Here is a 72089-nt window from a genome sequence, read left to right on the forward strand (position 1 = left end):
CCGTTGTACAAGAGACTGATTTCCACCACCCATGAAACTGACTGCCGTTGTACAAGAGACTGATTATCACCAACCATGAAAGTGACTACCGTTGTACAAGAGACTGATTTCCTCCAGCCATGAAACTGACCACTGTAGTACATAAGACTGATTTTCATCAACCATGAAACTGACCTCTGTTGTACATGAGACTGTTTTCCACCACCCATGAAACTGGCCACTGTGATACAAGAGAATGATTTCCAACACCCATGAAACTGACCGCTGTAGTACAACAGACTATTTCCAACACACGTGAAACTGACTGCCGTTTTACAACAGACTGATTCTTTGGTACTATGTTAAACACCAACTGTGTAAATAAATGACTAAATACTTGTATGTTTTTAAGTAAATTTATTTCTTGTATAAATACATGTAGAAAATGTACATGTTATGGATGTATTTACAAAGACACTTGATTACCCTGGCTGAGAATTTAAGCTGTGATTTCAATTCTCTCAAGATAATTTTGTATTCCTGGTGAAATGTAACATGCCATTATCAGTGGAGCTACAATGCATTTACCGAAACATGTGGGTGTCTGCTATGATCAGTGGAAGTACGTTTACCGAAACACGTGGGTGTCTGCCATTATCAGTGGAAGTACACTACGCTTACCAAAACATGTGGGTGTCTGCTATTATCAGTGGAAGTACACTACGCTTACCGAAACATGTGGGTGTCTGCCATTATCAGTGGAAGTACACTACGCTTACCGAAACATGTGGGTGTCTGCCATTATCAGTGGAACTACATTACGCTTACCGAAACATGTGGGTGTCTGCCATTATCAGAGGAACTACATTACGTTTACCAAAACATGTGGGTGTCTGCCATTATCAGTGGAACTACATTACGCTTACCGAAACATGTGGGTGTCTGCCATTATCAGTGGAAGTACACTACGCTTACCGAAACATGTGGGTGTCTGCCATTATCACAGGAACTACATTACGTTTACCAAAACATGTGGGTGTCTGCCATGATCAGTGGAACTACATTACGCTTACCAAAACATGCAGGTGTCTGCTATTATCAGTGGAAGTACATTACGCTTACCAAAACATGTGGGTGTCTGCCATTATCAGTGGAGGTACATTACGCTTACCAAAACATGTGGGTGTCTGCCATTATCAGTGGAGGTACATTACGCTTACCAAAACATGTGGGTGTCTGCCATTATCAGTGGAAGTACATTACGCTTACCAAAACATGTGGGTGTCTGCCATGATCAGTGGAAGTACATTACGCTTACCAAAACATGTGGGTGTTTGCCATGATCAGTGGAACTACATCACGCTTACCAAAACATGTGGGTGTCTGCCATTATCAGTGGAAGTACATTATGCTTACCGAAACACAGAGTGTGTTGACAATGGCTATCTGCTGATGGTCACTGTCTGTGATGGATAAGTGTAACTGAGAGTATGCTGATAGTCACCGTCTGTGAAGGATAAGTGTAACTGAGAATATGCTGATAGTCACTGTCTGAGAAGGATAAGTGTAACTGAGAGTGAGCTGACAGTCACTGTCTGTGAAAGATAAGTGTAACTGAGAGCGTGCTGATAGTCCCTGTCTGTGAAAGATAAGTGTAACTGAGAGCATGCTGATAGTTATTGTCTGTAAAGGATAAGTGTAACTGAGAGTCTGCTGATAGTCAGTCTGTGAAGGATAAGTGTAACTGAGAGTGTGCTGATAGTCCCTGTCTGTGAAAGATAAGTGTAACTGACAGTCTGCTGACAGTCCCTGTCTGTGAAAGATAAGTGTAACTGAGAGTGTGCTGATAGTCACTGTCCGTGAAGGAAAGTGTACTTAAGTGTTCTGGTTTTTGATTCTACCAGCCAAGAAAACACCACTTTTTCTTTATCAGGAAAATTACAATCATCTTGGTATGATCAATAAAATTTCTGTGTGGATGAGTATCCTGCGAGGCCTCTATAGTCGGCCTGCCCAATGTCCTTCTAAATGTAGGCATCATCAAATGTGTTAACATCACTGTAGGAGTGTGGTGCTTCATTAGAGCACCGACAGGAATCTCGCCCACAGGTTGGCTTCAGTTCCTACCATCTCTCTCTCTGTGGTCTTCACTCAGCTGATATGCCGGCTTGTAGCGCAGCACACCGTGGCTGTCAATGTACTGTAGTGAGGGGTTGGGATGGGTGTTGTCCATACTGCCCAGTGAGGTGTACCTGTAACATACCAGGTGACAATGTACTGTTGTGAGGGTTTGGGATGGGTGTTGTCTACACTGCCCAGTGAGGTGAACCTGTAACATACCAGGTGACAATGTACTGTTGTGAGGGGTTGGGATGGGTGTTGTCTACACTGCCCAGTGAGGTGAACCTGTAACATACCAGGTGACAGTGTACTGTAGTGAGGGGTTGGGATAGGTGTTGTCAGTACTGCCCAGTGAGGTGTACCTGTAACATACCAGGTGACAATGTACTGTTGTGAGGGGTTGGGATGGGTGTTGTCCACACAGCCCAGTGAGGTGTACCTGTAACATACCAGGTGACAATGTACTGTAGTGAGGGGTTGGGATGGGTGTTGTCCATACTGCCCAGTGAGGTGTACCTGTAACATACCAAGTGACAATGTACTGTTGTGAGGGTTGGGATGGGTGTTGTCAATACTGCCCAGTGACATACCAGGTGACAATGTACTGTAGTTAGGGGTTGGGATAGGTGTTGGGATAGGTGTTGTCCAGGTGACAATGTAGTATGTACCTTACTAATGGAGGCCAGGACCAAAGTCCATCTTACTAATGGAGGCCAGGACCAAAGTCCACCTTACTAATGGAGGCCAGGACCAAAGTCCACCTTACTAATGGCGTCCCGGACCAAAGTCCATCTTACTAATGGCGGCCAGGACCAAAGTCCATCTTACTAATGGAGGCCAGGACCAAAGTCCACCTTACCAATGGAGGCCAGGACCAAAGTCCATCTTACTAATGGAGGCCAGGACCAAAGTCCACCTTACCAATGGAGGCCAGGATTAATTCCTTAATTGTTGTTCACAGATTTCGCTGATATTATGAACACCATTAAGTTTACAGACTGTACAATCTGCCTGCAATCAATCATCAGGACTGCACTGCTATCAAAGGGAGATAACTCACCCACGGTCATACAGTTTACAATACGGTAATGATAGGTCTCTGAGAAACTTCCAAACGTCTTGGTATCCCCACTGTAACAATGGATTCACCCGCATGTACTGAGGCCAGTCCTGGTCTGTCATTGAGAATGCATCTAAGTGACCTGGACATGAAAGAACGGCAGCCAGATTATCATGTGAGGAGAGGGTATGTAACATAGGGGGCCATTTTGGGGACCAAGAAGCAGATGATCATGTGAGGAGAGGGTATGTAACATGTGACGCCATTCTGGAGACAAAGAAGCAGATTATCATGTGAGGAGAGGGCATGTAACACAGGGGTTCATTCTGGGGACCAAGAAGCAGATTATCATGTGAGGAGAGTTGCATGTAACACAGGGGGCCATTATGGAGATTATCATATGAGGAGAGGGCATGTAATACAAGGGGCCATTTTGGGGACCGAGAACCAGATTCTCATGTGAGGAGAGGGTATATAACATAGGGGGCCATTCTGGGGACCAAGAACCAGATTATCATGTGAGGAGAGGGCATGTAACATGTGGGGCCATTCTGGGGACAAAGAAGCAGATTATCATGTGAGGAGAGGGTATATAACATGTGGGGCCATTCTGGGGACAAAGAAGCAGATTATCATGTGAGGAGAGGGTATGTAACATAGGGGGCCATTCTGGGACCAAGAACGACATTATCATGTGAGGAGAGGGTATATAACATGTGGGGCCATTCTGGGGACAAAGAAGCAGATGATCATGTGAGGAGAGGGCATGTAATACAGGGGTTCATTCAGGGGACCAAGAAGCAGATTATCATGTGAGGAGAGGGCATGTAACACAAGGGGGTCATTTTGGGGACCAAGAAGCAGATTATCATGTGAGGGGAGGGCATGTAACACAGGGGGTCATTTTGGGGACCACGAAGCAGATTATCATGTGAGGAGAGGGCATGTAACACAGGGGGGTCATTTTGGGAGGCCAAGAACCAGATTATCATGTGAGGAGAGGGCATGTAACATAGGGGTTCATTCTGGGGGCCAAGAAGCAGATTATCATGTGAGGAGAGGGCATGTAACACAGGGGGTCATTTTGGGGACCAAGAAGCAGATTATCATGTGAGGAGAGGGTATGTAACATAGGGGGCCATTCTGGGGACCAAAAACCAGATTATCATGTGAGGAGAGGGTATGTAACACAGGGGGTCATTTTGGGGACCAAGAACCAGATTATCATGTGAGGAGAGGGCATGTAACACAGGGGTTCATTCTGGGGACCAAGAAGCAGATTATCATGTAAGGAGAGGGTATGTAACATAGGGGGCCATTTTGGGGACCAAGAAGCAGATGATCATGTGAGGAGAGGGTATGTAACATGTGACGCCATTCTGGAGACAAAAGAAGCAGATTATCATGTGAGGAGAGGGCATGTAACACAGGGTTCATTCTGGGGACCAAGAAGCAGATTATCATGTGAGAAGAGTTGCATGTAACACAGGGGGCATTATGGAGATTATCATATGAGGAGAGGGCATGTAATACAAGGGGCCATTTGGGGACCGAGAACCAGATTCTCATGTGAGGAGAGGGTATATAACATAGGGGGCCATTCTGGGGACCAAGAACCAGATTATCATGTGAGGAGAGGGTATGTAACATGTGGGGCCATTCTGGGGACAAAGAACCAGATTATCATGTGAGGAGAGGGTATATAACATGTGGGGCCATTCTGGGGACAAAGAAGCAGATTATCATGTGAGGAGAGGGTATGTAACATAGGGGCCATTCTGGGGACCAAGAACAACATTATCATGTGAGGAGAAGGTATATAACATGTGGGGCCATTCTGGGGACAAAGAAGCAGATGATCATGTGAGGAGAGGGCATGTAATACAGGGGTTCATTCAGGGGACAAGAAGCAGATTATCATGTGAGGAGAGGGCATGTAACACAAGGGGGTCATTTTGGGGACCAAGAAGCAGATTATCATGTGAGGGGAGGGCATGTAACACAGGGGGTCATTTTGGGGACCACGAAGCAGATTATCATGTGAGGAGAGGGCATGTAACACAGGGGGGTCATTTTGGGAGGCCAAGAACCAGATTATCATGTGAGGAGAGGGCATGTAACATAGGGGTTCATTCTGGGGGCCAAGAAGCAGATTATCATGTGAGGAGAGGGCATGTAACACAGGGGGTCATTTTGGGGACCAAGAAGCAGATTATCATGTGAGGAGAGGGTATGTAACATAGGGGGCCATTCTGGGGACCAAAAACCAGATTATCATGTGAGGAGAGGGTATGTAACACAGGGGGTCATTTTGGGGACCAAGAACCAGATTATCATGTGAGGAGAGGGCATGTAACACAGGGGTTCATTCTGGGGACCAAGAAGCAGATTATCATGTGAGGAGAGGGTATGTAACATAGGGGGCCATTTTGGGGACCAAGAAGCAGATGATCATGTGAGGAGAGGGTATGTAACATGTGACGCCATTCTGGAGACAAAGAAGCAGATTATCATGTGAGGAGAGGGCATGTAACACAGGGCTTCATTCTGGGGACCAAGAAGCAGATTATCATGTGAGAAGAGTTGCATGTAACACAGGGGGGCATTATGGAGATTATCATATGAGGAGAGGGCATGTAATACAAGGGGCCATTTTGGGGACCGAGAACCAGATTCTCATGTGAGGAGAGGGTATATAACATAGGGGGCCATTCTGGGGACCAAGAACCAGATTATCATGTGAGGAGAGGGTATGTAACATGTGGGGCCATTCTGGGGACAAAGAACCAGATTATCATGTGAGGAGAGGGTATATAACATGTGGGGCCATTCTGGGGACAAAGAAGCAGATTATCATGTGAGGAGAGGGTATGTAACATAGGGGGCCATTCTGGGGACCAAGAACAACATTATCATGTGAGGAGAAGGTATATAACATGTGGGGCCATTCTGGGGACAAAGAAGCAGATGATCATGTGAGGAGAGGGCATGTAATACAGGGGTTCATTCAGGGGACCAAGAAGCAGATTATCATGTGAGGAGAGGGCATGTAACACAAGGGGGTCATTTTGGGGACCAAGAAGCAGATTATCATGTGAGGGGAGGGCATGTAACACAGGGGGTCATTTTGGGGACCACGAAGCAGATTATCATGTGAGGAGAGGGCATGTAACACAGGGGGGTCATTTTGGGAGGCCAAGAACCAGATTATCATGTGAGGAGAGGGCATGTAACATAGGGGTTCATTCTGGGGGCCAAGAAGCAGATTATCATGTGAGGAGAGGGCATGTAACACAGGGGGTCATTTTGGGGACCAAGAAGCAGATTATCATGTGAGGAGAGGGCATGTAACACGGGTTCATTCTGGGGACCAAGAACCAGATTATCATGTGAGGAGAGGGTATGTAACATAGGGGGCCATTCTGGGGACCAAGAACCAGATTATCATGTGAGGAGAGGGTATGTAACATAGGGGGCCATTCTGGGGACCAAGAACCAGATTATCATGTGAGGAGAGGGTATATAACATGTGGGGCCATTCTGGGGACAAAGAAGCAGATTATCATGTGAGGAGAGGGCATGTAACATAGGGGGTCATTTTGGGGACCAAGAACCAGATTCCCATGTGAGGCATGTAACACAGGGGTTCACTCTGGGGACCAAGAAGCAGATTATCATGTGAGGAGAGGGCATGTAACACAGGGGGCCATTTTAGGGACCAAGAAGCAGATTATCATGTGAGGAGAGGGCATGTAACACAGGGGGTCATTTTGGGGACCAAGAAGCAGATGATCATGTGAGGAGAGGGTATGTAACATGTGACGCCATTCTGGAGACAAAGAAGCAGATTATCATGTGAGGAGAGGGCATGTAACACAGGGGTTCATTCTGGGGACCAAGAAGCAGATTATCATGTGAGAAGAGTTGCATGTAACACAGGGGGCCATTATGGAGATTATCATATGAGGAGAGGGCATGTAATACAAGGGGCCATTTTGGGGACCGAGAACCAGATTCTCATGTGAGGAGAGGGTATATAACATAGGGGTCATTCTGGGGACCAAGAACCAGATTATCATGTGAGGAGAGGGTATGTAACATGTGGGGCCATTCTGGGGACAAAGAACCAGATTATCATGTGAGGAGAGGGCATGTAACACAGGGGGTCATTTTGGGGACCAAGAAGCAGATTATCATGTGAGGAGAGGGCATGTAACACGGGTTCATTCTGGGGACCAAGAACCAGATTATCATGTGAGGAGAGGGTATGTAACATAGGGGGCCATTCTGGGGACCAAGAACCAGATTATCATGTGAGGAGAGGGTATGTAACATAGGGGGCCATTCTGGGGACCAAGAAGCAGATTATCATGTGAGGAGAGGGTATATAACATGTGGGGCCATTCTGGGGACAAAGAAGCAGATTATCATGTGAGGAGAGGGCATGTAACACAGGGGGTCATTTTGGGGACCAAGAACCAGATTCCCATGTGAGGCATGTAACACAGGGGTTCACTCTGGGGACCAAGAAGCAGATTATCATGTGAGGAGAGGGCATGTAACACAGGGGGCCATTTTAGGGACCAAGAAGCAGATTATCATGTGAGGAGAGGGCATGTAACACAGGGGGTCATTTTGGGGACCAAGAAGCAGATTATCATGTGAGGAGAGGGCATGTAACACAGGGGGGTCATTTTGGGGACCAAGAAGCGGATTATCATGTGAGGAGAGGGCATGTAACACAGGGGGCCATTTCGGGGACCAAGAAGCAGATTATCATGTGAGGGTGAGTGAGTGAGTGAGTGCTTGGGGTTTAACGTCGTACTCAACACTTTTTCAGTCATATGACGACGAAGGAATCCTTAGGGTGCATGTATGTGTAATGCGCCTCCTTGTAGCAGGACGGATTTCCACCACTCTTTTATCTAGTGCTACTTCACTGAGACGACTTACCGAAGGCAAGTAAGGCGCCCTGCCCGAGCCATGCACTATCCCCTTGATGCTGAACGCCAAGCAAGGAAGTTACAACTTCCTCTTTTAAAGTCATAGGTGTGACTCGATCAAGGATTGATCCTGGATCTACCGATCCAGAAGCGGACGCTCTACCAACTGTGCTATCCGGGCTAGTAAAAACAAGGTTTGTACTTTCATGTCTCAATCCACGACCTTATCATGTGAGGAGAGGGCATGTAACATAGGGGGCCATTATGGGGACCAAGAAGAAGATTATCATATGAGGTGGGGGCATGTAACATAGGGGGGCCATTCTAGGGACAAAGAAGGGTTTAACAAAGAAGAAGATTATCATATGAGGCAGGGACATGTAACATAGGGGGCCATTCTGGGAACCAAGAAGCAGAATATTATGTGAGGAGAAGGTATGTAACATAGGGGGCCATTCTGGGGACCAAGAACCAGATTATCATGTGAGGAGAGGGCATGTAAAACAGGGGGTCATTTTGGGGTCCAAGAAGCAGATTATCAAGGTAAGCCTTGTACTAACTGGAGTATGGGTCAGTTTCCCTTGTCCCCATCAACACTGCCTTGATCTCTGGGTGAAGCTGCTGAAGCTGGCCCAGACATTCCTTGATCCGGCCCTCAAAACTTAGCTGATTCAGGTTATAGCTGAAAGAAAAACACCAGTCATTACACCCAAGGTTACCACTTAAATCAAACTCTAATACTGTACACATTTGGGAGACCACAGAACACCAGTCATTACATCCAGAGTTACCACTAAAATCAGACTCTAATACTGTACACATTTGGGAGACCACAGAACACCAGCCATTACATCCAGGGTTACCACTAAAATCAGACTCTAATACTGTACACATTTGGGAGACCACAGAACACCAGTCATTATATCCAGAGTTACCACTAAAATCAGACTCTGATACTGTACACATTTGGGAGACCACAGAACACCAGCCATTACATCCAGGGTTACGACTAAAATCAGACTCTGATACTGTACACATTTGGGAGACCACAGAACACCAGCCATTACATCCAGGGTTAACACTAAAATCAGACTCTGATACTGTACACATTTGGGAGACCACAGAACACCAGTCATTACCACCAGGGTTAACACTAAAATCAGAATCTAATACTGTACACACTTGGGAGACCACAGAACACTAGTCATTACATTCAGGGTTACCACTACAATTAGACTAATATTCTACACATTTGGGAGACCATAGGACACCAGCCATTACATCCAGTGTCACCACTTACACATAGATCAGACTCTTATACTAAATACTTTTGGGAGGCCATACCCTAACACTCTACACATCTCTATCACTGTACACATTTACGAAACCATCTATGATACTGTACACATTTTGGAGACCATATTTAATACTGTACACATTTGGGAGACCATCTCTAATACTGTACACATCCGGGAGTCCATCTTTAATACTGTATATATTTCTAGCACACACTCAGCAGGCCATTTACAAGCTCTGGTCTATTTTCTAGCACACACTCAGCAGGCCATTTACAGGCTCTTGTTTACTTTCTGGCAAACACTCAACAGGCCATTTACAACCTCTTGTTTACTTTCTAGCACACACTCAGCCATTTACAAGCTCTTGTTTACTTTCTAGCACACACTCAGCAGGCTATTTACAAGGTCTGGTTTGCTTTCTAGCACACACTCAGCAGGCCATTTACAATCTTGTCTGCTTTCTAGCACACACTTAGCTGGCCATTTACAAGCTCTTGTTTGCTTTTTAGCACACACTCAGCAAGCCATTTACAATCTCGTCTACTTTCTAGCACACCTTTAGCTGGCTATTTACATGCTCTTGTTTATTTTCTAGCATACTCAGCTGGCCATTTACAATTTCATCTACTTTCTAGCACACACTTAGCTGGCCATTTGCAAGCTCTTGTCTATTTTCTAGCACAACCTCAGAAGGCCATTTACAATCTTGTCTACTTTCTAGCACACTCAGCTGGCCTTTTACAAGCTCTTGCTTATTTTCTAGCACACACTCAGCAGGCCATTTTACAATCTTGTCTAATTTCTAACCTCCAAGATTATTTAGAAACATATGCGGAATTTGTCTACATGAAGTCTCTCACCAACTCCCACTCAGTAGTGAACTTTTCACGCAGTTGTCACTTACCTGTCTTTAGACGTCTGGATAAACTGTAGGACCTCTGGGAAGGGAGATTTACTCTGTATGTACAACGAATTTAATTTGCCCTGAAAGTCTGGATATTTCCTGAAAGTAAGTCAGATCATTCTACACTTTGCATTTTGATTCAGACCACTCGACCAAATATTCAAGATACCATTCTTGCTTAACACCCACAGTGGAAAAATCCCCCCATCCTTCCCCCCACCACCTGCACAGTTGGTTTACACCAAGACACCCAGAGAAAATATCTCCCCCTGCCCAGCTGGTTATCACCCAGACACCCTGAGGAAATTCCCCCCCTCCCCCGTGCCCAGCTGGTTATCATCGAGACACACAGAGGACATATCTCCCTGTGTCCAGTTAGTTATCACCCAGGCACACATTGGAAAAATCTCCCCCCTGCCCAGCTGGTTATCACCAATACACACAGAGGAATCACCAATACACACAGAGGAATCATCTCCCCTTGCGTAATGACCCTAGGAACATACTTAATTTTTACCAGTAAGATGCTCATTTAGGATGACCAAGGTTGTGTGATGATCTCGAAACACACTCGCGTTTTACCAGTGAGATGCTCATTTAGGATGACTAAGATTGTGTGATGATCTGGGAACACACTCACTTTTTACCAGTGTGATGCTCATTTAGGATGACTAAGATTGTGTGATGATCTGGGAACACACTCACTTTTTACCAGTGAGATGCTCATTTAGGATGACCAAGGTTGTGTGATGATCTGGGAACACACTCACTTTTTACCAGTGACATGCTCATTTAGGGTCATCAAGGTTGTGTGATGATCTGGGAACACACTCACTTTTTACCAGTGAGATGCTCATTTAGGGTCATCAAGGTTGTGTGATGATCTGGGAACACACTCACTTTTTACCAGTGAGATGCTCATTTAGGATGACTAAGATAGTGTGATGATCTGGGAACACACTTACTTTTACCAGTGTGATGCTCATTTAGGGTCACCAAGGTTGTGATGATGATCTGGGAACACACTCACTTTTTACCAGTGTGATGCTCATTTAGGATGACTAAGATTGTGTGATGATCTGGGAACACACTCACTTTTTACCAGTGTGATGCTCATTTAGGATGACTAAGATTGTGTGATGATCTGGGAACACACTCACTTTTTACCAGTGAGATGCTCATTTAGGATGACCAAGGTTGTGTGATGATCTGGGAACACACTCACTTTTTACCAGTGACATGCTCATTTAGGGTCATCAAGGTTGTGTGATGATCTGGGAACACACTCACTTTTTACCAGTGAGATGCTCATTTAGGGTCATCAAGGTTGTGTGATGATCTGGGAACACACTCACTTTTTACCAGTGAGATGCTCATTTAGGATGACTAAGATAGTGTGATGATCTGGGAACACACTTACTTTTTACCAGTGTGATGCTCATTTAGGATGACCAAGGTTGTGTGATGATCTGGGAACACACTCACTTTTTACCAGTGAGATGCTCATTTAGGATGACCAAGGTTGTGTGATGATCTGGGAACACACTCACTTTTTACCAGTGTGATGCTCATTTAGGATGACTAAGATTGTGTGATGATCTGGGAACACACTCACTTTTTACCAGTGAGATGCTCATTTAGGATGACTAAGATTGTGTGATGATCTCGGAACACACTCACTTTTACCAGTGTGATGCTCATTTAGGATGACTAAGATTGTGTGATGATCTGGGAACACACTCACTTTTTACCAGTGAGATGCTCATTTAGGGTCATCAAGGTTGTATGATGATCTGGGAACACACTCACTTTTTACCAGTGTGATGCTCATTTAGGATGACCAAGGTTGTGTGATGATCTGGGAACACACTCACTTTTTACCAGTGAGATGCTCATTTAGGATGACCAAGGTTGTGTGATGATCTGGGAACACACTCACTTTTTACCAGTGTGATGCTCATTTAGGATGACTAAGATTGTGTGATGATCTGGGAACACACTCACTTTTTACCAGTGTGATGCTCATTTAGGATGACTAAGATTGTGTGATGATCTGGGAACACACTCACGTTTTACCAGTGTGATGCTCATTTAGGGTCACCAAGGTTGTGTGATGATCTGGGAACACACTCACTTTTTACCAGTGAGATGCTCATTTAGGGTCATCAAGGTTGTGTGATGATCTGGGAACACACTCACTTTTTACCAGTGTGATGCTCATTTAGGATGGCTAAGATTGTGTGATGATCTCAGAACACACTCACTTTTTACCAGTGTGATGCTCATTTAGGATGACCAAGGTTGTGTGATGATCTGGGAACACACTCACTTTTTACCAGTGAGATGCTCATTTAGGGTCATCAAGGTTGTGTGATGATCTGGGAACACACTCACTTTCTACCAGTGTGATGCTCATTTAGGATGGCTAAGATTGTGTGATGATCTCAGAACACACTCACTTTTTACAAGTGAGATGCTCATTTATAGTGACCAAGGTTGTGTGATGATCTGGGAATATACTCACTTTTACCAGTGTGATGCTCATTTAGGGTCACCAAGGTTGTGATGATGATCTGGGAATATACTCACTTTTTACCAGTGTGATGCTCATTTAGGATGACTAAGATTGTGTGATGATCTGGGAACACACTCACTTTTTACCAGTGAGATGCTCATTTAGGGTCATCAAGGTTGTGTGATGATCTGGGAACACACTCACTTTTTACCAGTGTGATGCTCATTTAGGATGGCTAAGATTGTGTGATGATCTCAGAACACACTCACTTTTTACCAGTGTGATGCTCATTTAGGGTGACCAAGGTTTTGTGATGATCTGGGAACACACTCACATTTTACCAGTGTGATGCTCATTTAGGGTGACCAAGGTTGTGATGATGATCTGGGAATATACTCACTTTTTACCAGTGTGATGCTCATTTAGGATGACTAAGATTGTGTGATGATCTGGGAATATACTCACTTTTTAACAACCGCATAGAATACATGAAGCAATACTGTACAATCCTTTCCGCCATTAAATCCAACACATATTTCTTCTAGTCTAAAACAGAAAGATTAACTTAGTCAATAAATGTTTACATGTATGTCTGCTCAGCAACTTTTACAAACTTCATAAGTCACATTTTCATAACTATTTTTGTAAAAGACAATGTCCAGGGTATAGTGCCCTAAAGCGACGCTATTTACAAGAAAAGTTACAAAAAATTGATTACTAAAGTTTTATGAAAGTGTACCCTGACAGAAAAGACAACCCCACCTATACGTCTGTAACGCATCAGACAATAGTGACTTCCTCACCTGTAACACACCTGGCAGTAGTGACTACCATCACCTGTATATAACACACCTGACAGTATGTCTGTAACACACCAGACAGTATATCTGAAACACGCCTGACAGTAGCCATTACCCTCACCTGTATGCAACACACCTGACAGTAGTGACTACCCTGACCTGTCTGTAACACACCTCACACAATATATCTGTAACACACCTGACAGTAGCCACTACCCTCACCTGTATGCAACACACCTGACAGTAGTGATTATCCTCACCTGTATGTGACACACTTGACAGTATATCTGTAACACACCTGACAGTAGTGACTATCCTCACCTGTATACAACACACCTGACAATATATCTGTAACACACCTGACAGTAGTGACTACCATCACCTGTATTTAACACATCTGACAGTATGTCTGTAACACACCTGACAGTAGTGACTACCTTGAGCTGCATATAACACACCTGACAGTATGTCTGTAACACACCTAACAGTATATCTGTAACACACCTGACAGTAGTGACTATCCTAACCTGTATATGACAGCATGTCTGTAACACACCTGACAGTAGTGACTGTCCTGACCTGTATGCAACAAACCTGACACTAGTGACTACCCTCATCTGTATGTAACACACCTGACAGTATGTCTGTAACACACCTAACAGTGTGTCCGTAACACACCTGACAGTAGTGACTATCCTCACCTGTATGTAAGACACCTGACAGTAGTGACTACCCCCACCTGTATATAACACCTGGCAGTATGTCTGTAGCACACCTGACAGTAGTAACTACCCTCACTTGTATGTAACACACTTGACATTGTCTGTAACACATCTGACAGTGTGGCTACCCTCACCTGTATGTCTGTAACAACACCTGACAGTATGTCTGTAACACACCTAACAGTAGTGACTATCCTCACCTGTATGTCTGTAACACATCTGACAGTATGTCTGTAACACACCTGACAGTAGTGACTATCCTCATTTGTATGTCTGTAAGACACTTGACAGTAGTGAATACCCTCACCTGTATATAACACACCTGACAGTAGTGACTACCCTCACCTGCACGTCTGTAACACATCTGACAGTATGTCTGTAACACACCTGACAGTAGTGACTATCCTAACCTGTATGTCTGTAACACACCTGACAGTAGTGACTCCCCTCACCTGTATGTCTGCAATACACCTGGCAGTAGTGACTACCCTCACCTGTAACACACCTGACAGTAGTGACTACTCTCACCTGTATGTCTATAACACACCTGACAGTAGTGACTATCTTAACCTGTATGTCTATAACACACCTGACAGTAGTGACTGTCCTCACCTGTATGCAACACACCTGACAGTAGTGACTATCCTCACCTGTATGTGACACACTTGACAGTACATCTGTAACACACCTGACAGTAGTGACTACCCTCACCTGTATGTAACACACCTGACAGTATGTCTGTAACACACCTAACAGTAGTGACTATCCTTGCCTGTATATAACACACCTAACAGTATGTCTGTAACACATCTGACAGTATATCTGTAACACACCTGACAGTAGTGCCTATCCTCCCCTGTATATAACAGACCTGACAGTATGTCTGTCACATACCTGACATTATATCTGGAACACACCTGACAGTAGTGACTATCCTCACCTGTATGTCTGTAACACATCTGACAATATGTCTGTAACACACCTGACGGTAGTGACTACCCTCACCTGTATGTCTGTAACATGCCTGACAGGAGTGACTACCCTCACCTGTATGTCTGTAACACACCTGACAGTATGTCTGTAAAACACCTGACAGTATGTCTGTAACACACCTGACAGTAGTGACCACCCTCACCTGTATGTCTGCAACACACCTGACATTTTGTCTGTAACAAACCCGCCAGTAGCGATTTCTCTCACCTGTATGTCTGTAACACACCTGACACTAATGACTGCCATCACCTGCATGTAACACACCCACCACTAGTGATTTCTCTCACCTGCATGTCTGTAACACACCTGACAGTAATGACTGCCATCACCTGTAAGTAACACCCCTGACAGTAATGACTGTCATCCCTTGTATGTAACACACCTGGCAGTATGTCTGTAACACACCTGACAGTATGTCTGTAACACACCTGACAATATGTCTGTAACACACCTGACAGTAGTGATAACCCTCACATGTATGTCTGTAACACATCTGACAGTATGTCTGTAACATATCTGACAGTAATGACTGCCATCACCTGTATGTAAGACACCTGACAGTAGTGACTACTCTCACCTGTATGTCTGTAACACACCTGACAGTAATGACTGTCATCCCCTGTATGTAACACACCTGACAGTATGTCTGTAACACACCTGACAGCAGTGATTACCCTCACCTGTATGTCTGTCACACACGACCTTATGTCTGTAACACACCTGACAGTAGCCACTACCCTAACCTGTACGTAACACACCTAACAGTAGTGACTACCCTCACCTGTATGTCTGTAACACACCTGACATCATGTCTGTAACACACCTGACATTAGTGACTACCCTTACCTGTATGTAACACACCTGACAATAGTGACTGTCATCACCTGTAAGTAACACACCTGAAAGTAGTTATCTTACCTGTATCGCTCTAAGCACTCCTCCACCACTCTCACAGAATGTCGAACACGTTGGCTAAATTGTGACTGGTCCTCAGAATTGACAATATCATAGACTTGTTCCGTGGATTTGCGTATAGGGTCCTTTTCATAGCTGACGACTGAGCCTAAGCAAAAGACAAGGATTAAAAGCCTATGGTGAACAAATGTGAATGTGGCAAAACCAAAAGCATAATAATATATAGAAAATGCAAGATTGAAGATGGAAGAAAATGTTCCTCACCAAAAGTTGTTGGTTGTGACAAGCACAGGAGTTCTTACACTGAAGCGTTTCTTTGTGCTGTTGCAGTTTATTGTGTTGTTTATTTATTATTAGTCAAATGTCAGTTACATTAACAATGAGGGATTTATGAGTGAGATCTCTCAGCTGTGACGTTATGGTTGGCACCCTCTGGGCTCCTCAGCTTAACAACAAATTTCATCGTCATCTACTAACCCCAGGCATCTGGCCCTGGGCCTGAATGGCTCCGTGTTAGTAATAGAGTTGATATTTTGAGAAATCACCTCTGGACTGTTTAGCAAGCAGAAGTAGCTTGTGAAACAGTCAATTTTTCTTATTCCAATGAAGGGTTTGGTCAAGGGCTGAGATTTACTTTGAGCCATCAAAGATTCCATCAAAGATAAAGTATGGTGGTCAGAAGTTATGTCAAGTAGAGTTCATCTTTATCAGAGGTCAGATCTTAGTCCAGGTTAAAATGACCTTGTCAGAAGTCACATAAGGTAAGGAGTTCACATTTATCAGAGGTCAGATTAGGCAGAGTTCACCTTACCACAGGTGAGAAGTCAACACAGGTAAAGATGACCCTTACCAGAGGTCAGAGGTCAGATCAGCTGGATATCACCTTTATCTAATGTCAGAAGTCAGACCAACTAGAGCTCACTTTATCTGAGGTCAGCTGTCAAACCAGGCAGAGCGCACCTTTACATGTACGTGTAGGTAATATATTAGTCAGACCAAGTAGAGCTCACCTTCAGGTAGTGTATTAGTCAGATCACACAGAGCTCACCTTCAGGTAGTATATTAGTCAGACCAGGCAAAGCTCACCTTTAGATAGTGTAATAGTCAGATCACACAGAGCTCACCTTAAGGCAGTGTATTAGTCAGATCACACAGAGCTTAACCTTAGGCAGTGTATTAGTCAGACAAGAAAAAGCTCACATTTAGGCAGTGTATTAGTCAGACCAGGCAAAGCTCACCTTTAGGTAGTGTATTAGTCAGATCACACAGAGCTCACCTTCAGGTAGTGTATTAGTCAGATCACACAGAGCTTACCTTAAGGCAGTGTATTAGTCAGACCAGGCAAAGCTCACCTTTAGATAGTGTATTAGTTAGAGCAGGCAGAGCTCACCTTTAGGTAGTGTGTTAGTCACAAGGGGCAGAGCTCACCTTTAGGCAGTGCATTAGTCACACCAGGCAAAGCTCACCTTTAGGTAGTGTGTTAGTCAGACCAGGCAGAGCTCACCTTTAGGCAGTGCATTAGTCACACCAGGCAAAGCTCACCTTAAGGTAGTGAGTTAGTCAAACCAGGCAGAGCTCACCTTTAGGCAGTGCATTAGTCACACCAGGCAAAGCTCACCTTTAGGTAGTGAGTTAATCAGACCAGGCAGAGCTCACCTTTGGGCAGTGTATTAGTCAGACCAGGCAGAGCTCACCTTTCGGTAATGTATTAGTCAGATCAAGTAGAGCTCACATTTAGACAGTGTATTAGTCAAAAGGGGCAGAGCTCACCTTTAGGCAATGTATTAGTCAGACCAAGTAGAGCTCACCTTTAGCCAGTGTATTAGTCAGACCAGGCAGTAATCACCTTTAGGCAGTGTATTAGTCAGACCAGGCAAAGCCCACCTTTAGGTAGTGTATTAGTCAGATCACACAGAGCTCACCTTCAGGTAGTGTATTAGTCAGATCACACAGAGCTTACCTTTGGGCAGTGTATTAGTCAGACCAGGCAAAGCTCACCTTTAGATAGTGTATTAGTTAAAGCAGGCAAAGCTCACCTTTAGGTAGTGAGTTAATCAGACCAGGCAGAGCTTACCTTAAGGCAGTGTATTAGTCAGACCAGGCAAAGCTCACCTTTAGATAGTGTATTAGTAAGAGCAGGCAGAGCTCACCTTTAGGTAGTGTGTTAGTCAGACCAGGCAGAGCTCACCTTTGGGCAGTGTATTAGTCACAAGGGGCAGAGCTCACCTTTAGGCAGTGCATTAGTCACACCAGGCAAAGCTCACCTTTAGGTAGTGAGTTAGTCAGACCAGGCAGAGCTCACCTTTGGGCAGTGTATTAGTCAGACCAGGCAGAGCTCACCTTTAGGTAATGTATTAGTCAGACCAAGTAGAGCTCACCTTTAGACAGTGTATTAGTCAGACCAGGCAGAGATCACCTTTAGGCAGTGTATTAGTCAGACCAGGCAGAGATCACCTTTAGGTAATGTATTAGTCAGACCAAGTAGAGATCACCTTTAGACAGTGTATTAGTCAGACCAGGCAGAGCTCACCTTTAGGTAGTGTATTAGTCAGACCAAGTAGAGATCACCTTTAGGCAGTGTATTAGTCACAAGGGGCAGAGCTCACCTTTAGGCAATGTATTAGTCAGACCAAGTAGAGATCACCTTTAGACAGTGTATTAGTCAGACCAGGCAGAGATCACCTTTAGGCAGTGTATTAGTCAGACCAGGCACAGCTCACCTTTAGGTAGTGTATTAGTCAGACGAAGTAGAGCTCACCTTTAGGCAGTGTATTAGTCAGACCAGGCAGAGCTCACCTTTAGGTAATGTATTAGTCAGACCAAGTAGAGATCACCTTTAGGTAGTGTATTAGTCAGACCAGGCAGAGCTCACCTTTAGGTAGTGTATTAGTCAGACCAGGCAGAGCTAACCTTTGGGTAGTGTATTAGTCACACCAGACAGAGCTCACCTTTAGGTAATGTATTAGTCAGACCAAGTAGAGCTCACCTTTAGACAGTGTATTAGTCAGATCACACAGAGCTCACCTTTAGGTAGTGTATTAGTCAGATCACACATAGCTTACTTTTAGGCAGTTTATTAGTCAGACAAGACAAAGCTCACATTTAGGCAGTGTATTAGTCAAACCAGGCAAAGCTCACCTTTGGGCAGTGTATTAGTCAGACCAGGCAGAGCTCACCTTTAGACAGTGTATTAGTCAGACCAGGCAGAGCTCACCTTTGGGCAGTGTATTAGTCACACCACACAGAGCTCAACTTTAGGTAATGTATTAGTCAGACCAAGTAGAGCTCACCTTTAGACAGTGTATTAGTCAGATCACACAGAGCTCACCTTTAGGTAGTGTATTAGTCAGACCAGACAAAGCTCACATTTAGTCAGATCGCACAGAGCTCACCTTTAGGTAGGGTGTTAGTCAGACCAGGCAGAGCTCACCTTTAGATAGTGTATTAGTCAGACCAGGCAGAGCACCTTTAGGTAATGTATTAGTCAGACCAAGTAGAGCTCACCTTTAGACAGTGTATTGGTCAGATCACAGAGAGCTCACCTTTAGGTAGTGCATTAGTCAGACCAGGCAAAGCTCACCTTTGGACAGTGTATTAGTCAGACCAGCCAGAGCTCACCTTTAGGTAGTGTATTATTCAGACCAGGCAAAGCTCACCTTTGGGTAATGTATTAGTCAGACCAAGTAGAGCTCACCTTTAGACAGTGTATTAGTCAGATCACACAGAGCTCACCTTTGGGCAGTGAATTAGTCACACCAGACCAAGTAGAGCTCACCTTTAGACAGTGTATTAGTCAAACCAGGCACAGCTCACCTTTAGACAGTGTATTAGTAACACCAGGCAGAGCTCATCTTAAGGCAGTGTATTAGTCAGACCAAGTAGAGCTCACCTTTAGACAGTGTATTAGTCAGACCAAGTAGAGCTCACCTTTGGGCAGTGTATTAGTCACACCAGACAGAGCTCACCTTTAGGTAATGTATTAGTCAGACCAAGTAGAGCTCACCTTTAGACAGTGTATTAGTCAGACCAAGTAGAGCTCACCTTTGGGCAGTGTATTAGTAACACCAGGCAGAGCTCAACTTTAGGCAGTGTATTAGTAACACCAGGTAGAGCTCATCTTAAGGCAGTGTATTAGTAACACCAGGCAGAGCTCAACTTTAGGCAAAGTATAAGTCACATAATGTATACTGCTTGTATAGGCAGTATACATGTATTAGTCAGACCTGGTAGGGCTCACCTTTAGGATCAGGTAGAAATCACCTTTAGGCAGTGTTTTAGTCGGACCAGCAAGAGCTCACCTTTAGGCAGTGTAGTAGTTAGGAAGTCGTGGGCCTCTTTCAGGTACTGGGAACTCTCTGATTCCATAGTCAGCTTCACTTTATAATAACTGAAACACAAAAACACTACATGTACATACATCTATCCGAAATCGCAGATGAGGTACTCACTCCCTCAATCTGATAAAAACATTCTTCCAGCCACAGTCAACTGATTGAAGATACAAATCCTTGTGTTAGCTCAGTTGTACTTTAATCATGTCTGTCAGGCACCTGACAAATCCTCATGCTAGCTCAGTTGCAGCTTAATCATCTTTGTCAGGCACCTGACAAATCCTCGTGTTAGCTCAGTTGTAGCTTAATCATCTTTGTCAGGCACCTGACAAATCCTCGTGCTAGCTAAGTTGCAGCTTAATCATCTTTGTCAGGCACCTGACAAATCCTCGTGTTAGCTCAGTTGCAGCTTAATCATGTTTGTCAGGCACCTGGCAAATCCTCGTGTTAGCTCAGTTGCAGCTTAATCATGTTTGTCAGGCACCTGACAAATCCTCGTGCTAGCTAAGTTGTAGCTTAATCATGTTTGTCAGGCACCTGACAAATCCTCGTGCTAGCTAAGTTGCAGCTTAATCATCTTTGTCAGGCACCTGACAAATCCTCGTGCTAGCTAAGTTGCAGCTTAATCATGTTTGTCAGGCACCTGACAAATCCTCGTGCTAGCTCAGTTGTAGCTTAATCATGTTTGTCAGGCACCTGACAAATCCTTGTGTTAGCTCAGTTGCAGCTTAATCATCTTTGTCAGGCACCTGACAAATCCTCGTGCTAGCTAAGTTGCAGCTTAATCATGTTTGTCAGGCACCTGACAAATCCTCGTGTTACCTCAGTTGCAGCTTAATCATGTTTGTCAGGCACCTGACAAATCCTCGTGTTAGCTCAGTTGCAGCTTAATCATGTTTGTCAGGCACCTGACAAATCCTCGTGCTAGCTAAGTTGTAGCTTAATCATGTTTGTCAGGCACCTGACAAATCCTCGTGCTAGCTAAGTTGTAGCTTAATCATCTTTGTCAGGCACCTGACAAATCCTCGTGTTAGCTCAGTTGTAGCTTAATCATGTTTGTCAGGCACCTGACAAATCCTCGTGTTAGCTCAGTTGTAGCTTAATCATGTTTGTCAGGCACCTGACAAATCCTCGTGCTAGCTCAGTTGCAGCTTAAGCATGTTTGTCAGGCACCTGACAAATCCTCGTGTTAGCTAAGTTGTAGCTTAATCATGTTTGTCAGGCACCTGACAAATCCTCGTGTTAGCTAAGTTGCAGCTTAATCATGTTTGTCAGGCACCTGACAAATCCTCATGCTAGCTAAGTTGTAGCTTAATCATGTTTGTCAGGCACCTGACAAATCCTCGTGCTAGATAAGTTGTAGATTAATCATGTTTGTCAGGCACCTGACAAATCCTCGTGTTAGCTCAGTTGCAGCTTAAGCATGTTTGTCAGGCACCTGACAAATCCTCGTGTTAGCTAAGTTGTAGCTTAATCATGTTTGTCAGGCACCTGACAAATCCTCGTGTTAGCTCAGTTGCAGCTTAATCATGTTTGTCAGGCACCTGACAAATCCTCGTGTTAGCTCAGTTGCAGCTTAATCATGTTTGTCAGGCACCTGACAAATCCTCGTGCTAGCTCAGTTGCAGCTTAATCATGTTTGTCAGGCACCTGACAAATCCTCATGCTAGCTAAGTTGTAGCTTAATCATGTTTGTCAGGCACCTGACAAATCCTCGTGCTAGATAAGTTGTAGCTTAATCATCTTTGTCAGGCACCTGACAAATCCTCGTGTTAGCTCAGTTGCAGCTTAATCATCTTTGTCAGGCACCTGACAAATCCTCGTGTTAGCTCAGTTGTAGCTTAATCATCTTTGTCAGGCACCTGACAAATCCTCGTGTTAGCTCAGTTGCAGCTTAATCATGTTGGTCAGGCACCTGACAAATCCTCGTGTTAGCTCAGTTGTAGCTTAATCATGTTTGTCAGGCACCTGACAAATCCTCGTGCTAGATAAGTTGTAGCTTAATCATGTTTGTCAGGCACCTGACAAATCCTCGTGTTAGCTCAGTTGTAGCTTAATCATGTTTGTCAGGCACCTGACAAATCCTCGTGCTAGATAAGTTGTAGATTAATCATGTTTGTCAGGCACCTAACAAATCCTCGTGTTAGCTCAGTTGCAGCTTAATCATGTTTGTCAGGCACCTGACAAATCCTCGTGTTAGCTCAGTTGCAGCTTAATCATGTTTGTCAGGCACCTGACAAATCCTCGTGTTACCTCAGTTGCAGCTTAATCATGTTTGTCAGGCACCTGACAAATCCTCGTGTTAGCTCAGTTGCAGCTTAATCATGTTTGTCAGGCACCTGACAAATCCTCGTGCTAGCTAAGTTGTAGCTTAATCATGTTTGTCAGGCACCTGACAAATCCTCGTGCTAGCTAAGTTGTAGCTTAATCATCTTTGTCAGGCACCTGACAAATCCTCGTGTTAGCTCAGTTGTAGCTTAATCATGTTTGTCAGGCACCTGACAAATCCTCGTGTTAGCTCAGTTGTAGCTTAATCATGTTTGTCAGGCACCTGACAAATCCTCGTGCTAGCTCAGTTGCAGCTTAAGCATGTTTGTCAGGCACCTGACAAATCCTCGTGCTAGATAAGTTGTAGATTAATCATGTTTGTCAGGCACCTGACAAATCCTCGTGTTAGCTCAGTTGCAGCTTAAGCATGTTTGTCAGGCACCTGACAAATCCTCGTGTTAGCTAAGTTGTAGCTTAATCATGTTTGTCAGGCACCTGACAAATCCTCGTGTTAGCTAAGTTGCAGCTTAAGCATGTTTGTCAGGCACCTGACAAATCCTCGTGTTAGCTCAGTTGCAGCTTAATCATCTTTGTCAGGCACCTGACAAATCCTCGTGCTAGCTCAGTTGCAGCTTAATCATGTTTGTCAGGCACCTGACAAATCCTCATGCTAGCTAAGTTGCAGCTTAATCATGTTTGTCAGGCACCTGACAAATCCTCGTGCTAGATAAGTTGTAGCTTAATCATCTTTGTCAGGCACCTGACAAATCCTCGTGTTAGCTCAGTTGCAGCTTAATCATCTTTGTCAGGCACCTGACAAATCCTCGTGTTAGCTCAGTTGTAGCTTAATCATCTTTTGTCAGGCACCTGACAAATCCTCGTGTTAGCTCAGTTGCAGCTTAATCATGTTGGTCAGGCACCTGACAAATCCTCGTGTTAGCTCAGTTGTAGCTTAATCATGTTTGTCAGGCACCTGACAAATCCTCGTGCTAGATAAGTTGTAGCTTAATCATGTTTGTCAGGCACCTGACAAATCCTCGTGTTAGCTCAGTTGTAGCTTAATCATGTTTGTCAGGCACCTGACAAATCCTTGTGCTAGATAAGTTGTAGATTAATCATGTTTGTCAGGCACCTGACAAATCCTCGTGTTAGCTCAGTTGCAGCTTAATCATGTTTGTCAGGCACCTGACAAATCCTCGTGTTAGCTCAGTTGCAGCTTAATCATGTTTGTCAGGCACCTGACAAATCCTCGTGTTAGCTCAGTTGCAGCTTAATCATGTTTGTCAGGCTCCTGACAAATCCTCGTGCTAGCTAAGTTGCAGCTTAATCATGTTTGTCAGGCACCTGACAAATCCTCATGCTAGCCTAAGTTGTAGCTTAATCATGTTTGTCAGGCACCTGACAAATCCTCGTGTTAGCTCAGTTGTAGCTTAATCATCTTTGTCAGGCACCTGACAAATCCTCGGGTTAGCTCAGTTGCAGCTTAATCATGTTTGTCAGGCACCTGACAAATCCTCATGTTAGCTCAGTTGTAGCTTAATCATGTTTGTCAGGCACCTGACAAATCCTCGTGCTAGCTCAGTTGCAGCTTAATCATGTTTGTCAGGCACCTGACAAATGCTCGTGTTAGCTCAGTTGTAGCTTAATCATGTTTGTCAGGCACCTGACAAATCCTCGTGTTAGCTAAGTTGTAGCTTAATCATGTTTGTCAGGCACCTGACAAATCCTCGTGTTAGCTAAGTTGTAGCTTAATCATGTTTGTCAGGCACCTGACAAATCCTCGGGTTAGCTCAGTTGCAGCTTAATCATGTTGGTCAGGCACCTGACAAATCCTCGTGTTAGCTCAGTTGTAGCTTAATCATGTTTGTCAGGCACCTGACAAATCCTCGTGCTAGCTAAGTTGTAGCTTAATCATGTTTGTCAGGCACCTGACAAATCCTCGTGCTAGCTAAGTTGCAGCTTAATCATGTTTGTCAGGCACCTGACAAATCCCCGTGCTAGCTCAGTTGTAGCTTAATCATCTTTGTCAGGCACCTGACATATATTTGTGCTAGCTCAGTTGCAGCTTAATCATGTTGGTCAGGCACCTGACACATATTCATACTGCTTCAGTGGAGGTTTTGTGAGCCTTACCTGTTGTGGAATTCTGGATAAGATCCTAATATGACGTTTTTGCGGAACTGTTGGTCTACTTGGTTGAGAACGTGAGTTATGCTGACTTCATCTTGGTTCACATAGACTTCCTCTGTGTGAGTCTCAGCCTCGGGATTCTTAAATATGTCCTAAGGGAGTAAAAATGTCACATGCACACTGACACATGTCCAACAGAGTACATCACAATGACACACTAAATGACATGTCCAACAGATTACATCACAATGACACACTAAATGAAATGTCCAACAGATTCAATCACAATAACACACATGACATGTCAAACAGATTACATCACAATAACAAACGTGACATGTCCAACAAATTACATCACAATGACACACAATGTGACACGTCAAACAGATTACATCACAATGACACACAATGTGACACGTCAAACAGATTACATCACAATGACACACTAAATGACATGTCCAACAGAGTACATCAGACTCGCACAAAACGTGACATGTCCAACACATTACATCACAATGACACACATGACCTGCCCAACAGATTACATCACAATGACACACAAAGTGATATGTCCAACAGATTACATCACAATAACACGCGTGACATGTCCAACAGATTACATCAAAATGACACACAACATGACATGTCCAGCAGATTACATCACAATGACACAAAATATCACATGTCCAACTGATTACATCACAATGACACACAACATGACATGTCCAACACATTACATCACAATAACACACGTGACATGTCCAGCAGATTACATCACAATGACACATAATATCACATGTCCAACAGAGTACATCACAATGACACACAACATGACATGTCCAACAAATTACATCACAATAACACACGTGACATGTCCAGCAGATTACATCACAATGACACATAATATCACATGTCCAACAGAGTACATCACAATGACACACAACATGACATGTCCAACAAATTACATCACAATGACACACAATGTGACATGTCCAACAGATTACACCACAATATCACACATGACATGTCCAACAGATTACATCACAATGACACACAATGTGACACGTCAAACAGATTACATCACAATGACACACAATGTGACATGTCCAACAGATTACATCACAATGACACACTAAATGACATGTCCAACACATTACATCACAATGACACACAGCATAACAAGTCCAAAAGATTACACCAAAATAACACACATGACATGTCCAACAGAGTACATCAGACTCACACAGAACGTGACATGTCCAGCAGATTACACCACAATGACATACAACATTATATGTCCAACAGATTTCATCACAATAACACACGACATGTCCAACAGATTATATCACAATAACACACGTGACATGTCCAACAAATTACATCACAATGACACACAATGTGACACGTCAAACAGATTACACCACAATGACACACAACATTATATGTTCAACAGATTATATCACAATAACACACATCCTGTCTTGTCAAACAGATTACATCACAATGACACACAACATGACATGTCCAACAGAATACATCACAATGACACACATCATGACTTGTCAAACAGATTACATCACAATGACACACAAAGTGACATGTCCAATAGATTACATCACAATAACACACTAAATGACATGTCAAACAGATTACATCTCAATGACACACAACATGACATGTCAAACAGATTACATCACAATATCACACATGACATGTCCAACAGATTACATCACAATGACACACAAAGTGATATGTCCAACAGATTACATCACAATGACATACAACATTATATGTCAAACAGATTTCATCACAATGACACACAACGTGACATGTCCAACAGATTATATCACAATGACACACAACATAACATGATATTCAACCACTAAAAAGAAGATGACAAACAACATGACATTTCACCATTACAAACAAGATGGCATTTCACCATTACAAACAACATGACATTTTACCATTTCAAACAACATGACATTTCGCCCATTACAAAATTGCTCTGTCAAAAAAGAGTTAAAGAGGTGAAGTCAAGAAAACACAAGAAAAAAAAAATAGGGTTTACCAACACACATAGAAAGTTTTCAAAAGAGCACTAATTTCTTAACATCTCCACCAACCTAATGTATGTACCTGATCTCCACCCATCTGATGTATCACCAGCCTGATCTTCATCCACCTAATGTATCACCAGCCTTATCTTCACCTAATGTATCACCAACCTGATCTTCATCCACCTAATGTATCACCAGCCTGATCTCCACCTAATGTATCACCAACCTGATCTCCACCCACCTGATGTATCACCTCCTGATCTCCACCCATCTAATGTATCACCAGCCTAATCTCCACCCGTCTAATATATCACCAGCCTAATCTCCACCCGTCTAATATATCACCAGCCTAATCTTTATCTAATGTATCACCAGCCTAATCTTTTCCTAATGTATCACCAGCCTAATCTTCACCCGCCTAATGTATCACCAGCCTGATCTCCACCCACCTAATGTATCACCAGCCTGATCTCCACCTAATGTATCACCAGCCTGATCTCCACCTAATGTATCACCAGCCTAATCTCCACCTGCCTAATGTATCACAGCCTAATCTCCACCCGCCTAATGTATCACCAGCCTAATCTTTACCTAATGTATCACCAGCCTAATCTTCACCTGCCTAATGTATCACCAGCCTAATCTTCACCCGCCTAATGTTTCACCAACCTGATTTCCACCTAATCTATCACCAGCCTAATCTCCACCCACCTAATGTATCACAGCCTAATCTCCAACCACCTAATGTATCACCTGCCTGATCTCCATCCACCCATCCACTGTGTCATCATTCTCACCCACCTGTAGCATAAGAAAGGCTCTTTCCATCAGCGAGGGAATCCCCGGGAATACATACACATTCCTCACATTGACCAGTGGGTACCGTGCCTTCTCTCCTGTCTGCGGGTGGACACCGTACAAGAGCTTTGCTGACCTGGGCACCTGTCGGGGAGATATTCACAGCAGTCTGGGCTTTTGTCACAAGCTTGAATTGCCATCAAGAAGAAAACAATACCTCAAATATACATCAGCTTTCAACCAAATTGTCTGCAGAGATATATTAGCTTTCTTTCTGTTGTGCATATATTTAAACAAACCATCCTACACAAAATTCAACCTTACATATGCCAGTTTCAACTTTGGTGACTTGATATCGTCTGTGCCAAAAAACTTCCTACAAACTTTGACCAATTCCGGGTGATGAAAGAGAGGCTCACCAAAGGCTTGGGACAAACCTGAAAAATAACACCAACACTTCACTTATACTGAGGTCCCCAGCAAAATATAACATGGAAATATATGCATTTAAAAAATATCATGTGTGTGCCCCCCAGATGTGATCACATGGTGTAGTGTGGGTAGGCAATCACAGATCACTTACCGTCAAACGTGACATCATCATATATGGGTCTCCAGATGTGATCACATAGTGTAGCGTGGGTAGGCAATCACAGATCACTTACTCTTAAACGTGACATCATCACGTGTGGGTCCCCAGATGTGATCACATAGTGTAGTGTGGGTAGGCAATCACAGATCACTTACTCTCAAACGTGAGATCATCACGTTTGGGCCCAATGCCCCCAGATGTGATCACATAGTGTAGTGTGGGAAGGCAATCACAGATCACTTACTCTCAAACGTGACATCATCACATGTGGGCCACCAGATGTGATCACATGGGTGTAGTGTGGAAAGACCATCACAGATCACTTACCCTCAAACGTGACATCATCATGTGTGGCAACAATGCCCCCAGATGTGATCACATAGTGTAGTGTGGGAAGGCAATCACAGATCACTTACTCTCAAACGTGACATCATCACATGTGGGCCACCAGATGTGATCACATGGGTGTAGTGTGGAAAGACCATCACAGATCACTTACCCTCAAACGTGACATCATCATGTGTGGGCCCAATGCCCTCCAGATGTGATCACATAGTGCAGTGTGTGAAGGCAATCACAGATCACTTACTCTCAAACGTGACATCATCATGTGTGGGTCCCCAGATATAATCACATGGATGTAGTGTGGGTAGGCAATCACAGATCACTTACCCTCAAATGTGACATCATCATGTGTGGGCCCAATGCCGCCGGATGTGATCACATGGGTGTAGTGTGGGAAGACCATCACAGATCACTTACCCTCAAATGTGACATCATCATGTGTGAGCTCAATGCCCCCCAGATGTGATCACATGGGTATAGAGTGAGAACACCATCACAGATCACTTACCCTCAAACGTGAGATCATCATGTGTGAGCTCAATGCCCCCCAGATATGATCACATAGTAAAGTGTGTGTAGGCAATCACAGATCACTTACTCTCAAACGCGACATCATCACATGTGGGTCCCCAGATGTGATCACATGGGTGTAGTGTGGGTAGGCAATCACAGATCACTTACCCTCAAATGTGACATCATCATGTGTGGGCCCAATGCCCCCGGATGTGATCACATGGGTGTAGTGTGGGAAGACCATCACAGATCACTTACCCTCAAATGTGACATCATCATGTGTGAGCTCAATGCCCCCCAGATGTGATCACATGGGTATAGAGTGAGAACACCATCACAGATCACTTACCCTCAAACGTGAGATCATCATGTGTGGGCCCAATGCCCCCCAGATATGATCACATAGTAAAGTGTGTGTAGGCAATCACAGATCACTTACTCTCAAATGTGATATCATCACGTGTGGGTCCCCAGATGTGATCACATGGGTGTAGTGTGGGGACACTATCACAAATCACTTACCCTCAAACGTGACATCATCATGTGTGGGCCCAATTCACCCAGATGTGATCAAATGGGTATAGAGTGAGGACACCATCACAGATCACCTACCCTCAAACGTCACATCATCATGTGTGGGCCCAATGCCCCCAGATGTGATCACATAGTGTAGCGTGGGTAGGCAATCACAGATCACTTACTCTCAAACGTGACATCATCATGTGTGGGTCCCCAGATGTGATCACACAGTGTAGTGTGGGTAGGCAATCACAGATCACTTACTCTCAAACGTGACATCGTCACGTGTGGGTTCCCAGATGTGATCACATGGGTGTAGTAAGGGGAGGCCATCACAGATTACTTACCATCAAACGTGACATCATCATGTGTGGGTCCCCAGATGTGATCACATAGTGTAGTGTGTGTAGGCAATCACAGATCACTTACTCTCAAACATAACATCATCACGTGTGGTTCCCCAGATGTGATCACATGGGTGTAGTGTGGGTAGGCAATCACAGATCACTTACCCTCAAACGTGACATCATAATGTGTGAGCCCAATGCCCCCAGATGTGATCACATGGGTATAGAGTGAGAACACCATCACAGATCACCTACCCTCAACTTTGAGATCATCATGTGTGGGCCCAATGCCCCCAGAGGTGATCACATAGTGTAGTGTGGGTAGGCAATCACAGATCACTTACCCTCAAACGTGACATCATCATGTGTGGGCCCAATTCACCCAGATGTGATCAAATGGGTATAGAGTGAGGACATCATCACAGATCACTTACCCTCAAATGTGACATCATCATGTGTGGGCCCAATGCCCTAAGATGTGATCACAAAGTGTAGTGTGGGAAGACCATCACAGATCACTTACCCTCAAACGTGACATCATCATGTGTGGGCCCAATTCACCCAGATGTGATCAAACGGGTATAGAGTGAGGACACCATCACATATCACTTACCCTCAAACGTGACATCCTCATGTGTGGGCCCAATGCCCCCAGAGGTGATCACATAGTGTAGTGTGGGTAGGCAATCACAGATCACTTACTCTCAAACGTGACATCATCATGTGTGGGCCCAATGCCCCCAGAGGTGATCACATAGTGTAGTGTGGGTAGGCAATCACAGATCACTTACCCTCAAACGTGACATCATCATGTGTGGGCCCAATTCACCCAGATGTGATCAAATGGGTATAGAGTGAGGACATCATCACAGATCACTTACCCTCAAATGTGACATCATCATGTGTGAGCCCAATGCCCCCAGATGTGATCACATGGTGTAGTGTGGGAAGACCATCACAGATCACTTACCCTCAAACGTGAGATCATCACGTTTGGGCCCAATGCCCCCAGATGTGATCACATGGGTATAGAGTGAGGACACCATCATAGATCACTTACCCTCAAACGTGAGATCATCATGTGTGGGCCCAATACCCCCAGATGTGATCACATAGCGTAGTGTGGGAAGACCATCACAGATCACTTACCCTCAAACGTGAGATCATCATGTGTTGGGCCAATGCCCCCGGATGTGATCACATGAGTATACTGTTGTGAGAACTTCACAATCTCATCAGATATGGTTTCCAAGTCATCTCCTATCACAGATATCTGTTGTAGGAAAACACAATATCATGATAAAAATGGGGCTGAATTAGTAAGGAATAAAACCAATGTGGAGTGCATGTCTCCTAGTCCTGTACAAATTGTGGAGATCGATGCTAAGTCATACCTGTACTTGATGATTATTCAGTTGCCACAGGCAATGAAATACAAGTGGGTAAGCAAAATGTTCCTGATGGTTGTCATGGGCAAGAGAAAATACATGAGGGCAAGCAATCTGTCCCTGGTGGTTGCCCTAATTAGTGAGCAAACAAGTTACTGCAAACTAACGTTGTTTTATTTCACACTACATTCATCACAACTTCAAATTTGGTAAGTAACACTGCCAAAAAAAACCCACAATACCAGAACAATATGGAAGACGAACTTCAGAAATGGGTCATTGCCATTTCCCATTTGTTTCACTCAAATACATGTCATACATCGGCTAGTTTTCCTCTCTGATGTCCTCTCAGCCCAGGTTGTGCCCTGCAAACATTCCATACATCGGCTAGTTTTCCTCCCTGATGTCCTCTCAGCCCAGGTTGTGCCCTCCAAACATTTCATACATCGGCTAGTTTTCCTCCCTGATGTTCTCTCTCCCCAGGTTGTGCCCTCCAAACATTTCATACATCAGCTAGTTTTCCTCTCCGATGTCCTCTCTCCCCAGGTTGTGCCCTCCAAACATTTGATACATCGAAAAGTTTTCCTCTCCAATGTCCTCTCTCCCTAGGTTGTGCCCTCCAAACATTTCATACATCGGCTAGTTTTCCTCTCCGATGTCCTCTCTCCCAAGGTTGTGCCCTTCAAACATGTCTTACATCGACTAGTTTTCCTCTCCGATGTCCTCTCTCCCTAGGTCGTGCCTTGCAAACATGTCTTACATCGGCTAGTTTTCCTCTCCGATGTCCTCTCTCCCCAGAGCTGTGCCCTCCAAACATTTCATACATCAGCTAGTTTTCCTCTCCGATGTCCTCTCTCCCTAGGTTCTGCCCTCCAAACATGTCATACATTGGCTAGTTTTCCTCCCCGATGTCCTCTCTCCCCAGGTTGTACCCTCCAAACATTTCATACATCAGCTAGTTTTCCTCTCCGATGTCCTCTCTCCCTAGGTTGTGCCTCCAAACATTCCATACATCGGCTAGTTTTCCTCTCCGATGTCCTCTCTCCCTAGGTTGTGCCTTGCAAACATGTCTTACATCGGCTAGTTTTCCTCTCCCATGTCCTCTCTCCCCAGAGCTCTGCCCTCCAAACATTTCATACATCAGCTAGTTTTCCTCTCCGATGTTCTCTCTCCCCAGGTTGTACCCTCCAAACATTTCATACATCAGCTAGTTTTCCTCTCTGATGTCCTCTTTCCCTACGTTGTGCCCTCCCTAACATTCCATACATCGGCTAGTTTTCCTCTCCCATGTCCTCTCGCCCCAGGTTGTGCCCTCCAAACATGTCATACATTGCATAGTTTTCCTCTCTGATGTCCTCTCTCCCTGAGTTGTGCCCTCCAAACATTCCATACATCGGATAGTTTTCCTCTCCGATGTCCTCTCTTCCCAGGTTGTACCCTCCAAACATTTCATACATCGGCTAGTTTTCCTCTGCGATATCCTCTCTCCCTAGGTTGTGCCCTCCAAACATTCCATACATCGGATTGTTTTCTTCACCGATGTCCTCTCTCCCTAGGTTGTGCCCTCCAAACATTCCATACATCGGATAGTTTTCCTCACCAATGTCCTCTCTCCCTAGGTTGTGCCCTCCAAACATTCCATACATCGGATAGTTTTCCTCACCGATTTCCTCTCTCCCCAGGTTGTGCCCTCCAAACATTCCGTACATCGGATAGTTTTCCTCACCGATTTCCTCTCTCCCCAGGTTGTGCCCTCCAAACATTTCATACATCGGATAGTTTTCCTCACCAATGTCCTCTCTCCCCAGGTTGTGCCCTCCAAACATTCCATACATCGGATAGTTTTCCTCACCAATGTCCTCTCTCCCTAGGTTGTGCCCTCCAAACATTCCGTACATCGGATAGTTTTCCTCTCCGATGTCCTCTCTCCCCAGGTTGTGCCCTCCAAACATTTCATGGATTGGCTAGTTTTCCTCTCCGATGTCCTCTCTCCCCAGGTTGTGCCCTCCAAACATTTCATACATCGGATAGTTTTCCTCACCGATGTCCTCTCTCCCTAGGTTGTGCCCTCCAAACATTCCATACATCGGATAGTTTTCCTCACCAATGTCCTCTCTCCCTAGGTTGTGCCCTCCAAACATTTCATACATCGGATAATTTTCCTCTCCGATGTCCTCTCTCCCCAAGCTCTGCCCAACAAATATTCCATACATCGGCCAGTTTTCCTCTCCGATTTCCTCTCTCCCCATGTTGTGCCCTCCAAACATTCCATACATCGGATAGTTTTCCTTTCCGATGTTCTCTCTCCCCAAGGTTCGCCCTACAAACATTCCATACATCGGCTAATGTTCCTCTCCCATGTCCTCTCTACCCAGGTAGTGCCGTCCAAACATTTCACACATCGGCTTGTTTTCCTCTCCCATGTCCTCTCTCCCTAGGTTGTGCCCTCCAAACATTCCATACATCGGCTAGTTTTCCTCTCCGATGTTCTCTCTCCCCAGGCTGTGCCCTCCAAACATTTCATACATCAGCTAGTTTTCCTCTCCGATGTTCTCTCTCCCTAGGTTGTGCCCTCCAAACATTCTAACATCGGCTTGTTTTCCTCTCCCATGTCCTCTCTCCCTAGGTTGTGCCCTCCAAACATTTCATACATCGGATAATTTTCCTCTCCGATGTTATCTCTCCCCAAGCTGTGCCCTCCAAACATTTGATACATCGGCTAGTTTTCCTCTCCGAGGTCCTCTGTCCCCAGGTAGTGCCGTCAAAACATTTCATACATCGGCTAGTTTTCCTCTCCGATGTCCTCTCTCCCTAGGTTCTGCCCTCCAAACATTCCATATATCGGCTAGTTTTCCTCTCCCATGTCCTCTCTCCCCAGGTTGTGCCCTCCAAACATTTCATACATCAGCTAGTTTTTCTCTTCGATGTCCTCTTTCCCTAGGTTGTGCCCTCCAAACATTCGCACATCGGCTAGTTTTCCTCTCCGATGTCCTCTCTCCCCATGTTGTGCCCTTCAAACATTTCATACATTGCCTAGTTTTCCTCTCCGATGTCCTCTCTCCCCAGGTTGTGCCCTCCAAACATTTCATACATCGCCTAGTTTTCCTCTCCAATGTCCTCTCTCCCTAGGTTGTGCCCTCCAAACATGTCATACATCGGCTAGTTTTCCTCTCCGATGTCCTCTCTCCCCAGGTTGTGCCCTCCAAACATTCCATACATCGGCTAGTTTTCCTCTCCGATGTTCTATCTCCCTAGGTTGTGCCCTCCAAACATTCCATAGATTGGCTAGTTTTCCTCTCCAATGTCCTCTCTCCCCAGGTTGTGCCCTCCAAACATTTCATACATCAGCTAGTTTTTCTCTTCGATGTCCTCTTTCCCTAGGTTGTGCGCTCCAAGCATTTCATACATCAGCTAGTTTTCCTTTCCCATGTTCTCTCTCCCTAGGTTCTGCCCTCAAAACATTTCACACATCGGCTAGTTTTCCTCCCTGATGTCCTCTCTCCCCAGGTTGTGCCCTCCAAACATTTCATACATCGGCTAGTTTTCCTCTCCGATGTCCTCTCTCTCCAGGTTGTGCCCTCCAAACATTTCATACATCGGCTAGTTTTCCTCTCCGATGTCCTCTCTCCCTAGGTTGTGCCCTCCAAACATTTGATACATCGGCTAGTTTTCCTCTCCGATGTTCTCTCTCCCCAGGTTGTGCCCTCCAAACATGTCATACATCGGCTAGTTTTCCTCTCCGATGTCCTCTTTCCCCAGGTTGTGCCCTCCAAACATTCCATGGATTGGCTAGTTTTCCTCTTCGATGTCCTCTCTCCCAAGGTTGTGCCCTCCAAACATTTCATGGATTGGCTAGTTTTCCTCTCCGATGTCCTCTCTACCCAGGTTGTGCCCTCCAAACATTTCATACATCGCCTAGTTTTCCTCCCCCATGTCCTCTCTCCCTAGGCTGTGCCCTCCAAACATTTCATACATCGGCTAGTTTTCCTCTCCGATGTCCTCTCTTCCCAGGTTGTGCCCTCCAAACATTCTGTAGATTGGCTAGTTTTCCTCTCCGATGTCCTCTCTCCCCAGGTTGTGCCCCCCAAATATGTCATACATCGGCTAGTTTTCCTCTCCGATGTCCTCTCTCCCCAGGTTGTACCCTGTAAACATTTCATACATCGGTTAGTTTTCCTCTCCGATGTTCTCTCTCCCTAGGTTGTGCCATTCAAACATTTCATACATCGGATAGTTTTCCTCACCGATGTCCTCTCTCCCTAGGTTCTGCCCTCCAAACCCATGATTTTTCTAGTGATTCTAAGCAGAATAAAACTGTTAGGTGTTGATAAAGTGTACCACTTATTTCACGTATCAGAGTGAGAAATATGCCGTCTTCTCTGTAGGGCAAGGGACCTTCTCTTCAGGTCAAGGTATGGTTACAGCGTGGAACATGACCCACCTCTCTGTAGGCCAAGGTAAGGTTACAGTGTATCAGATGACCCACCTTCTCTGTAGGCCAAGGTAAGGTTACAGTGTGGGACATGACCCACCTTCCCTGTAGGTCAAGGTATGGTTACAGTGTTTGGACAGGACCCACCTTCTCTGTAGGCTAAGATGTGGGACATGCCCCACCTTCTCTGTAGGTCAAGGTAAGGTTACAGTGTGGGACATGACCCACCTTCTCTGTAGGCCAAGGTATGGTTACAGTGTGGGACATGGCCCGCCTTCTCTGTAGGCTTACATGTGGGACATGCCCCACCTTCTCTGTACGCCAAGGTATGGTTACAGTGTGGGACTTGACTCACCTTCTCTGTAGGTCAAGGTAGGGTTACAGTGTGGGACATGCCCCACCTTCTCTGCAGCCCAAGGTATGGTTACAGTGTGGGACATGACCCACCTTTTCTGTAGGTGAAACACCCTCTTGTTTCACAGGTGACAATTTGGGAAAAGTTCATTTGAAGAGGAGTAAATAACGAGAACTGCCAACAGTTACCTTGAGTGAAAGGAGTTCAGGAATCCAAATGGCATGCAATTTTTAACTGCTGCCTGGTTCTAATGAAAAGCCACTGTTCCTGGTTACTATTGTAAGTGTAGTAATTACCTTCTTCACTTTGACTCCCAGAGTGAACAGATGTCGGCAGAGGAAATGAGAGTTTGTATCCTGTGTCTGACCCTTCAGAATCTCATCTCCAATCACTGAAAAACAGACATCAGACTGTGACAATGAGAAAGCAGAACACAAACGAGGGCATACAGTGGCAGTTAGGAGTGGCAAGACTGAGTCAACTTCACAAGACAAAATCAACAAATGCAAGGAAAAATTAGCCATTAAACAAATAGTGAGCTGAACTGTACAAATATCGCTCTGCCTGAACAGAAGCTTTTCTCAAACACCTCAATGTTTAATCTGCACTCCAGCCAGGTTGGCAATTTATCCACAGATCAACGGTTAGGCCTGCATGTAAGATTTTCGTTAACATCTTATAGTCTTCCTTTCAGTTTAAACTTTCACAGAGATGGGCACTCAAATTTGCCCCTGCCCATGTTGAACTTTCACAGAGATGGGGACTCAAACATCCCTCTGCCCATGTTGAGCTTTCACAGAAATGGGGACTCAAACATGCCCCTGTCCATGTTGAGCTTTCACAGAGATGGGGACTCAAACATGCCTCTGCCCATGTTGAGCTTTCACAGAGATGGGGACTCGAACACACCCCTGCCCATGTTGAGCTTTCACAGAGATGGGGACTCGAACACGCCCCTGCCCATGTTGAGCTTTTTCACAGAGATGGGGACCCAAACATCCCTCTGTCCATGTTGAGCTTCACAGAAATGGGGACTCAAACACGCCTCTGCCCATGTTGAGCTTCACAGAGATGGGGACTCGAACACGCCCCTGCCCATGTTGAGCTTTCACACAGATGGGGGACTCGAACACGCCTCTGCCCATGTTGAGCTTCACACAGATGGGGACTCGAACACGCCCCTGTCCATGTTGAGCTTTCACACAGATGGGGACTCAAACATCTCTCTGCCCATGTTGAGCTTTTTCACAGAGATGGGCACTCAAATTTGCCCCTGCCCATGTTGAGCTTTCACAGAGATGGGGACTCAAACACGCCTCTCATGCTGGCTTCCTCTTGGATGGTATGTGGGAGGGGCTCTCAGCAACCTACGGATGGTCAAGGGTTTCCCCGGGCACTGCCCCATTTCCTCCCACCATAATGCTGGTGGCGTCATATAAGTGAAATATTCTTGAGTACGGCATAAAACACCAATCAAATAAATAAATCAGTCAAACGGCCCTGCCCATGTTGAGCTTTCACAGAGATGGGGACTCGAACATGCTCCTGCCCATGTCGAGCTTTCACACAGATGGGGACTCAAACACGACCCTGCCCCTGTTGAGCTTTCACAGAGATGGGGACTCAAACATGCCCCTGCCCATGTTAAGCTTTCACAGAGATGGGGACTCAAACATGCCTCTATCCATGTTAAGATTTCACACAGATGGGGATTCAAACATGCCCCTGCCCATGTCGAGCTTTCACACAGATGGGGACTCAAACATGCCTCTGTCCATGTTGAGATTTCACAAAGCATTAGACAATCACAGTGTTATTCTTGTCAGCTTAATTGACAGCTACCCCATCAGGTAATAGGGCCACAGTGAATTATCTCCTTTGAGGTCACTCTCCCATTTAAAAGGTGCGGTGTTAGGATTAAAATGGCATAAGCCAGTTGAGGTTCTTGGCTGGCTTAATATTCTTAATTTCTGTTGCCTCAAAAATATTTGTCCATAATCATACTGCATGTTTTGATAGGCAAGGTCACACTTGTCATAGTTTCAGGCCTCAAAATCTAATCTTGTGTTGCGTCACTGTCACAGTCATGTATCAAGGGGAGGTAATTCAAAGGAGGCCTATTGGATTTTACATTTAGAAGGCCTGTAGGCTATGAATAGTAGAATGGTTTCAAGAAAACACAGGATTGGTATATGCCCTACATGTTCAGTACGCAGACAATAATACGATTATGATCTACAACAGTACTATGATGTATGTACAACAGGACTGTGATATATGTACAACAGTACAATGATGTATGTACAACAGGACTGTGATGTATGTACAACAGGATTATGATGTATGTACAACAGGATTATGATGTATGTACAACACGACTATGATGTACACACTACAGGACTATGATATATGTACAACAGGACTATGATGTATGCACAACAGGACTGTGATGTACCTACAACAGGACTGTGATGTGTGCACAACAGGACTGTGACATATCTACAAATGGATTATGATGTGTATACAACAGGACTATGATGTATGGACTAATATGTATGTACAACAGGACTGTGATATATGTACAACAGGATTATGATGTATGTACAACACGACTGTGATGTATGTACAACACGACTATGATGTACACACTACAGGACTATGATGTATGCACAACAGGACTATGATGTCTGTACAACAGGACTGTGATATATGTACAACAGGATTATGATGCTTGTACAACAGGACTGTGATGTACTATGATGTATTTACAACAGCCTTGCCGTGTGACCATGTCACATGAAAACTTGAATCGTCACCAAGTCAAACTCAAGGACTACTCAGTGATGTATATGTACAACACGACTATGATGTACACACTACAGGACTATGAGGTATGTACAACTGGACTATGATGTATGTACAACAGGACTGTGATGTATGCACAACAGGACTATGATATATGTACAACAGGGCTGTAATGTATGCACAACGGGACTAGTGCGAGTGAGTGAGTGCTTGGGGTTTAACGTCGTACTTAACAATTTTTCAGTCATATGACGACGAAGGAATCATTAGGGTGCATGTACGTGTAATGTGCCTCCTTGTTGCAGGACGGATTTCCACCGCTCTTTTATTTAGTGCTGCTTCACTGAGACGACTTACCGAAGACAAGCAAGCCTTCGCGAGCCATTATACTGATACGGGTCAACCAGTCGTTGCACTATCCCCTTCATGCTGAACGCCAAGCGAGGAAGTTACAACTTCCTCTTTTAAAGTCTTAGGTGTGACTCGATCAAGGATTGATCCTGGATCTACCGGTCCCGAAGCGGACGCTCTACCAACTGTGCTATCCGGGCCGGTCACACACAACGGGACTATGATGTATGTACAACAGTACTGTGATGTATCTACAACAGGGCTGTGATGTGTGCACAACAGGACTGTGAGATATCTACAACAGGATTATGATGTTATGTGCAACAGGACTGTAATGTATGCACAACAGGACTATGATGTATCTACAACAGGACTGTGATGTGTGCACAACGGGACTGTGACACATCTACAAAAGGATTATGATGTGTATACAACAGGACTATGATGTATGCACAACAGGACTGTGATATATGCACAATAGGGCTCTGATGTATGCACAACAGGACTATAATGTATGCACAACAGGACTGTGATATATGCACAACAGGACTCTGATGTATGCAAAACAGGACTATGATGTATGCACAACGGGTCTATGATGTATGTACAACAGGACTGTAATGCATGCACAACCGGACTATGATGAACCTACAACAGGACTGTGATGTGTGCACAACAGGACTGTGACATATGTACAACAGGATTATGATGTATGTACAACTGGATTACGATGTATGTACAACAGGATTACGATGTCACCACGTCAAACTCCTGGACTACTCAGTTCGTTGTTGACTTAGGATAGTGCAACATTATTATACTATATATAACCCAGTTCGTAAAAATTAAGAATTGCATTAGCAAAAATAATGTTACAACATGACCAGCAAGAGGTAGATGACGTGGTCATTCGGGACACTACCTGTTCCATACCATTAAGCCTAGTGCACTCTTCACTGACTGTACGATGAGCAGCCATGAATATGGCGTATCTAAATATTTCTCAACCAGCAGTCAGTGTACTGGGACTATATAACTACCAGTGCAATACTGAATTAGAGTGAACAGGCCTAGAGGGTAAAACACCAATAAATAATAAAATTAATTACCCTACCGGTAAGAAAGAAAGAAAGGCAGATAGCAAGAAATACTGTACTGATAGTGTAGTATGACCAGTGCAAAAAATCCAACCAGCAGTACATGTCAAGTTCTATACAATCCGACGAAGTTTTCCCATTGCCAACAGGAACAAGGTTAATTCCCATAACCTGTGACGAAAAGGCTAGCGAATGAGATTGTCTCCCTGCGGTGATTTTGAGTTCTTCACGCTACCTATGATCCCTGCGCTGGGTTTTGTCGAAGTTGCGACTGTAGCGGCCATATTTGCCGTGGATTTTAACCTGCAGAGATGTCGAGAGGTAACTCTTAATCTAGCTACAGATCGGCCACATATCAACACTGCTGAATCCAGCCGCATGGCAGTCGCTTCCCTGACCACAACTACACCCTCGTTCTCATACGGGGAATCCCGTGTGACGTCATCAGGAACTCCCCATCTCTCCCTGGTGCAGTACATTATATATTAATACATATATTAATACAGGAGACCTCCATCGGTGTATGGGTGAAGTGGTTGTAGGGTAGGGGTGCATGGGAGGGGAGTTGGACCGGGCAAGAGGTGAGGCGTTGGGAAGAATTACGAAACATTTCTTTACCACCACAACACAGCTGATAACATAAGAATACACCGGTAATTATGAAAGACGATCACGTTTCATGTGGTAAGGTGCCGGTAATGACATACACGTATCTCGATAATTACCTTTCGTGCCGTCACATCATCACTTTAAGATGGGAAAATCAATGCAATTTAATATGAACAGGTATAAACATTAACTAATATTTCAGGTATCCATAATTGAAATATTTTATTACCGGAAGGGCTACCTGAAATATACTATCCAAAAAAAGAAACGCATAACCCGGTTTTTTGCGGAGGTGATGCAGTCTTTTCAATTATGCATAACTAAATAAGAATTGCTATTCTGCAAATATTTTTTTACACAGATTAAGGAAGGGTCCATATCTAGACAACAAGGCCATCAACTTGAGGTAAGACACTCACAATGAGTCTCCCACTTGAGTGGAATGTCAGTATCTGTTGTGACCACCACGGGCACGAATAACAGTTCTGACACGCCTTGTCATGGACTGGATGAGACGCTGGATAGAGGCCTGGGGAATGTTCTGCCACTCCTCCTGCAAACATGCAACTTGCTCTTGAAGCGTTTGGGGTTGACGTTGACGTTGGCGTAGACGTCGATCAAGTTCATCCCACAGATGCTCAATTGGGTTAAGATCCGGGGAACGGGACGGCCAGGGTAGCACATTTACATTGTTTTCGGCGAGGAAGTCCCTTGTGACACGTGCCGTGTGCGGTCTGGCGTTGTCCTGCTGGAACAACTCCCGCTGAACGTCAATGACAGGTAAGAGGTGTGGCTGCAGGATGGTGTCTCGGTAGCGTACGGCCGTAAGATTTCCCTGAACGTGGACAAGATTTGTACGACCAGTATACGATACTGCTGCCCACATCATCACACTCCCTCCACCAAATCTGTCCACTTGGCGTACGCAGTTAGGGGCATAACGTTGGTGAGCACGTCTGTAAACCCGGTTTCTACCATCACGTCTCTGCAATAGGAATCTGGACTCATCACTGAACCAAATGCGTTGCCAGTTGCGTAGATTCCATGCAGTCACGTTGTTACACCATCGGAGGCGATTGGCGCGATGGTGAGGACGCAGCACGATCCCAACATAGGGCCTCCTGGCTCTCAGTCCATGTTCCCTCAGCCTGCTCCGCACTGTCTGACCTGATATCCTCCTCAGTCCCGGTATGCTGGCTGCTGTGCTTTCAGCTGTAGCACAACGGTCACGCAAATGGAGGACCCTTATGTAGCGATCTTGGGCTGCTGTAGTGACACGTGGTCGACCTGAACGCCGACGGTCATTTGTTGTCCCAGTATTGTTGTAGCGGGCAGCAAGCCGTGAAATCGTGCTCTGGCTGACGTGTAGACGCCTAGAAATGGACGATTGGGATTCTCCAGCTTGAAGTCTTCCAATGGCAATATTTCTTGTGACAGTGTCAAGACGTGGCATGTTGAATCAGCTTGAAAACACCACTTGAAAGACGCCGATTTCCGGCCCGAAGTTGCGGTTTTATAGTCACACACTGCATGCTTTCCATGTGTAAGTTCGGCGTGTAAGACTGCACGTGATGCAGTGTGGTGCTGTATTTTTTACTTAACTCAACATTTTCAACCAAGAGATGTTTTGAGGAATAAAATGTGTGCTAACTGTGACTATTAACAATATTAAAACACATTTTGCTCATGAAATGAAGACAAAATGTATTTATTTCATTTTAAAATAAAACAAAACACCTATGCGTTTCTTTTTTTGGATAGTATATTTATTTTACAGGATTGTCTAAATTAAATAATTAAAGGGTACCGTAAGTCATGTGATCGACATCGAATATGTTGGATCCATCCATTCCTGTCTTGTTTTTGTGTTCGTGAAACGCGTACAGGCTGCTGTGTTCGGCACCCTAGCTCATAGTAGAGTTACTCCCTGTAATGTACATCATTATTAATGGATTTTCGCTCTTTATGACACATTTTTTACACGTTTTTGATCTAATCTTAATGAATATTGGTCGGTCCCACAGGTACAGATTCAAGCTTCAATTTCTACCACGTGCCTCTATATACCAAATATCAACCGACAAAGTTATAATTAATTTATTTACTCAGCTATTTATAACATAGTTGTTTTATGCCATACTCAAGATTTTTTCACGTATAGGTTTAGGAAGGCGATCAATTTCAAGGGTGCAGGAATAACGCAACAATAGACAGCTCTTTAGGCGATATGAACTATAAAATTCAAACTATAAAATACCCATGCAACGTACCGGTGTGCACAGGCTGCGCACATGTAGTATATATGTCAATCAATATTCGTAACCTTCTCTAATTTTACCACAAAATATTTTATCAAGGTGTTTTTGGCATGATAGCAAAGCAAATCCATCGAGGACGGTATTGGAGTTAGAGGTTATGTGTTTGAGAACAATCAGACAGGCGGATGAAATCGTGGCACCACTGCTCTGTTCGGCGGTAGAACCACGTTAGCTATCGTGTTCACTTGTGGCACCACGGCTCTGTTCGGCGGTAGAACCACGTTGGCTATCGTGTTCACTTGTGGAACCATGGCTCTGATCGACGGTAGAACCATGTTGGCTGTCGTGTTGCACACGTATGCACACGTATGGAGACATTTTTTTCAGATTGTGTATTGCACGCGCGGAGACAGTTTAGCGCGGTTGTAAACAGGGAGACGGTTGGCAGATTGTAGAGGTTTGCAGGTTGTAGAGAACAGTTTGTAAATCAGTCACAGTCGCTCACACCTAAATCCGGATAAGCTCTCCTTCATTATAGGAGATTTAGGAACTAGCAACCAGGACAGTCCATTGCATGGTTGGCAGGGGAATTTTTCTTGCGGTTTTCATATTTTTGCTGTATATTGCCCTTTACCTATGTGATTAGGTGTATCATTGTTATCATGTATTGCTGAAATCATTCCGTCGCGCGCCAGATTTCAAGGAGTTGAGTGACCCTATTTACCTATGGACCCTTAAGCCTGCTACACAGTGGACCCTTCTATTCGTAGATGCCAATCTCCTTGTTTTAGTTACTCGAGTTTAACACTCTTATAAAGTCTTTATTTATAGAGTTAAGTCTGTTGGAAAGCTGCCGATTCCTGAGCAAGGCTCGTGTAGTGTAGGTCTCTCAACAGTACTAGAGCCGTTTTTGACACATTACAAAGAGAAAGATGTCCAGCCTATACCTGTCTCAAAGTCGACTCATGGAGAAAAACAGGTAGGTATAGCCAAATAGCATATGGTCATACTTTATTTGCCACAAACCTGGAGTGGTGGCATCCAACATGTCAGTTATAAATCGCTTCGACATAAAGAACGGAAATTATCTCGTCAATTGTATGTGCGGTCTTTGAGATTTGAACCCAGCCTCATTATGTCTGTCGGACATCTCGAATGTCATGCATGCGGTACCTTTCCTGTCATTCTTCTGAAGTCAGGTGTAATCAAGGAAGTATATTTATTCATTTGCGACCATTGATTAAACAGTTCTGCCATTGATTAAGCAGTTACACGATTGATTAAGCAGTTTCTCCATTGATTAAACATTTGTACCACCGATTAAGCAGTTGTATCATTGAGCACGCAGTTGTGCCGCTCATTAACCAGTGGTATTCGCTTAGACCCGATAATAAAGGTATACTGAAAACACTCTAGACACCTATCTCAAAAATACGACAATATACATCCACACTACAATTCCTCATTAAGATTTAATTCTTAGCTGATTAGTTTGGTGTTTCAAACGATAGGCGATCACTTCATAAATGTCAGACCTCACTAGGCATTTTAGTTTTAAATTCATGTTTTCATTTATGGTATGTTACATGGTTAATATAACTACTTGAATTTCTGATAAATAACTTCTACTTGAAATTCGGCGGCGCGATACAAAGTCTATCAACAAAGTCTAGCGACCGGTTTGATATCTAGAATTGACTTAAGAGGAATCTATGCGAGAAAGCCGTTGATCGAGTACGAACCTGGGATTGTCTCCAGGCCGATTTGTGACAGCTGTGGTTATAGACGTGTACTAGGGACTACATTGCATGAGAACTTCGTCATTATGTGACCGTGTTGCTGGTGCAGTGCCAATTACTCGTTCCTGTCCATACATATGAGGCCGTATAAACCCATTGGCCTTACACGGCACATTATCTTAGCAGGGGATAACCATTACTACCCAACACTTATTAATCCTCTGTTTGTACCCACAACAACTGATCGATCCGATTGTCGCGGGGTGCTGCACTCGGTTAAGATACCCAGCTTTTAATCTACTTAACACCCTGGCAGCAACTGGCCTGTCTAGTTTAATGTTACCTTTTTGACTTTAGGCAGCACACAAGGTTAGCAGTCTCACTGCACAGGCCTGCATGTGGCAACTTACCTGTCTACCGCCTCACTCAGATTACCTGTCATCACCCCAGTGCCGTGTTCTCAGTACTTACCCGCTCACCTGTGTGAACCATGAACTGTTGGCTGGTAGCATCTCCTTTCTGAGATGCTCTTGGCGTTCCAAATCTCTGCAGAACGTCAGAGATTTCCTCCAGCAAACCTTAAGCCTAGCGCTCTACCGGACATCTACACGGGGTAATTGTTACGACTATAGAGAATTTATGGGATTGTCACTAGACTTATTTTATGCTATATCATAGATGTTGAGGGTATTGGGAACACAATTACAATGCTAAGGATTTCAGTCTTGCACGGACGTCACCCTCTGATCATAGAAGTCTCAGTCCGACTAGGCTCGAGTTTGGTGGCTCAGCAATCAAATGCAGCTCTCTCTGGTTTCGCTGAGATTTTAATTCAGAAGGTTTGATAGGTACCAAACTCTCGAGGCGGTACTTTACTCTGAACACTTTCCCACCCATAATTCCAACTCCGTCACAAACGTGAACAATTCTACGTGTGTACTTATACACCAAATAATCAAATAGTCAAACCAAACCGTATATGTCCATCGATAAAGTAGCCCACATAAAGTAGCCAACATAAAGTCTAAACAGCCTACCTTTTTGTTTTTCTAATGTTGCACCACCGAGATATCGCAGTCCAGAGTAAGCAAAAGTGAGAAAATCCAGAAACTCAAAGCGCCGCCAAGCAATCTTAACTCATCAGGTGCGAGGTATTTCAATGACTCAAGGATGCAGGTGTTCCCGTTGATGTCAGCCGAACCCTGTTTAAGGTTTTACGTTATGTGCCATGGGGTACGACTGACGGGACATCGTGTCATTATACCACGCCCTGTGTTGGCAGTGGGTTTATGCCCGGTATCTAATTATACCACGGCCTGTGTTGGCAGTGGGTTTATGTCCGGTACCTAATTATACCACAGCCTGTGTTGGTAGTGGGTTTATGTCCGGTACCTGATTATACCACGGCCTGTGTTGGCAGTGGGTTTATGTCCTGTACCTGATTATACCACGGCCTGTGTTGGCAGTGGGTTTATGTCCAGTACCTAATTATACCACGGCCTGTGTTGGCAGTGGGTTTATGTCCGGTACCTGATTATACCACGGCCTGTGTTGGCAGTGGGTTTATGTCCGGTACCTGATTATACCACGGCCTGTGTTGGCAGTGGGTTTATGTCCGGTACCTGATTATACCACAGCTTGTGTTGACAGTGGGTTTATGTCCGGTACCTGTCTATACCACAGCCTGTGTTGGCAGTGGGTTTATGTCCGGTACCTGATTATACCACAGCCTGTGTTGGCAGTGTGTTTATGTCCGGTACCTAATTATACCACAGCCTGTGTTGGCAGTGGGTTTATGTCCGGTACCGGATTATACCACGGCCTGTGTTGGCAGTGGGTTTATGTCCAGTACCTAATTATACCACGGCCTGTGTTGGCAGTGGGTTTATGTCCGGTACCTAATTATACCACAGCCTGTGTTGGCAGTGGGTTTATGTCCGGTACCGGATTATACCACGGCCTGTGTTGGCAGTGGGTTTATGTCCTGTACCTGATTATACCACGGCCTGTGTTGGCAGTGGGTTTATGTCCAGTACCTAATTATACCACGGCCTGTGTTGGCAGTGGGTTTATGTCCTGTACCCGATTATACCACAGCTTGTGTTGACAGTGGGTTTATGTCCGGTACCTGTCTATACCACAGCCTGTGTTGGCAGTGGGTTTATGTCCGGTACCTGATTATACCACAGCCTGTGTTGGCAGTGCGTTTATGTGCGGTACCTGATTATACTTTGGCCTATGTTGGCGGTGGGTTTATGTCGGGTACCTGACTATACCGCGGCCTGCACTGGCAATGAGTTAATGCCTGGTACCTGATTATAACACACCTTGTGTTGGCAGTGGGTTTATGTCCGGTACCTGATTATACCACGGCCTGTGTTGGCAGTGGGTTTATGTCCGGTACCTAATTATACCACAGCCTGTGTTGGCAGTGGGTTTATGTCGGGTACCTGAGTATACCACGGCCTCTGTTGGCAGTATGTTTGTCTCCGGTACCTGACCATTCCATGGCCTGTGTTGGCATTGAGTTTATGTGCGGTACCTGGTTATGCCACAGCCTGTGTTAGTAATCTGTTTATGTTCGGTGGCCGATTATACGACAGGCTTTGTGCTGGCAGTGTGTTTATGTTCGGTACCTGATTATGACACATCCGGTGTTGGCAGTGGGTTTATGTGCGGTACCTGATTATACCCCGGCTTATGATGGCAGTGGGTTTATCTCCGGTACCTGATTATACCACTGCCTGATATGGCAATGGGTTTGCCCGGTACCTGATTATACCCTGGCCAGTTTTGGCAGTGGGTTTATCTCCGGTACCTGATTATACCATGGCCTGTGTTGGCAGTGGGCTTATACCATGACCCGTGTTGGCAGTGGGTTATGTCCGGTACCCGGTTATACCACAGCCTGTGTTGCAAGTAGGTTTATGTCCGGTACCCGATTATACCACAGCTTGTGTTGACAGTGGGTTTATGTCCGGTACCTGTCTATACCACAGCCTGTGTTGGCAGTGGCTTTATGTCCGGTACCTGATTATACCACAGCCTGTGTTGGCAGTGTGTTTATGTGCGGCACCTGATTATACTTTGGCCTATGTTGGCGGTGGGTTTATGTCGGGTACCTGACTATACCGCGGCCTGCACTGGCAATGAGTTAATGCCTGGTACCTGATTATAACACACCTTGTGTTGGCGGTGGGTTTATGTCCGGTACCTAATTATACCACGGCCTGTGTTGGCAGTGGGTTTGTTTCCGGTGGCTGATCATACCGCGGCCTGTGTTGGCAGTGGGTATCAGATCAACTGTAGTCATCACTTTACAGTTTTGGGAGTATGTTGAAGCGACATGGCGCTAGCGCCAGCTTATGAACTCGGGCATTATTGCATTGTTAGAATAAAAGGCTGTCTGAAGTATAACTGCATGTGGACTGACCGGTGTATATATAAAATGGCCGTACCAGATCGGTTATGGTTAAGAAGAAGCTAAATACCACAGGATCGGTATTGCTTTGAGTTTCAACAAACCTACCCTTGTGGCCACATTCTGATTTCACAATTTTTTTGTCACAGGACAACGTACGGCCATATGAACCACTGGATGAATATGCCGGGACGGGCACTGCCCTCTAACGCCCCAGTCACACTGTCGGACGGAACATGGCGCAGAATACCGACGGTAAGTAACCTGTAATTACACTGCTTGGCGCAGAAGACCCAGTGTTAGTAAACTGTAATTACATAGCCTGGCCCAGAATACCCAGTGCAAGTCACCTGCAAGTACATTGATTGGTACAGAATACCCAGTCTTAGACACCCGTAGCTACAGTGCCTGGCGCAGGATATCCAGTGTTAGTCACCTGTAATTACACCGCCTGGCGCACAATACCCAGTGTTAATCAACTGTAATTGCACTGTCTGGCCCAGAATTCTCAGTGTTAGTCACCTGTGATTGCACTGCCTGGCGTATAATACGCAGTGTAAGTCACTTGCAATTACATTGCCTGGTACAGAATGCCCAGTGTTAGTCACCTGTGATTGCACTGCCTGGCATATAATACCCAGTGTCAGTCACCTGCAATCTCATTGCCTGGTACAGAATACCCAGTGCTAGACACCCATAATTACATTGTCTGAGGCAGAATACCCAGTGTTAGTCACTTGTAATTAAATTGCCTGGACCAGAATACCCAACGTTAGTCACCTGTAATTACACTGCCTGGCGCAGAATACCCAGTGTAAGTCACCTGTAATTACAATGTCTGGTCCAGAATACCCACGGTACATGTAAGTTATGTGTAGTTACAGTCCCTGGCCTAAAATACCTACTGTTAGTCACCTGCAATTACACTGTCTGGAACAGAATACCCAGTGTAAGTCACCTGCAATTACACTGTCTGGAATAGAATACCAAGTGTCAGACACCTGTAATTACATTCCCTGGAATATAATATCCAGTCTCAGGCACCTATAATTACACTGCCTGGCGCAAAATACCCAGTGTAAGTCACCTCTAATTACACTGCCTGGTTAAGAATATCGACAGTAAGTCATATGTAATTATAATATGAAACTGCCGGTTGTTTTTTCTAGTAGAATGCAGTACCCTCCATAACATTTATTAATTATCATTTACCAAATGAATGGATATCCAACATTGCCTACTTCTTATTCCAACTGACTAAATGAAGATGTATAAATTTCATATTTTGTAGCCCTATGTGGCGAAAATTTATCTAATTACTTATCATTTCTGGGAAATGCTGAATGTCCTGTTTTTTCCTTTCCTACCCAGATGGACCAAGCGAACAACTTCCGGTCTGTATACGACAGCACACCCGAGGAGAGGTTCAACAAGAACTACCAGGAGATGACACAGAGGATAGCATACCGACACCCCAACCCAGGCATGCCCAGGTACGCTACATTGGATTATTGCGGGTAATTCTCTAATGTAAAAATTTACTTGGAATATAGACATGGCACAAATATTGCAAAGCCTTAGCATCAAATTCTATAGGTTAGAAATGGGGCAAATACATAAATGTCACAAAGCTGGTAATGTTACACTGTAGAACTGTGACAAAACCGATAATTTTACACTGTAGAACTGACACAAAGCCGATAACGTTACATTGTAGAGCTGGCAGAAAACCGATAATGTTACATTGTTGAACTGACACAGAGCAGGTAATGTTACATTGTGGAATTGGCACAAAGCCGATAATGTAGAAGTGACACAAAGCAGGTAATGTTACATTGTACAACTGACATAAAGTCGATAATGTTACATTGTAGAAGCGACACAAAATCGATAATGTTATATTGTAGAAGCGGCACAAAGCCGATAATGTGACACTGTTGAAATGACACAGAGCAGGTAATGTTACACTGTAGAACTGGCACAAAGCCGATAATGTTACATTGTAGAGCTGACACAAAGCCCGTAATGTTATACTGTAGAAGTCACACAAAGTATCGTATGTTACATTGCAGAACTGGCACAAAGAAGCGTATGTCACATAGTAGAACTGGTACAAAGCAGCGTATGTTACATTGTAGAAGTGACACAAAGAAGCGTATGTTACATTGCAGAACTGGCACAAAGCAGCGTATGTCACATTGTAGAACTGGCACAAAGCAGCGCATATTACATTGTAGAACCGGCACAAAGCCGTATATGTCACATTGTAGAAGTGACACAAAGAAGTGTATGTTACATTGTAGAACTGGCAGAAAGCATCGTATGTTACATTGTAGAACTGGCACAAAGCAGCGTATGCTACATTGTAGAAGTGACACAAAGAAGCGTATGTTACATTGTAGAACTGACAGAAAGCAGCGTATGCTACATTGTAGAACTGGCACAAAGCAGAGTATGTTACATCGTAGAACTGGCACAAAGCAGCGTATGCGACATTGTAGTATTGGCACAAAGCGTATGTTACATTGTAGAACTGGCAGAAAGCAGCGTATGCTACCTTTTAGAAACTGACACAAAGCAGCGTATGTTACATTGTAGAACTGGCACAAAGCCGATAATGTTACATTGTAGAACTGACACAGATCAGCGTATGTTACATTGTAGAACTGGCACAAGGCCGTAGTGTTCCCCTAGATGCTAGAATCGGCCAAAAAATGATAATGTTCCCTGCATGATCGAATAGGCCAAAATCTGGTAATCCCACCTGCATGCTAGAATAGGCCAAACGTTTATAATGCCCCCTGAATGGTAGAATATGTCAAACTATGATAATAATCCCTGGAGGCTAGAATAGTCCAAAATCTGACAATGATCCCTGGATGCTAGAATAAACTAATAATTCTCACTGGATGCTAGAATAAACTAAAAGCTGATAATGCCCTCTGGATGCTAGAATAGACTAAAATATGATAAAGGCTCCTTGGGGGCTACAACAGGCCAAAAGCTGATAATGTTCCCTGGATGATAGAACAGGTCGAAAGCTTATGATGCTAGAATAGGCCAAAAGTTGATAATTCTAACGGAATGCTCGAATTGGTCAAAAGCCGTAATGCTTCCCTGGATGCTAGAAAAGGCCAAAAGTTGATAATTCTCCCTGGATGCTCGAATCGGCCAAAAGCCGTAATGCTCCCCTGGATGCTAGAAAAGGCCAAAAATTGATAATTCTCCCTGGATGCTCGAATTGGCCAAAAGCTGATTATGCCCCCTCCAACCACACACCGGATGCTCGAACAGGCCAAAAACTGTTTTTTTTTTTTTTGTTGTTCGAATTTATAATATGTAGATCATGCTCCATGCCAATGAGAAATGGTGAAACGTTAAAAGTTTTGTGCAGTTGACGCTAGATTGATAATGCTCATCGGATGTCCGAATTGGCGCGGCCACCACTGATGTCAGAGTTGGTATGACTTTGGTGTCCCAGTTTCAGACAATTTTTTCACAACTGCCAGAATTTGCAGAATGTTGATAAATGTTCCATGGCTGTCAGAATTAGCGGAGTTGATATTGTTCCATAGCTGTCAAAATTAGCAGAAGCCTGACAATGCTGCATAGAATGCTGTTAGAATTAGCAGAAAGTTGGTATTGCTGCATAGCTGTCAGAATTAGCAGAAAGCTGGTATTGCTCCATAGTTGTCAGAATTAGCAGAAAGTTGGTATTGCTCCATAGTTGTCAGAATTAGCAGAAAGTTGGTATTGCTGCATAGCTGTCAGAATTAGCAGAAAGTTGGTATTACTCAATAGTTGTCAGAATTAGCAGAAAGTTGGTATTGCTCCATAGTTGTCAGAATTAGCAGAAAGTTGGTATTGCTGCATAGCTGTCAGAATTAGCAGAAAGTTAGTATTACTCAATAGTTGTCAGAATTAGCAGAAAGTTGGTATTGCTCCATAGTTGTCAGAATTAGCAGAAAGTTGGTATTGCTCCATAGTTGTCAGAATTAGCAGAAAGTTGGTATTGCTGCATAGTTGTCAGAATTAGCAGAAAGTTGGTATTGCTCCATAGTTGTCAGAATTAGCAGAAAGTTGGTATTGCTGCACAGTTGTCAGAATTAGCAGAAAGTTGGTATTGCTCCATAGTTGTCAGAATTAGCAGAAAGTTGGTATTGCTGCATAGCTGTCAGAATTAGCAGAAAGTTGGTATTGCTCCATAGTTGTCAGAATTAGCAGAAAGTTGGTATTGCTGCATAGCTGTCAGAATTAGCAGAAAGTTGGTATTACTCAATAGTTGTCAGAATTAGCAGAAAGTTGGTATTGCTCCATAGTTGTCAGAATTAGCAGAAAGTTGGTATTGCTGCATAGCTGTCAGAATTAGCAGAAAGTTAGTATTACTCAATAGTTGTCAGAATTAGCAGAAAGTTGGTATTGCTCCATAGTTGTCAGAATTAGCAGAAAGTTGGTATTGCTCAATAGCTGTCAGAATTAGCAGAAAGTCAATAATGCTCCGTATCTGTCAGAATTAGCAGAAATTTGATGATGCTCATTGGACTTTAGCGAAATTTTAAAATGAATCTATGCAGAATGGAGGAGGCCGGAAGCCGTACATCATTCCAGGTTTAGGTAACACACTACTTTCAATGAAGATATGCTATATATCATATTTGTACATTGATTGGTTTAAATTTTGCATTATACAGATCACGGCAGGGACGTATCGGAGGCAGTTGGCGGCACATCAAAGAGGTCCTGGGACATGGTGGAAGTCAGATTTGTTTTGTTGATGGTAAGCTGGATCATTTCCCTTCTACATGCCTACACAGGGATATAATCGATATGCACCGGTATGCGCGACGTACGTGTGATGGTCACATGATGTACGCGTGATGGTCACATGATGTATGGGTGATGGTCTTATGATGGTAAGCTGGATCATTTCTCCTCTACAGGTCTATATAGTGATTTACGAGTGATGTACACGTGATTTACACCTTGTGTAAATGCGACGTACACGTGATTTACACTTGGTGTACATGCGCCATGAAATTATTTTTCAGCTGTTTTCAATCAATATTAAGATAAATTTACCTGAGTAAAACATGGACAGAAGACTGGTGTCTTTTAAAGTGGGACGCTTGAGTAACCCGCTTGTTCTATAAACATCTATACACAGGCCTAGTGCGGATGTACGATAGTACCAAGTTTAACCAGGCCTTGTCGGAAGAGGCCCCATCACGACCCCATATTACACCCATTGTGCCACCCAGGACCCCAAGATGTACCTACAACCGATACGACATCTCTGATCACCAGGGTCGAGTGCAGACCCACAGAGCCTACGAGTATGGTAAATATTCTACAGTTTTGTTTTACCATAATTCTGATACAGGGTGTAGACACACCGAGCTGTTGGGGTTTAGTAGGCAGTTAACAACAAAACCAGACCTAAATTCAGGTACTCTCAGTTCTCCATTTTCCACCTGTTGACTTGAGGATAACAGACTAGTATTTCATAGCTCAGAATGTTGTCCACTACCAATGGTAACACGAGACCGGTCCATAATTCGCTCACCGATGACGTTTTTTGTCCGACAGAGCACTGCCTGCCTCAGATCCCACAGTCCGCCAGATATCCACAGAAGGGGGATAAATACCAAGGTTTCTTCAAACTGAAGTGATCATTCTCGTTCCCCACCGATACAGTATTATGTATGTGCCTGTATCTACACCGCAGGATGGACGCGGAGGGTTACAACTCGACCATCTGATTGTTTGCTGTATTACCCAGCTTTGTGAGCCTTTCCTTGGCCTCTCGACGAGCCCGTCCTTGGCCTCTTCGTGAGTCTTTCCTTGTCCTCTCCGTGAGCCCCTTGCCCTCTCCGTGAGCACTTCCTTGCCCTCTCCGTGAGCCCTTCCTTGTCCTCTCCGTGAGCCCTTCCTTGTCCTTTCCATGAGCGCTTCTTTGTCCTCTCCGTGAGCCCTTCCTTGTCCTCTCTGTGAGCCCTTCCTTGCCCTCTCCGGAAACCCTTCCTTGACCTCTCGGTGAACCCTCCCGTCTTCTCTCCGTGAGCCCTCCCTTGTCCTCTCCATGAGCCCCTTGCCCTCTCCGTGAGCCCTTCCTTGTCCTCTCCGTGAGCCCTTCCTTGTCCTCTCCGTGAGCCCTTCCTTGTCGTATCCGTGAGCCCTTCCTTGTCCTCCCTCCATGCCCTCTCCGTGAGCTCTTCCTTGTCCTCTCCTGAACCCTTCCTTCCTCTCTCTGTGGGCCCTTCCTTGTCGTCTTGGTGAGCCCTTCCTTCTTTTCCCCGCCAACAAAGTCTGTGCATGAAGGGTAACAACGGTGTTTCCATATAACCCATCTGCCTTGACCCTGTTTCGGTATGCCAGCACTCTGGAAGTTATCCAGAATGCAGAATGTTTTCGTGGTTACACTCGTCTAAATGTACATATTATTCTCATGAAAATAAAATATTTGTCCAGAAACAAAAAAATTCTTTTGTTTTTTTATAATTACACCAGATCTTTGGGGCGGAGAAACATCTACGGGAACTGTTACATCTGTACTGGCCGAAACATGTACTTCTATACCGGAACATCTGTATCTGTACGGACAAAAACATGTACTTCTGTACCGGAACATTTGTATCTGTACGGACAGAAACATGTACTTCTGTACCGGAACATTTTTATCTGTACGGACAGAAACATGTACTTCTATAGCGGAACATTTGTATCTGTACGGACAGAAACATGCACTTCTATACCGGAACATTTGTATCTGTACCGACAGAAACATGTACATCTGTATGGACAGAAACATGCACATCTGTACGGACAAAAACATGTACTTCTCTATAGGGGTCATTTGCATCTGTACGGACAGAAACGTACATCTGTGCGGGCAGAAACATGTACTTCTGCACCGTATAAAGACAGAAACATGTACTTCTATACCGGAATATTTGTATCTGTGCGGACAAAAACATGTATTTCTGTACCGAAACATTTGCATCAGTGCCCGCAGAAACATGTACTTCTGTACTGGAAGATTTGTGTCTGTGCAGACAGAAACATGTACTTCTGTACCGCACACAGGCAGAAACATGTACTTCTGTACTGGAGCATTTGTATCTGTACGAACAGAAACATGTTCTTCTGCACCGGAACATTTGCATCTGTGCAGACAGAAACATGTACCTCTGTACCAGAACATTTACATCAGTATCGACGAAAACCTTTACGCGTATTTTAACTTTATTCGCCGTTTAGCTTGTCAAATATGGTTGAGAGTCACTGAAAGTGTGGCTCTAAATACGACCATGGTTTTCTCAGGTCATCAATGGGCATACTCTGCAAGCCCATAACACGGCCATGGTTTCCTCGCGGTTATTATTTAGCATGCGCTGCAGTCCCTAAATATGATGGACTGACTACAGCCATGGTTTCCTCACAACCATCACTAAGCATACATGTATATCGTGCAGCACTGACTACTGTCATGGTTTCTTCATGGCAACCACTAAGCATAAATATATATTGTGCAGGACTAACTGTGGCCATGGTTTCCCCATGGCAATCATAGAGCAAACATGCATACTGTGACGGAATGATTGCGGCCACGGTTTCCTCACGGCCATCACTAAGCATACATGTATACTGTGCAGGACTTACTTCGGCTATGGTTTCCTCACGGCCATCACTGAGCATATATGTATATCATACAGCACTTACTACTGTCATGGTTTCCTCATGGCCACCACTGAGCATACACGTATATTGTGCAGGACTAACTGTGGCCATGGTTTCCTCATGGTCATCACTGAACATATATGTATATTGTGCAGAACTAACTACGGTCATGGGTTCCTCATGGCCATCACTGAGCATACATGTATATTGTGCAGGATTAAGTAGGGCCATACTTTCTTCACGGCCATCATTGAGCACCCACGTATGTTATACAGGACTAGCCACAGCCGTGGTTTCCTCGCGACCACCATTGAGCATACATGTACATGTATATTGTGCAGGACTGACTACGGCCATGATTTCCTCACAACCATCACTGAGCATACATGTATATTGTACAGGATTAACTACGGTTGTGATTTCCTCATGGCCACCCCTGAGCATACATGTCCATGGATATTGTGCAGGACTGACTACAGCCATGGTTTCCTCACAATCATCACTGAGCATACATGTATATTGTACAGAAGTAACTACGGTCATGGTTTCCTCATGGCCATCACTGAGCAAACATGTATATTGTGCAGGACTAAGTACGGCCATGGTTTCCTCACAGCCATCACTGAGCATATATGTACATTGTGCAGGACGAACTATGGCCATGGTTTCTCCACGGCGATCACTGAGTAAAGATGCATACTGTGCAGGACTGACTACGGATATGGTTTCCTCACGGTCATCACTGAACATACATGTATATTATGCAGGATTAAGTACGGCCATGGTTTCCTCACGGCCATCACTGCGCATACATGTATACTGTGCAGGACTCAATACGGCCATGGTTTCCTCGCGGCCATTACTGTGTATACATGTATATCGTACTGGATAAACTAAGACCATGTTTTTTTCACGGCCACCACTGAGCATACATGTTTATTGTGCAGGACTGACTACCGCCATGGTTTCCTCACGGTCATCACCGAGCAAACATGTTTATTGTGCAGGATTGACTATCGCCATGGTATCCTCGCGGCCATCACTGAGCATACCTGTATATAACGCAGGACAGGCTACGGCCATCACTGAGCATACATGTATATTGCGCGGGGCTAACTACGGCCATGGTTTTCTCCTGAGCATACATGTATAATGTGCAGGACTAACTACTGGTTTCTTTCTTGTAATTATTAGGCATACATGTATATAATGACCTGCTTTTAAAATGCTGCAACATGAATCCGTGAAAGTATAACGACTGACATCTGAGGAACGGAAACGCACCATTGCCTTGGTTGAAGTTGGCCTGATTACAAGGGTCGTAGCAAGGTTTGGATGTCACCAGAGTACCATCACAAGACTAAACAGACAATGGTTGCTTCGACGCTGGCATGGCGTTCTCGTCTCTGACGAATTTCACCTCATGAACGCCAACGGACGTGTACGTGTCTGGCGCCGCAGTGGAGAACGCTATCTTGATGATTGTGTTGTGCAGACTTGATCGATGAGGCGGCGCAATTGTGATAGTTTGGGGGTGGTATCAATTTTCATCACATTTGCGGAATGGAACTCTGAAATCGACCAACACGAAGTGTTAGGAGAATTATGGCGAATAACTGCTTCTGATGTTTCGGACCGACAGTAAGCCACATTTACCGCATCTTCACACGCGCATTAAATCTTCCCTAACGTAATTCGATGTCAACCCAGTGGTCCCCATAATTAACTAACATGTACTGTGCCTCGCCGAACCAAAAACGATCCATGACACAACGAAAATTCATAAAATACATTTTCAGGCCCTACACCCACTGTGGCCTCCATCTCGTTCTTATAGTCCCGCATACAAGTCACGTGATCGATGTGACCCTAGAAAAAAATATGGTCATTCAAGGGAGATAATACCTATGACAATATTATAGTAACACTAGGCAAGTCTAGTCGTCCATTTGGTTTGTTCGCTCCCCCTGTCGTCTGATGGCGCTTCTTTCTCGTTCGTTCTCGCAAGTGATCTTAATGGATACAGACGGTTTCGACCACCGTGCGTGTTTGTGTTTGAAAATGTATTTATTTTGTGAATTTGTGCGGTTATCATGGATCGTTTTTGGTTCGGCGAGACTCAGAAAAGGTTAGTTGATGATGTGGATCACTCGGTTGACATCAATTTAAGCTAGGGAAGATTGAATGCGCGTGTGAATGTGGCTTACCGTCGATCCGACACATCAGAAGCAGTTATTCCCCGTAACTCTCTGTGTTGGTCGATTTCAGAGTTACATTCCGGAACTATTTTCGTCACAGAACACAGCTCCGTGAATGCATTGGTTGCGTTACAACAGTTTACTACAGGGACGCCATTTTAAGACGTCACGTTGTACCCTGTATTCGTCAACACTAGGCTACAACGGGAGTGACGTATGATACCACAAGCTGTTATCCTGAGACTGATCCTGTCCACGAGAAGGCGTTGTGTGGCATTCAGTGCAAATACTGTACCGGTGGTCATGCCCGGTTCTAACGGTCTTTGGATCTCTTGTGTGTTCCACTTCCTCTACATTAAAATTGTGTACTTTCCAATGACACTTCGCACATTAATAATGACACTTCGCACATTAATAATGCGTTACCGACTCACCTGAATGTGAATGCAATACACCACCAACACCGAATAAAATCGGGTTTAGCGTCAATTGCACTTTTTACCTCTGGTGTATTTTTGGTTGACGGCTGGTATATGAGTGTCTGTTTCGACGCATAGATTTAATGTGTTTCAGTATATGTGAAAGACAATTCTTACATTCAAATTTTGCATTTTTTGTCAATGTGCTATTACGACATGAAATAAATTGACGTGGTGTTAGTCTCTCCACCACAGACCATTCGAATTCGTCGATTCTATGCTTTACCGAGAAACATCCGGATTTCTGATAAGCGTGAAAAATGGTCAGTGTTAGCCAATGAAAATACCTTGGCAAACATGAACAATTTTTCAGTGGTTGAAGTGGAGGTGTGTCTTTATATATAATATTTATATACCTTACACAGAAACAGGGTGTCGACTTGCAAGTCTTGCCTCCCCCCCCCCCCCCCCCAAACCCCAAAGAAACTACTTAAGCAAGACCTGCAGGATTTCGATCTATTACTTGACTGGCAGACAATCTACGCACTGGGCCAATGGATTTATTTTTTTGTTTAATTGGTGTTTTACGCCGTACTCAAGAATGTTTCACTTATATGACGGCGGTCAGCATTATGGTGGGAGCCCAGCGGGAAACCCAAGACTACCTGCAGGTTGGTGTAGGACCTTCCCACCTACGACTGGAGTGGAGGCCAGCATGAGCTGGACTTGAACTCACAGGGACCACATTGGTGAAAGGCTCCTGTGTCATGTGCCACACTGGGGTGCTAACCACCATGGAGGCTCCCTAGGCCAGTGGAAGATCCATGTTTGTTTACCAGACAGACGGTATATTAAAGCACTACTGCCCGCTGGAAGACCCAGGTATCTTGCTTTCCAGGTGGATGGTCGAAGCACTGGGACTCAAAACTCAAATGTAGTGCTTTCCAGGCTAAGCACTGGACCACTGGAAGACCCATGCTTACTGCTTACCAGGCAAACGGTCTAAGCATTGGGTAAAATGGAAGATCCAGTTGTATTACTGGCCAGGCAGATAGTATATGCACCAGGCCACTGAAATTTGAGTGGTACAAATAAAAATAAAGCAGGGAGAAATAAGAATTCCACGTATGAAATGATATGCTTTTATCCTTTTTTATGAAATGATATGAAATATTGTAGTGTGTGATGTATACATTTGGTTACCTGACAAGTTTTATAAACAGGTACATTTAACATTCTCAGTCAAGTACTGTTACAGTACATATCTCTGACATGTCTTTTCACAGGAACATCTGTTTTAACACTGTGTCTTTCACAGTGATGTACAGCTCAGCCCACAGTTATGCAGACCATGCATATTCTAGCTCTCACTAGGGGCCAATATTTTTACCTTACTATATACAGCATGGGCCATTCCAATCCTAATATGCAAATGATTGTAAGAATACAAAAAGTCCTACACATTTGTTCATAGCAGTGACTCACTGCCCTGCATAAACTGCCCAGGAGGCTCAGCTTTGATTTTTTTTATTTATTTATGATTGGTGTTGTACGCTGCACTCAAGAACATTTCACTTATACGACGGCAGCGAGCATTGAGGAAACCAAGCAGTGCCTCGGGGAAACCCACGACCATCTGCAGATTGCTGCCAGACCTTCCCACATATGACCAGAGAGGAAGCTAGAATGACTGTCAGTGCACCGCACTGGCAAGCTTACCACCTCGGCCATGGCTAAGCTTTGATGAACTTTGTCAACAATATATGGTTTTATACAGATTAATACACAATATACAGTGGAGATGCCATTAATAAGAGTTTGTGTGCAATGCACAATGTAGCAATGCTGTTTAAAAATAAATTGGCTGTACAACTTTAAAATTCTGAACTTGAGCTTGGTAACATTTGCTGATACATGAGAAATCCACTTCAATATATACAGACTTATGTACCTATCTGCACTTTCAACCACACATTTACAGGTGAACATATTGGATTCTGTCCATTACTTCCTAATTTTACATCACTGTAAAATCATGTAAAGAATGTGTTAAAATAAGAACTCTGTTGACATGCATGAAAAGATGTGAATAGTGAGTGAACAAATGCAGTGGGAAAACCTGTGAGTGCAGTCATACCACAAGGTTAAGAATGCATCCAAAAAGTTTTGACTACTCCAAATTCCTTCTTTCATGGGTGGGGATGGATCAGGGCTAAACTATGAAACTATATACAACAACAGCTTAAGTAAGACATTCTATATATCTGTGTAAAATATCTCTCAAGAGGCAAAATGGGCATTCTTACCACACATGTACATACCAGAATATATTAAATAAAACAGTGAATTGAACATTGTGGGAGTAGTATAATAAACTAGACAACAGTGTACAATCATACAAATTAAAAACAAAAGAGCTGATCCAGTACCTAGTGGTCACAGCTAACTGAATGATACACAGTTACCAAGAATGTCTAATAAACTCCTGTGTAACTCATGGCACATAGTGCTGGTCACTGTCCACATTAATGAGCCATGGAGTAACCAGAACTCATGTGTAACTCATGGTACATAGTGCTGGTCACTGTCCACATTAATGAGCCATGGAGTAACCAGAACTCATGTGTAACTCATGGCACATAGTGCTGGTCACTGTCCACATTAATGAGCCATGGAGTAACCAGAACTCTTGTGTAACTCATGGCACATAGTGCTGGTCACTGTCCACATTAATGAGCCATGGAGTAACCAGAACTCTTGTGTAACTCACAGCACACAGTGCTGGTCACTGCCCGCATTGAGCCATAGTGTTACCAAAAATCTCTTGTACATGTAACTCTTGACATTCACTGTTGGCCTTTGTGATATGAAGTCAAAAAGTCACCCATGGAAATAATCTTCCCCAACTCATACATCCTTTATCAACTATTCACATCTATAGACAGAGTCTATCTCTCTATCACTTGTTGTTACATACCTGATATAGGAAACACTGAGGCAGACAATAACAGGAACTACACATACACACAATCCCTACTGTAAAACAGTTTCGTTAAAAAAATGTTGCCTTGTATTTGATTCATTCTTTATGTCTTATTAAATCAACTTGGGTAAACTTTGCCCAGAAGTTAATCTGACAGTCGGCATCACTTCAGTTATCTCCTCTGATAAGGCCTGCCCTGCTTGGTTGTGTGGTCTGTGACATGTTTTGTTGTGTGTGGGTTTGTGTTGTGTGTGGTCTGTGGGTTTGTGTTGTTTTGTTTGTGTTGTGTGATCTGTGTAGTCTGAAGGTTTCTGGTCTGTGTAGTCTGTGGGTATGTGTTGTGTGGTCTGTGGGTATATGTTGTGTGGTCTGTGGGTATGTGTTGTGTGGTCTGTGGGCTTGTGTTGTGTGGTCTGTGGGTATGTGTTGTGTGGTCTGTGTGTTTGTGCTGTTTTGTTTGTGTTGTGTGGTCTGTGGGTATATGTTGTGTGGTCTGTGGGTATGTGTTGTCTGGTCTGTGGGCTTGTGTTGTGTGGTCTGTGGGTATGTGTTGTGTGGTCTATGTGTTTGTGCTGTTTTGTTTGTGTTGTGTGGTCTGTGGGTATGTGTTGTGTGGTCTGTGGGTATGTGTTGTGTGGTCTGGGGGTTTGTGTGGTCTGGGGGTTTGTGTAGTCTGTGGGTTTGTGTTGTGTGGTATGTGGGTTTGTGTTGTGTGGTATGTGGGTTTGTGTTGTGTGGTCTGTGCTGTTTTGTTTGTGTTGTGTGGTCTGTGGGTATGTGTTGTGTGGTCTGTGCTGTTTTGTTTGTGTTGTGTGGTCTGTGGGTATGTGTTGTGTGGTCTGTGGGTATGTGTTGTGTGGTCTGGGGGTTTGTGTGGTCTGTGGGTTTGTGTTGTGTGGTATGTGGGTTTGTGTTGTGTGGTCTGTGGATGTATGTTGTGTGGTCTGTGGGTTTATGGTGTGTTGTCTGTGGGCTTGTGTTGTGTAGTCAGTCCCTTCACATGTGTAATCAGCTCCATTGCTCCGTTAATACATGTATTAATACTCTACTGACATTTTCTCAAGTCACCATTATATGTGACCAAAAAAGAAATGCAAGCTAATGATGTCTGATCAATTGGACAACTTGAGGAGATACAGCTCCTCAATTAGACTTGGTCTGCTTACTTTACCACACAGGAATGATTTCAAAATATCACTATCCAGTGCACTGTTACACTGTACGTGAGAAATGTGGATGTGCTATATGCAGGTCTGTTCCCTGGCGCCTTAAGTGAGACATGACACAAATCCTACCAGAATCTGACCCAGGCTGTGTCCTCACAGCTGCTTAAGCTCCACCTCATCCGACTCTTTCTTCACTGCTTCCTGAGACTCGGTTTGCTGCAGTGATTTCACAGATGTCTTCTGAGTGAGCACGGAGCTGTCAGATGGGGTCTTCCCATTCGATACCGAGGAAATCTTTTTCCCACAGCAGGTATTGGGGTAACACTGCCTGTCTGGTCCACATTCCAACATGCAGTCTCGTCCCAGCTGGGCCTCTTCAACCTGAGACAGAACACACAAACACACGTCTTCACTCAGAATGTACTGTCGTACCTACAGCCTGTGACACAAACACACAATGTCTTCACTCAGTACCTGCTGTCATACCTGCTACTAAAGACACAAACACACAATTTCTTCAATCAGTACGTACTGTCATACCTGCTACTAGAGACACAAACACACGTCTTCACTCAGTCTGTACTGTCATACCTGCCACGAGAGACACAAACACATAATGTCTTCACTCAGTACGTGCTGTCATACCTACAACCCCAGACACTAACACACAATTTCTTCACTCAGTACCTGCTGTCATACCTGCCAGAAGTCTGTACTGTCATACCTACATGTACAACCTAAGACACCAACACACAATGTCTTCACTCAGTACATACTGTCATACCTGCCACGAGACACAAACACACAATGTCTTCACTCAGTCTGTACTGTCAAACTAAGACAAACACACAATGTCTTCACTCAGTCTGTACTGTCAAACTAAGACAAAAACACACAATGTCTTCACTCAGTAAATACTGTCATACCTGCTATGAGAGACACAAACACACAATGTCTGCACTCAGTATGTGCTGTCATACCTGTCACTAGAGACACAAACACACAATGTCTTCACTCAGTACATACTGTCATACCTGCCACGAGACACAAACACACAATGTCTTCACTCAGTACATGCTGTCATACCTACAACCTCAGACACAAACACACAATGTCTTCACTCAGTATGTACTGTCAAACTAAGACACAAACACACAATGTCTTCACTCAGTACGTACTGTCATACCTGCCACTAGAGACACAAACACACAATGTCTTCACCCAGTACATGCTGTCATACTTGCCACGAGAGACACAAACACACAATGTCTGCACTCAGTATGTACTGTCATACCTACAGCCTCAGACACAAACACACAATGTCTTCACTCAGTACATACTGTCATACCTGTCACTAGAGACACAAACAAACAATGTCTTCACCCAGTACATGCTGTCATACTTGCCACGAGAGACACAAACACAGAATGTCTGCACTCAGTATGTACTGTCATACCTACAGCCTCAGACACAAACACACAATGTCTTCACTCAGTACATACTGCCATACCTGTCACTAGAGACACAAACAAACAATGTCTTCACCCAGTACATGCTGTCATACTTGCCACGAGAGACACAAACACACAATGTCTGCACTCAGTATGTACTGTCATACCTACAACCCCAGACACAAACACACAATGTCTTAACTCATTACTTCCTGTCATACCTACAACCCCAGACACTAACACACAATGTCTTCACTCAGTACGTGCTGTCATACCTACATGTACAAACTAAGACACAAACACACAATGTCTTCACTCAGTACATACTGTCGTACCTGCTACGGCAGACACAAACACACAATGTCTTCACTAAGTCTGTACTGTCATACCTACAATCTGAGACACAAACACACAATGTCTTTACTCAGTCTGTACTGTCAAACTAAGACACAAACACATAATGTCTTCACTCAGTAAATACTGTCATACCTGCTACGGCAGACACAAACACACAATGTCTTTACTCAGTACATACTGTCATCCCTGCCACGAGAGACACAAACACACAATATCTTCACTCAGTACATACTGTCATACCTACAAACTGAGACACAAACACACAATGTCTTCACTAAGTCTGTACTGTCATACCTACAATCTGAGACACAAACACACAATGTCTTTACTCAGTCTGTACTGTCAAACTAAGACACAAACACATAATGTCTTCACTCAGTAAATACTGTCATACCTGCTACGGCAGACACAAACACACAATGTCTTTACTCAGTACATACTGTCATACCTGCCACTAGAGACACAAACACACAATGTCTTCACTCAGTCTGTACTGTCATACCTACAATCTGAGACACAAACACACAATGTCTTCACTCAGTACCTGCTGTCATACCTACAACCTGTGACACAAACACACAATGTTTTCACTCAGTCTGTACTGTCAAACTAAGACACAAACACATAATGTCTTCACTCAGTAAATACCGTCACACCTGCTACAACAGACACAAACACACAATGTCTTCACTCAGTAGTGGCTGTCATACCTACAGCCTCAGACACAAACACACAATGTCTTCACTCAGTACATACTGTCATACCTACAGCCTCAGACACAAACACACAATGTCTTCACTCAGTAGTGGCTGTCATACCTACAACCTCAGACACAAACACACAATGTCTTCACTCAGTATGTACTGTCAAACTAAGACACAAACACACAATGTCTTCACTCAGTACGTACTGTCATACCTGCCACTAGAGACACAAACAAACAATGTCTTCACCCAGTACATGCTGTCATACTTGCCACGAGAGACACAAACACACAATGTCTGCACTCAGTATGTACTGTCATACCTACAGCCTCAGACACAAACACACAATGTCTTCACTCAGTACATACTGTCATACCTGTCACTAGAGACACAAACAAACAATGTCTTCACCCAGTACATGCTGTCATACTTGCCACGAAAGACACAAACACACAATGTCTGCACTCAGTATGTACTGTCATACCTACAGCCTCAGACACAAACACACAATGTCTTCACTCAGTACATACTGTCATACCTGTCACTAGAGACACAAACAAACAATGTCTTCACCCAGTACATGCTGTCATACTTGCCACGAGAGACACAAACACACAATGTCTGCACTCAGTATGTACTGTCATACCTACAACCCCAGACACAAACACACAATGTCTTCACTCAGTACATACTGTCATACCTGCCACTAGAGACACAAACAAACAATGTCTTCACCCAGTACATGCTGTCATACTTGTCACTAGAGACACAAACACACAATGTCTTCACTCAGTACGTGCTGTCATACCTACAACCCCAGACACAAACACACAATGTCTTCACTCAGTACGTGCTGTCATACCTGTCACTAGAGACACAAACACACAATGTCTTCACTCAGTACATACTGTCATACTTGCCATGAGAGACACAAACACACAATGTCTGCACTCAGTATGTGCTGTCATACCTACAACCCCAGACACAAACACACAATGTCTTCACTCAGTACCTGCTGTCATACCTACAATCTGAGACACAAACACATAATGTCTTCACTCAGTACGTGCTGTCATACCTGTCACTAGAGACACAAACACACAATGTCTTCACTCAGTACATACTGTCATACCTGCCACGAGAGACACAAACACACAATGTCTGCACTCAGCATGTACTGTCATACCTACAACCCCAGACACTAACACACAATGTCTTCACTTAGTAGTGGCTGTCATACCTACAACCTCAGACACAAACACACAACATCTTCACTCAGTACGTGCTGTCATACCTACAACCCCAGACACAATCACACAATGTCTTCACTCAGTACCTGCTGTCATACCTACAACCCCAGACACTAACACACAATGTCTTCACTCAGTACGTGCTGTCATACCTGCCACGAGAGACACAAACACACAATGTCTTCACTCAGTACATACTGTCATACCTGCTAGGAGAGACACAAACACACAATGTCTTCACTCAGTACATACTGTCATATCTGCTAGGAGAGACACAAACACACAATGTCTTCACTCAGTCTGTACTGTCAAACTAAGACAAACACACACAATGTCTTCACTCAGTCTGTACTGTCAAACTAAGACAAAAACACACAATGTCTTCACTCAGTACATACTGTCATACCTGCTACAGCAGACACAAACACACAATGTCTTCACTCAGTACATACTGTCATACCTGCTACTAGAGACACAAACACACAATGTCTTCACTCAGTACGTGCTGTCATACCTACAACCCCAGACACAATCACACAATGTCTTCACTCAGTACCTGCTGTCATACCTACAACCCCAGACACTAACACACAATGTCTTCACTCAGTACGTGCTGTCATACCTGCCACAAGAGATACAAACACACACTGTCATACCTACATGTACAATCTGAGACACAAACACACAATGTCTTCACTCAGTATGTACTGTCGTACCTACAACCTCAGACACAAACACACAATGTCTTCACTCAGTAAATACTGTCATACCTACAATCTGAGACACAAACACACAATGTCTTTACTCAGTATGTACTGTCGTACCTACAACCTCAGACACAAACACACAATGTCTTCACTCAGTACATACTGTCATACCTACAATCTGAGACACAAATACACTATGTCTTCACTCAGTCTGTACTGTCATACCTACAATCTGAGACAAGCACACAATGTCTTTACTCAGAACATACTGTCATACCTGCTACGACAGACACAAACACACAATTGCTTCATTCAGTCTGTACTGTCATACCTACAATCTGAGACACAAACACACAATGTCTTCACTCAGTATGTACTGTCATACCTACAATCTGAGACACAAACACATAATGTCTTCACTCAGTAAATACTGTCATACATGCTACCACAGACAAAAACACACAATGTCTTTACTCAGTACATACTGTCATACCTGCCACTAGAGAGACAAACACACAATGTCTTCACTCAGTATGTGCTGTCATACCTACAATCTGAGACACAAACACACAATGTCTTCACTCAGTACGTACTGTCATACCTGCTACGACAGACACAAACACACAATGTCTTCACTCAGTATGTACTGTCGTACCTACAACCTCAGACACAAACACACAATGTCTTCACTCAGTCTGTACTGTCATACCTACAATCTGAGACACAAACACACAATGTCTTCACTCAGTACATACTGTCATACCTGCTAGGAGAGACACAAACACACAATGTCTTCACTCAGTAGTGGCTGTCATACCTACAAACTCAGACACAAACACCCAATGTCTTCACTCACGACGTACTGTCATACCTGCCACATCAGACACAAATACACAATGTCTTCACTCAGTATGTACTGTCATACCATTAGTCTGCAGAGTTGTATGTGACTGAAAATCTACATGTACAGTACTAGTGGAAGGCAAGCAACATTGTGCAAGTCTCACCTCCACAAACTCAGGCTGGATGGTCGTGGAATGTATACCCTCATGGTGAAACATCTCCTTGATCTTGTCAGCCAGAATCATGTACTCATGTAAGTTCCGACAGCGTATATGAGCAGAGGCTATGATCCTATTGCCGGCTAATGCCCATATATGGAATTCATGAACAGCCAGGACACCTTCAATCTACAATGGAAACCACAATTTGGTAGAAATCATACTCTATTACAAATGGAAGTCACATTAAAGTATAACCTCAATACAAAGGTTACATAGATCTAAATCTGGAAGAAATCCATCTCTATTATAAATGGAAGACACACTGAAGTATAAACACAATACAAAGGTCAGACTAAACAGTGTTGATGACAGTGGTTCTAAGGGAAGATACAATAAACTGTGCTAATGAACACAATGACTGGTGCTAATGAACACAACGGCCGGTGCCAATGACTGGTACCAATGAACACAACGACCTGCGCTAATGAACACAATAAAGTCTGCCAATGAAGACAATAGCCTTTGCTAATGAACACAATGACCTGCGCTAATGAACACGATGACCCATCCCTCATGAACACAATGGCCAGTGCAATGGACACAACGGCCTGTGCCAATGGACACAATGACCCATCCCTCATGAACACAATGACCTGTGCGAATGAACACAATGACCCATCCCTCATGAACACAATGGCCAGTGCAATGGACACAATGACCTGTGCCAATGTACACAATGGCCTGTGCCAATGAACACGATGACCTGTGCCAATGAACACCATGGCCCGCGCTAATGAACACAATGGCCCGTCCCTCATGAACACAATGGCCCATCCCTCATGAACACAATGGCCCATCCCTAATGAACACAATGGCCCATCCCTCATGAACACAATTACAATAGGCTATCCTAGTCACAAGGCAAGTATTACAATAGTCTGTCCTGGTCACAAGGCATCCATTACAATAGTCTGTCCTGGCCACAAGGCATCCATGACAATAGTATGTCCAATAGTCTGTCCTGGCCACAAGGCATCCATTACAATAGTCTGTCCTGGTGACAAGGTATCCATTACAATAGTCTGTCCTGGTCACAAGACATCCATTACAATAGGCTATCCTAGTCACAAGGCAAGTATTACAATAGTCTGTCCTGGTCACAAGGCATCCATTACAATAGTCTGTCCTGGTCACAAGGCATCCATTACAATAGTCTGTCCTGGTCACAAGACATCCATTACAATAGTCTGTCCTGGTCACAAGGCATCCATTACAATAGTCTGTCCTGGTCACAAGGCATCCATTACAACAGGGTCTCTGAGGCAAAGCCTACATATGCATCAGGAATAGTCTGGCAAGTCTTTGCACTCATCTAACCTTATTATCGTACTGCCTTGAATCCACTACCATTTGTAACACAGCAAGAGTTAGGTCCCTTATGATTATTCCTCAGTATAATTAATGTACAATGTATGTAATAACGTATGCTTGAGGGTTTATGTTTTTAAATTTTTCAGTCATGTGTCAATGAGGAGCCATTAGATGTGTGTACATATATACCATCAGGCCAACAAAGTAGTCCCTAATAACAGAAACCATAATCAATACAGGACTCTAGTCAGTTAATCACAACTGCAAAGCACAATAAAGACTTAATGATTCAACTTTAAATTGTAAATCCATGGAGGAGACAGTGCTCTGTAAAAACTGACCTTGTGTAGCTTGCCCTCCAGGTCCTGCACTTGGATGTGATTTGGCACAGCTTGTAGTAAAATGTAGGAGGATTCTTTTACTGAAAACAAACAAGAATATTCAATAACGTTGAAGTGGCTGTTCTCGGATAAATGTAGAAAGCAACACATACACCAGCCTAATGCCCATACATGTATGGATGCATACGGCCTTCTAACGGCTTTTGTAAAGATCACCAAGAGTGAAAACAATGAAAAAAAACAGTACAGAGATATAAAGTCAGCCAGAGGCCTAGGTAAAGAGACAGGAAGTCAGCCAAAGGCATAAATGCAGAGATACAAGATCAGTTAGAGGCCTAGGTACGGAGATATGAGGTCAGCCAGAGGCCTAGGTACAGAGATATGAGGTCAGCTGGAGGCCTAGGTACAGAGACATGATGTGAACCAGAGGCCTAAGTACAGAGATACAAGGTCAGCCAGAGGCCTAGGTACAGAGATATGAGGTCAGCCAGAGGCCTAGGTATAGAAATACGAGGTCAGCCAGAGGCCTTGGTACAGGGATAAGAGGTCAGCCATAGGCCATAGAACAGATATAAGGTCAGCTAGAGGCATAGGTACAGAGATACGAGGTCAGCCATAGGCCTAAATGCAGAGATACGGGGTCAGCCAGAGGCCTAAGTACAGAGATACAAGGTCAGCCATAGGCCTAAATGCAGAGATATGGGGTCAGCCAGAGGCCTAGTTACAGAGATATGATGTCAGCCAGAGGCCTAGGTACAGGGATATGAGGTCAGCCAGAGGCCTAGGTACAGAGATATGATGTCAGCCAGAGGCCTAGGTACAGGGATATGGGGTCAGCCAAAGGCCTAGGTGCAGAGATATGAGGTCAGCCAGAGGCCTAGGTATAGAAATACGAGGTCAGCCAGAGGCCTTGGTACAGGGATAAGAGGTCAGCCATAGGCCATAGAACAGATATAAGGTCAGCGATAGGCCTTGGCATAGAGATATAAGGTGATATACAGAGTGAGTGAGGGTGCTTGGGGTTTAATGTCGTACTCAACAATTTTTCAGTCATATGATGACGAAGGAATCCTTAGGGTGCATGTACGTGTAATATGCCTCCTTGTTGCAGGACGGATTTCCACCGCTCTTTTATTTAGTGCTGCTTCACTGAGACGACTTACCGGACGCAAGTAAGCCGCCTCACCCGAGCCATTATACTGATACGGGTCAACCAGTCGTTGCACTATCCCCTTAATGCTGAACACCAAGTGAGGAAGTTACAACTTCCCCTTTTAAAGTCTTAGGTGTGACTCGATCAAGGATTGATCCTGGATCTACCGGTCCCGAAGCGGACGCTCTACCAACTGTGCTATCTGGACCGGTCCCCTAGGTACAAAGATACAAGATCAGTCAGCAGCCAACTTAAAGAGATACGAGGTCAGCCAGTGGCCTAAGTACAGTGATATGAAGTCAGCCAAAGGCCTAGGTAAAGAGATACAAGGTCAGCCAGAGGCCTTGGAACAGAGACACAAGGTCAGCCAAAGGCCTAGTTACAGAGATACGAGATCAGCCAGAGGCCTAGGTATAGAGAGGAGAGGTCAGCCAGACCTAGGTATGAAGAGAAGAGGTCAGCAAGTTGGCCTAGGTATAGAGAGAAGAGGTCAGCCAGGGGCCTACGTATGGAGAGAAGAGGTCAGCCAGAGGCCTAGGTATAAAGAGAAGAGGTCAGCCATAGGCCTAGGTATGGAGAGAAGAGGTCAGCCAGAGGCCTAGATATAAAGAGAAGTCAACTTCTCTTTCAACTTCTCAACAGCTAACATGCATGTATCAACAGAGTATACCACACAAATTTAAGTACATGTATGTATCGA

General features: G+C 44.2%; 4 protein-coding genes across 7 annotated transcripts in view; 1 reads left to right on the forward strand and 3 right to left on the reverse strand.

The window, feature by feature from the left end:
- Nucleotides 1-444: 444 nt before the first annotated feature.
- On the reverse strand, nucleotides 445-40947 carry LOC135466672 (FAD synthase-like). Of its 4 annotated transcripts, none has more exons than XM_064744300.1 (13): nucleotides 40817-40947; nucleotides 36625-36719; nucleotides 31303-31426; nucleotides 28162-28274; nucleotides 27841-27981; nucleotides 24983-25131; nucleotides 20549-20637; nucleotides 16254-16398; nucleotides 13286-13366; nucleotides 10306-10404; nucleotides 8664-8785; nucleotides 3161-3302; nucleotides 445-2231 (listed from the first exon to the last, which is right to left on the reverse strand). In XM_064744300.1, the coding sequence occupies exons 1-13, from the start codon at nucleotides 40863-40865 to the stop codon at nucleotides 2096-2098; spliced, it is 1485 nt and encodes a 494-aa protein (XP_064600370.1). In that variant the 5' UTR covers nucleotides 40866-40947; the 3' UTR covers nucleotides 445-2095. The 4 variants fall into 4 exon arrangements, with proteins under 4 accessions (XP_064600370.1, XP_064600367.1, XP_064600369.1 ...); XM_064744297.1 differs by having other exon boundaries at nucleotides 40641-40901; XM_064744299.1 differs by lacking the exon at nucleotides 445-2231 and adding an exon at nucleotides 2428-2616.
- Nucleotides 40948-44318: 3371 nt separating this feature from the next.
- LOC135469241 (uncharacterized) lies at nucleotides 44319-54637 on the forward strand. The gene is made up of 6 exons (XM_064747838.1): nucleotides 44319-44427; nucleotides 48758-48863; nucleotides 49980-50101; nucleotides 53300-53385; nucleotides 53773-53946; nucleotides 54195-54637. The coding sequence occupies exons 1-6, from the start codon at nucleotides 44381-44383 to the stop codon at nucleotides 54275-54277; spliced, it is 618 nt and encodes a 205-aa protein (XP_064603908.1). The 5' UTR covers nucleotides 44319-44380; the 3' UTR covers nucleotides 54278-54637.
- LOC135467607 (uncharacterized) lies at nucleotides 54380-54955 on the reverse strand. The gene has a single exon (XM_064745381.1). The coding sequence runs from the start codon at nucleotides 54953-54955 to the stop codon at nucleotides 54380-54382; it is 576 nt and encodes a 191-aa protein (XP_064601451.1).
- Nucleotides 54956-62327: 7372 nt separating this feature from the next.
- LOC135466807 (proton-coupled zinc antiporter SLC30A1-like) overlaps nucleotides 62328-72089 on the reverse strand; it is a 25519-nt gene continuing 15757 nt past the window's right edge. Inside the window, exons 7-9 of the mRNA XM_064744509.1 lie at nucleotides 70237-70316; nucleotides 68528-68710; nucleotides 62328-63432 (exon numbers count right to left, since the gene is read on the reverse strand). Of these exons, the coding sequence (XP_064600579.1) occupies nucleotides 63205-63432; nucleotides 68528-68710; nucleotides 70237-70316 (491 nt within the window). The 3' untranslated portion in view covers nucleotides 62328-63204. The remainder of the gene's footprint in view (nucleotides 63433-68527; nucleotides 68711-70236; nucleotides 70317-72089) is intronic.

Source organism: Liolophura sinensis, chromosome 6 (genome assembly GCF_032854445.1).
Source record: "Liolophura sinensis isolate JHLJ2023 chromosome 6, CUHK_Ljap_v2, whole genome shotgun sequence".
Taxonomy (NCBI): Eukaryota; Metazoa; Mollusca; class Polyplacophora; order Chitonida; family Chitonidae; genus Liolophura; species Liolophura sinensis.

Excerpts from the sequence above, each read along its gene's own strand:
- LOC135467607 (XM_064745381.1), bottom strand. The coding sequence starts at position 54,955 with ATGGGTTATATGGAAACACCGTTGTTACCCTTCATGCACAGACTTTGT.
- LOC135466672 (XM_064744296.1), bottom strand. The coding sequence starts at position 40,749 with ATGGGAATTAACCTTGTTCCTGTTGGCAATGGGAAAACTTCGTCGGAT. Across the intron at positions 28,275-31,302 it reads TGATGATCTCACGTTTGAGG|GTTTGTCCCAAGCCTTTGGT; the intron begins GTAAGTGATCTG and ends GTTATTTTTCAG. Across the intron at positions 2,617-3,160 it reads TGTAAACTGTATGACCGTGG|GTACACCTCACTGGGCAGTA; the intron begins GTGAGTTATCTC and ends GGTATGTTACAG.
- LOC135469241 (XM_064747838.1), top strand. The coding sequence starts at position 44,381 with ATGTCCAGCCTATACCTGTCTCAAAGTCGACTCATGGAGAAAAACAG. Across the intron at positions 44,428-48,757 it reads CGACTCATGGAGAAAAACAG|GACAACGTACGGCCATATGA; the intron begins GTAGGTATAGCC and ends TTTTTGTCACAG. Across the intron at positions 53,386-53,772 it reads TCAGATTTGTTTTGTTGATG|GCCTAGTGCGGATGTACGAT; the intron begins GTAAGCTGGATC and ends ATCTATACACAG.